The sequence below is a fragment of the Lactuca saligna genome, chromosome 8 (assembly GCF_052625555.1).
Source record: "Lactuca saligna cultivar CGN05327 chromosome 8, ASM5262555v1, whole genome shotgun sequence".
NCBI lineage: Eukaryota > Viridiplantae > Streptophyta > Magnoliopsida > Asterales > Asteraceae > Lactuca > Lactuca saligna.
This window is the reverse complement of record NC_136424.1, coordinates 123,197,476-123,269,564: the sequence shown is the minus strand read 5'-3', so window position 1 is coordinate 123,269,564 and position 72,089 is coordinate 123,197,476. Positions and strand designations below refer to the sequence as shown.

Genomic DNA, 72,089 nt, shown 5'->3' with positions numbered 1-72,089 from the left:
TTATTATACTATAGATTAAAGTTATCCATCCTTAGCTACAGTAAACTGCTAAGGAGTTGACATAAATAGCCCCTGGATTATAGATAATGTTACAATTCCGTCTATTTTCTTTTACCATTCAAGTTTGCCATAAGATAGCCTCTCTTCACCGACTTCCTTTTTACTACGTGTCCTCAACTGCCAACATCGCCCAATAAGACCCACCTATCGATTTTGTTCCGTCCAATAGCGGTGACGCAGAGGGGGTCTTCAGTGGAGCTTTTCTCGACGGAAGATGAAGATGTGGATGCGACAGGGTTCGATCAGTTGGAAGAAAAGATTTCCGACGGGCTCCTCCACTTCTTCTTCTTCTGTTTCGTTTCTCCCGCAGCAAACCCAGATGGAGAAACCATGGTGGTTTCGTTGTCACATTGTGTCGGGGGAGGCTGTTAGGACCGATAGATACCAACCTACCGCCCTTGAACACAGTTTATCTCCAAAACCTTCTATCTTCCATCCTTTCCGCTTCCACTATGGTGTCACTGATGTCTGTCGCACACTAAATCTAGGGTTTACTTGAAGAATGCAGTGATTTTAGTCGAAGAAGTAGAACGATTACAACTTGAAGAACTTGAAAGACTATAAGGTCACAACGATAGGTACGGGTCTCGCTTGGAATCCGGATACTGGCACCGCCACTGCCATGGTCGCTTCATCTGGCAACAACAAAACCCATCGTACACGCCATTCAATTACAACGACCACTGAGACTAGGTAATTTCTGATTTCCAATTTCAAAATCCTGTTTTTATTTATCTGATTTTGTGTTTTGATGTTCTTATTGTCGGTTCTAATCCAAAACCATTGTAAACACTGATATTGGTATACTCATGGTAAGATTATCTAATCCTTTGTTAAATCGTATTCGTCATTCATTCATTCTTGCTAAAATTGTTTTTCTTTTTAATATTTAAATTTAGGTGCTACAACTGGATCAACATGGAAGGTGTTTACTAGAAAGTTTATCTCCATTGCAAGTCTGATGCCATTACTACACTATCAAACTCCCTTCTTTTGCCCAGACACAAACCAATTAATTCCAATTCATTTATCATCAGGTATTTAATTCTAAATAATGTTTGAAGCACCAACAACTTTTTTTTTTCTGATTTGACTTTTTATCTCTTTGGATATTATGAATTGCTTCATCATAAAAATGAAACATTATTTGGGTTGATTAGCCTATTGGTTTGGTGGGGAATTACTATTCAGAGACAAATTGTTCAAGTTGAGCGTCCTGTTCTTCAGGCACCAAAGGTTTGTGTGGTAAGATAAGGGTATTTCTGTAATTTCATATATTCATCATGATATTTTTCTCATTTTTTTTTAAAAAATTATAGTTGAAGGTGGTAATAGAGAAGATATTTGTCCTTGTAATTAGGCCTAGCAATCGTGTCGTGTTCGGGTTAGCGTGTCGCGGGTTGGCGGGTTGGCGTGTCAAAATATGTCAACCCAAACACAACCCATTTAATTATACAGGTCACGGGTTGGCGGGTTTGGAACAGAAACCCATATATGACCCACGAACCCATTTATTTATACGGGTTCACAGGTTGGTGGGTTCGTGGGTTTGATTTGGGTTTATGGGTCAGATTCCATAAATAAAATTAACAATTAAACATCCAATTAAAACTATAAACATTCATACAAACATATTCAAACTAAACATTAATACAAACATAGTCACATAGATAATTCAAGTACTAAAGTAATAGTCATAATTCTCATTTTCTTTCTTCCAAAAAACAAAGTTAATTCTTCAACACCATTTTCTTCTTTATGATGAACTTCAACCTTCAAGTAGAAAGAAAAGCCAAGGTTAAAACATACGTAAGTAAAATTATATAAATGTATTGTTTTCATTAAAAATAACTCACCAAACGTCAACTTAAAGTTTATTAGAACTTGTAACCTCTGTGTTGTCTTCGGCGATGTTCATATCCATGACGTTTTGAGTTAGTTTATCGACATCAACATGAGTATCAACTGGATAAGAAAGATAAAAATAAAAAAAATCAATACAAACTAATAGTTAATATAAGTAAACAATAAATTATAAATACTACCTTTTACTCCAAACAACCAATCCCTACTACAAATTACAGCTTCAACAATGCCAGGCTTCATGGAACTTCGATACTCATTCAAAACTCTTCCACCAAGGCTAAAAGTTGATTCAGATGCTACTGTTGAAACGGGAACACAAAGTATATCCATAGCTAATTTAGCTAATTCTGGATACCTATACTGTTGGGATTGCCAAAACTCAAGTATGTTAATGGAAGAAGTTCTTTTAGTTCTTGGCTCAAGAAGATATACTTGCAATTGACTTTTTTTGGTCGAATCCATATCATCATTATCGTATTCATCAAACTCCTATTATATTAAACAAAATATGAAAAAATTATAATATATTTAAAAAGCAAAAGTATAAAGCAAATATGCAAATGTAATGAACAAAGGACTTACCTCAAGAATACTATGATTAGAGCCTCCTCCAACATTTCCAACACTAGTTTGTCGAGAATTAAAGTCGCCACTACCACTACCACCTTCAACATTTCCATCACTACTTTCTCGAGAAGCTTGCATGTATTCATCAAAAAGTGAAAAAAGTGCCTCCTCAACCCTCTTCAATTGTGATGAACCTTCACCATACAACTTTTTATAGCTAAACTCAACAAAAGAGAACTTATATCGCGGATCAAACACCACAGCTATAGCTAACAAAAGATTGAAGTCAGCCCAATATTTGCTAAATTTACTCCACATTTGAGTAGCTATTTTTTTCATATACTCATCAGGACTGTCTTTCGTTTCAACCAACTTCAAATGTATTCCAAAATATTTGAGGGAAATACAAATTTGAAGTAGGATACAGAGATCCAGAAAACTGAAGAGTTGCATCATGAAACACTTTAAGAAAACTACACATTTTCTCAACTCTATCCCATTCATCAGAGGATGGGCAAGTTTGAAAGTTCGAATCACTCAAGCTCAAATGAGAAAAAGCCAGACGATAATAAAGCGCACAAGAAAGCATCTTATAAGTGGAATTCCATCTAGTAGGAACATCTTGAACCAAAGCCTTTTTGTAGTCAAGAAGATTTTGAGAGCAAATCTGAATAAATCGATCTTTTCTTAGTGTAGATCCCTTGATATACTTCACAGAATCTCTAACTTTTTCCACCGAAACATCAATTTGTTTCAAAACATCTTGTACAATCAGATTCAAAATATGAGCACAACACCTAAGATGAAATAACTTGCCATCATATACCAAAGAATTCATCAAACGAAACTGATTCTTAAGCAACTCAACACATACATCATTGGATGCTGCATTATCCAAAGTTATAGAAAACAATTTCTTTTCAATTCCCCAACTTTTAATCAATTCACCCAACTTTTCGGCTATAGCTACACCCGTATGTGGAGGAGGAAAGTGGGAAAAGTTTAAAATTCTCTTTTGTAAGACCCAACTACTATCAACATAGTGGGCAGTCAAACTAAGATAACCATCTGTAACGATTGAGGTCCAAGCATCAGAAGTCAAGCATATTCTACTAGGACATCTAAGCAACTCATCTTGGAGTCTTTTTTGTTGAGTAGTATATAATTTTTTGATATCAGATTTTGCTGTGTTCCTACAAACAAGACTCGCTTCTGGTTCCAAGTATTTGCAAAAATTTCTAACTCCTTCGTACTCAACAAAAGAAAATGGCAAATCATGTCTAACCATAGCATGAGTCACCATTTCCCGGAATGTTTCTTGACTAAAATTTGGATTTCTTGTAGCCATAACACCATTGTTGGAAGAAATCATATATTGGCCGATATCTCTAGTACTTGAGATATTACATGAATCTCGATGACGACGTAGATTACCTGTTCCATTTTTGCTTTCTGCCTGATATTTTGTCCCACATTTTTTGCACTTACAATACAAGGGCTCATTTGGTTTTTGTGGTAGCATTTCAAAACTTCTCCAAACATCTGAAGTTTTTTTCCTTTTTTTCCTTTTCTTTGTGGAAGTACTCTCAACACCTTGTGATAAACTTTCTGGGCCAATTTCTTCAACTGAATCATCACTTCCATCATTAACATCCAAAGGATTGGTGTTATTAGTATCTGCCATAACTTTCCTACAATGAAAAATAGGAGGAACATAAAGTCATAAAGTATAGAAACAAATTCACACATACACAGATACATTGTTCACTGTTAATTGTTAGGTACTGTTTGTTTTTTGGAAAAAAAACATCTTCAAACCTCTTATTGCTGCGTGGCGCAGCACACGCGCAGTACTTTTCATCTCGCAGCTGTTTGTTTTTTAGAAGTCTTCTGAGTCAAAAACCTCTGCGCAGGCTCTGTTTGGCGCAGCACTTGTACTGCCTCTTCTAACTTCTTCCAACCTCTTCTTCTTCTTTCTTTTATTGCTGAAATTTTGATTATATATTATTAAAATTTTATTTCACATTTTTTTCCGTTTTTTTTTTCGTTTATTCTTATTGAATTTATTTTTCATTTTTTTATATTCAATAATGATAATTTCTTGATGAAATATCATTATTTTTTACTAAAATATCTTTATTTTTTGTTGAAATATCATTCTTTTTTACTGAAATATCATTAATTTTTACCGAAATGTTATACATTATTAAATTTTACGTATTAAAAAGCTATTTTCGGTTTATAAAATTAGTTTATTTTAATTTTTTAATATCTGCAGCAGTATGCAGACGTTAAAAAAACAAACACGCTTCTTATTATAGTCTGCAGCCATTTGGTTCACCTCTTCTACTGCAGATGGTTGCAGAGGTGGTCTGCAGACTTCATGAATTTTTGCTTCAGAAAATCAAACAGCACCTTACACACTTCACACACACACAAAGACTTAACGTGTCATGCAGGCAGCAGGATACAAACTGCACATATATTCCTGTTCACAATTTAAGGATTGTATGATTTCCAGATTAAAAACCAACATTACACAATACACATCAATTTCATGTTCAAAATTCGGTTTCTTCACAGTTACATATTTATTTTATCAGCTTATCAGAATATTCAGGTCATCGGAAAGCTCAAATCGGAAAACTGAGGAAGTATATACTGTCTGTAATCGGAAAACTCAAAACTAAGAAAAAAGAGCAATTTAAGAAACATACCACGGCACGACCTTTGGATCGTTTGAAGGGGAGATACGGATACGCTTCACCAGTCACCAATCCAGCTTCAGTCGATTATGAGTTATGACTCAATTAGTCGATTTCGAGTCCTCGATTTGTGATTCCGATCGTTGAGTAACAGAAGGCATAGGGGAGATCGGGAATTCAGGTGTCGACGGTGGGGGAGTGGGACTAACCGGAGTATCGGGTGTCGACGGTGGGGGAGATCGGGAATTCGGGAGTCAGGCTGTCGGAGAGACTAGAAGAAGAAGAGGGTCCGATCGACCGATCGTTTGAGGGGGAGATACGGATACACCATACACGAAACACGATATGATTTAGGGCAAGAAAATGGTCGAAGACTCGAATGGGTAAAATCAAAACAGATTAGATTACGACCTTTACCTTAGGATTAAGAATTACTTAGGATTTACATTTAAATATATATATATATATATATATATATATATATATATATATATATATATATATATATATATATATATATATATATATATATATATATATATAATTAAAAATATAAATGGGTTGGCGGGTCAACCCGTTTATTTTTTGAGAAACCCATATATGACCCGTTTAATTAACGGGTTGGCGGGTTGAAAAACTCAACCCAAACCCGTTTATTTCGTGTCGTATCGCGGGTCGTATCGAGTATTGTCAGCCCTACTTGTAATGGGCGATGGAACTTTAATAAGAAGGTATTCTATTCTTATTTTGTTATTTTGTTGTTGCCATTTTACTTTCAACTTATATATCTATTATCTTCTTTTCTGCTTTATGTATTTTAATTTTTTTTTTGTTGCAGAAGCTTTTCACTCCCATTAAAATTGAGAAATGGGTAGCCGTCAATTTTTCAGCCAAGTGTGATGCATGTTATCTTGCGTCGGAGCTCATAAATTGCGGAAGAAATAGAGGTGTGGTAGGTCAAAGTCAAAGGTTTACTTTTCTTTTCTTTCCTTTAACTTTGCATTTGAGTTGATTTTGATTTTTTTATTTTTGCTTCTCAGATTTTTAATCGCCCATTTTCACTAATGGAAGAAGACCCACATAATCCAAAATTTGGACCTGAAGAAGACCCACATAATCCAAAATTTGGACCTGTAGTAAGTGCAAAAGTCCCTGGTGTCCCTCAATTTCTCCTTTGCATATTGCCGAAAGAAAAAATTCTGGCTTATATGGTATAAAATATAAATTCTATTTTAGCAAATATAAAACAATTTTATGAGATGTGGGATTTTTAGCCCTAATTTTCACTAACTAAATTGTGCATGTAGCTCCTTCGGTTAAGCCAACATGCTTCTCTTCTCATCTTTAGCTATGTAGAAACCATCGACAAATTGTAGGTATGGGTTTGTCGATCATCAATTCCTCTTATTTTGCTTCTTTTATGCCCTTTGATTTATGAGTCCAGAGGCTATAATTTTTTATGTTCCACTTTTGATTGTTATTGATGTGTTTGGTTTTACTTTTTTATTTTACCAACATTACGAGATACTTATTTTGCAGTATCATATCGCCGACATTTGACCATCATATTTTGATTTGAAAGGAATAATCCAAAACAATTTCTTACCATACCTTTAATTCATAAATTGATCATTTTGTTATGTGATACTACTTGATCAGGCAATTCCAATATTCACATCCACATCAACAGAGAGCAGCTTCACGTATATTTTAGTCAACTAGCCATCAAGTTCATCTAATTCAAGTATTGGTGTTACAATCGTTTATAAATCCAGTTAACAATGAACACCCTTACAGTTAACATCAAAAAACAATAAACTGTATTGATCTTCTTTCTTGTGCTTGAAATAGAATCAAAAACTTCCATTAATGGTGCTACATCCTGCAGCCTTGGCATAAATTTAGACAATGTGATAGTTATTGGTTATTTCTACAGGAAGAGATAGAAAACAAAATACAACTTGCAATGATTTGGCTATAAAAATTCTTCAAAGATATAATTACTCTCTCTTAATATTGAAAACAACATCAAATCACCTATCTGGAGGTATCCATTTTTTTCCCACTTTATGAAATCTACTTTTAAGTGGAAAAACCACAACCCATAAACTTTATGCGGTTTTTGAAATCCGAAAACTACTTATTTTAACTTTAATTTGACAAAAAAAAAATCACAATAAACGAAAACCAATAATCGAATATTTACTCTAATAATAGGTATAACCAATTCGACTTCCATCCATGAATGTCACATTACGAGAGTTGCTAATGCTAATGTTAATAATGTGATTTTAACAAAAGTATTAAGCCACAACAAAGCTGAATAATCCAAGTTCACAATTCAGACACTCATTCAGACAACATATCTGTAAGTAACATATCGCCCAGCAGTCTCACTTGGTCTAATGATTTTCACAACCTGCCCACGTTTTAGCCCATAATATCTAGCAACTGGATCTGTCACTTGAATTCGAGGCAACTGCACCCAAATTTTCAAAACGTTCATCTCAAATCCTCAATCAGTAATTAAGTAAATCAACAATAAATAAATAAACTCACCTGTGTTTCTTTTACTGTGTATCTCTCAAGCAATGTTTTCTTCTCTTCATTAGCAAGAACTTGATGCTCTGGAACTAGAACATGGTTTTTTACATTCACTAGCAACTCTGCTTCCTGCATGTCAGTTGAGTTATGAATTAGTCAAGCCATATAATAACCTATGTTAAGAATCGATGATGAAATTACCTGAAAAACCTCTAAATGAAATTTAGCAGATATTTCACTAATGCAAGTTCTGGCAAATGGAGTGAGATTTTGTTGCACAACCAGGATTCCTCGGGTGACATTCTCTGATTTCATTCGGTTTATGTAATTTTTTATTGTCTTGACTCCAACTTTTGCTTCATCGGGGAAGAAGACATAGATCTGATAGTGAAATTTGCAAGAACCGATCTTAGTTAGAAAGTTAAATGGAAATTTCAATAAACTATTTCCTGATTCATGTTTTCTTATGAACAATATTTCATCGATATGTACTCTAACCCTAAAATTCTATGTTTTCTTGTTCTAATTTGTATATGAAAGAAGTTATATACAAATACAAGATAGAAATCAATGTCATTAACAACAGAAGAGGATATTCGAACTTACATTCTATACGCCCCGATTACTAAGCTTTCAGCACAATCGAATCACAAAATCATATAGCAATAATTACAATAAAGAAATATTAGAACCTGTTCGGAGCTATCGTTCTTCAAGGATTTGCTGATGACGAGATCTTCACGTTTCATGTTATCTCCATACTTTTGAATAAACTGCCTTCTATCCATCTCCAACTCGAATTCTCCAACCAAGTAATTCCTGTCCTTTAACATCTCCATCACTGTTTTCCTTATTCTGTACAACCTCTTGATATCTTCCTCCGTCAACGCCGTCGACATTTTTCGCTTTCTTCTCCTTTTACTGAATCAAAACAAGAGTTGTTATTCAAAATAACAAAAATCAAAAGTATACACATAAATTCATTCAAGAAACTGTTTCTTGATAAGATTTGGAATACATTTAGTGAAGATAACTTAGGACAAGCGAACTAGGGTTTCTCAGCGGCGCGTCAGATTACAAAGTCGGCGACGAGGGAAAGTTTTGTTGTAGCTGCTCTTGCAAAATTGTGTAGCGGAATTTTTATGACGACCGCTGGTCAAAATGGGGTAAATATTGACATTGAAAGTATTAATGGCATTTTGCTCCCTCAAGTTTATAACTATTTGCAACATACCCCCTCTTAAGACTTTATTAGTAGTTTCATTGGCCCAATTCATCAATGATATTGAAATATTGTTGTATAAAAATAAAAATCGTTTTAATATATGCATGTAAAATTTAAACATGTAACTTCCAAAAATTATTAGTTAATTCTGCATTAAATATGCTTCTTGTACCTACATTTATTTTATTAGTAGTTTCTTTGGGCCCAATTCATCAATGATATTGAAATATTGTTGTATAAAAATTGTTTAACATATGTAAGTAAAATTTAAACATGTAACGTCCAAAAATTATTAGTTAATATTGCATTAAATATGCTTATTGTACCTACATTTATTTGGATAAAAAAAAAATAAGAACTCAATTTATAGAAACAAATATAAATTACAACCAATAAAAGAGATATATTTTCGTGATTATTTGATCTTTTTGGACAATTTAGTTTTTTATTTTATAAACCAAAAGCAATTGAAATTCAAGATAATAATTTGGTTTTGCTAAAATTCAATCCAAATACCTAATATTCAAACCAAATTGTTCAATTGAACAATTTTGTTTTATCAAAATAGAGAACAATCATACCTAAGGAGGTGTCGTGTGTGCAAATGTATACGACTCATGTCGTTAAGACGCCTAGAATTTTAATTTGGCACTATCCACTAATTTGTCGTTAATCTGCAGCAAACGTGTTTTTATCCTTCGTTAGTCTTTTACTATTCATCGCTAATCCGTCATTATCTATCACTAATAAACAAATCGGCCGTAATCATATATATTTTATTTGTAACAATTTCTATATATCATTCTTGCTAAACGTGTATCATTCAGTGGCTATTTTTTTCCTTATGTGATATGTATTTGATAGTTTGTTGAGGTTGGTTAAATACTAAGTAGGTTGAATTGTAACAAATGATAATGTCGTGTTTAAAAAAGATTTAGGTACTATGATTTTTATGTGATATGAATTTTATCATTCGTTGAGGTTGGTTGATTGCTTTGTCGGTTGAATTGTAACAAATGATAATGTTGTGTTTAAAAAAATTGGATATTATGATTATTTATGATACATTAACGATAAGAAGTTGCTTAGGGTGCATAGAGTCATATAGTGTGCAAGTTCAAGGTTAAAAGGGATATCATCATACCAACATTATTGTCGGCTACACAACTCCGAGCAAGTGCAATACTAGAGTTTTGATGGATGGGATAGGTAAGTTAATTCGTGTCAATACACCTCTCTTAACTTCCTCTACTCTGATTCTCTCTCACTCTCACTCTATCTCTCTTCTTGAGTGTTTACAAACGATCATCTTTTTCAAAATTTTCCATTTTATCACCCATAAATGTCACACTCATGACTTAACAACTTCAAAAACCATTCATTTTGTCCCATTCTATTTCATCTAATTCACTTTAATTTCATTTTAACTTTCTCTTATCACATTTCATTTCTATTTCAAATGGATTCTAGTCGTGACAAATCCACACCAAAAAAAGATCCAAGCCAAAGATGTATCTGACACCTTGTTTCAAATTATCCCCAATACCCACCATATCAACCCCAATATAATCATCCATTCATGTAAGTTTTGTATAATCAATATTGGCTATCTCGAAATAATTCTGATTTTAATGAGACCCTCCATTATCCACAATCCATTTCTAAAACCCAATTCTAATATTCCACTCTCGAATCATCGCAGTTATGTGATGCTCAAAAAAAAGATCCAAGCCAAAGATGTATCTGACACCTTGTTGTTTCAAATTATCCCCAATACCCACCATATCAACCCCAATATAGTCATCCATTCATGTAAGTTTTGTATAATCAATATTGGCTATCTCGAAATAATTCTGATTTTAATGAGACCCTCCATTATCCACAATCCATTTCTAAAACCCAATTCTAATATTCCATTCTCGAATCATCGCAGTTATGTGATCCTCAAAATGAAGCATCACATACACCTTATTGTGTTGATAATGCCCACATTTTTATTTGCTGTTGATTAAAACCCAATTCCAAGTGCTACATCCATAAGATCCTTGAAAAACTTTGCATGCTAACTACAAACCAAGTGACACCCTTATTGCTAAAAGAGATTGATTTAGTCTCAATCAGTGTCATAAAGTACAACTTGGGTTAGAGAGAAATAAAAGATTCTTTACGCTTTCTTTGTTGGTAATTTGATGTATACTCAAGTATGTATATGTCCTTATATTATAATGAAGTTGTGTAAATATGTAACAGCCCAAATCTCCAGGTATCTTTACTTTCATATTTTTGGTATTCTGTGAGGGGACTCGGCGAGTTGGAGGTCGAACTCGCCGAGTCGGGTCGCGGTTTTGGACGGAGGTTCGCGTCCGAACTCGGCGAGTCCAAGGGATGGACTCGGCGAGTCCGTGCTGTTTAATGAAACCCTAATTTTCCGGTCCTAAACCCTATTTAAAGGACCTTATGGCCTTCATTTGCGACCACCTGGAGCCCTGAGTGCACCCAAACGGCTGAGAGACCTTGTGAGTGAGATAGGAGGCTATTTGTTCATCATTTTGTGTGTTATTGCAAGAAAGGAAGGAGAAGATCAAGCTTGAAGAGTTGGGGAGCTTGGATCTGCTTTCATTTCATCAAGGGAACCTTCTTGAGGTAACTTTCAGAGCTAAACTTCGTATTTTGGTTGATGTGTCAAATCTAGGGTTTCTTCTTGCCTTATTTGGCTTGAATTGGAAGTATGAAAGTGTTGGAATAGTGTCTAAGGCTATAACTATATCCGGTTGTGCATGGTCCTTTTGGGTTGCCTTCACCATAGCAACTTGAAGGATGATTTGTTAAGAGAGAGTAAATATTATAAGGAATAATATATGGCTATTTGATTAATATAAGTCATAAATTAATTGGTATTAATTTGGTGACTTAAAGAGATTAATTAAATAAGAGGGTATAAACTGTCAATTGTTTGATAGTTACACTTTAGACTGTAAATCCTTATCCTAGATAGGATGGACGATTTCTAGGGCTTGGATAAGCCAAAATCGTCCATAGGGTTATCTATGGAATGGATTTGGATAGCCTTAAGAGAAGATTATCCAATTAGGGTTTAAGTGGTAATCCTTAAGGAGTCTACAAGTATATATAGACCCTAGGGGTGAGGGAATGACACACAACCTAAAGCAAGGAACCTCTGGCCGAATTCCTCCTCTCTCCTCTCTCCTAAATCATCTTGCTTGCTATTGGTGTTTGTAAGCCATTAGAGGAGTGACATTTGTGACTCTAGAAGCTCCAAGACAAACAAGATCAACAAGGAACTCAAAGGTATGATTCTAGATCTGTTTCATCATTGTTATTTAACCTAATTAGCTATTAGAAGTCTTGGATTCAAAGCATGTTTAATTAGAAAGCCTAGATCCGAGCAATAGGGTTTTGCATGCGCACATAGGAAAGTTCTTATGGCTAAAACCCATCAGTGGTATCAGAGCCTAGCTTGGTTTTCTTTAAATTGTTGCTTGATTAACTGAAACAAACCTGCAAAATTCGATTTTTTGGGTTTATGAGTCACTGACTCGGCGAGTTCCAAGGTGGACTCAGCGAGTCCCCTTGTGTACTCGGCGAGTCCAGGCGTCAGGAATGACCAGATTCGGGATTTTTTCATAATTATCTTATGGAAACTTACCTTAATCATATTAGATCAATCTAAATCCGATTTTTTGATAAATATGACTATTATCTTGATCTAATTAAAGATATTTATCATCTAATAAAATATTTAATTTCCTTATATGATAATGATTAATTATTTTGATAATTATCTTGAAAGAAATCTTAGATAAATCAAATAAAGATAATTAGGATATTAATTGTTAATTGGAATTATTTGTTATTTGATCCTCCATGTCTTAAATGTTTAAAACCTACCCTAAAGTTTTGAAATTTATATTTGTGATTAAAAGTTTTAATTTAGACAACTTAAATTTCAAACCCTAGATTTTAAAAGGTTTTAAAATACAACCCTATACTTATATGATATTACTAGAATAATATATATATATGTATAACTAAATGCTAGTCTTACCGGTAGTAGGCCTCATTCACGAAGCCGATCTATAAGGTGGGTATAAGGTTGCGGCCTATAAAATGGCGCTTAGTGGGTGTACACTCACACCCACCGCTTGCTTGATTGGTGGAGGGTCGTTAGCCGAACGGGTAGGATAGGGCAACCTCATCCTCTCATTAAAAGTATAATAAGAAACACAAAGTAACTACATGTTTTAAAAATTTCTCAATCTTAGTTACTTTAGGAAAAGTGAATTGATGCAATCCCATGAAATTACACTTTGCACCTTGCTAAGAAGTTAGTGGAGCGTGTGTGGTTTACCGGCACACTAATTGGTTCTAAGCGAAGGTGACAAAGGGTGATTCATTGTTTATCATAGTTTGATGGAGCATGTGTGGTTTACCGGCACATCGAATAGGTGATCATTACAATGAAGGCACCATGTGAATTTGCATGGTAATTCACAACCGCTTTGTGATCCTCGGCATCCCAGTCACAAACAAGAGGGGCATATCGAGATTTAAACATGCCATTGAATAGTTCAATGAATCTCATCCGAACCTAGGAATTCTCAAAAAAACACTTAGGACTAATAGTTTAAGTTTTGTAATGGAGAATTAGTGAATCGTCATTCACTTACTGAAACGACCCAAAAACACGACCCAAAAATTTTCGTTTTTCAATATAATCTAAACCGTAATATAAGTATCATAACATAAAACATACGCGATGTATCCCCAAAACATAATAAAATATTGTGCGGAAAACTGTATCATACAACATCAATCCAAAACATCAAAAGACATCCCCAGGATAAAAGCTATGCTGCGGTGTGTGCGATGCTGTCACCCCGAGCTCTTCCCTCTGCTTGCGGAAGTACCTGAAACCAAAACTGAAACTGTAAGCACGAAGCTTAGTGAGCTCCCCCAAACTACCACATACCATACAATAACACATAAACACATGTTGGGCCTTGCCCACTGCATCGGGCCGAAGCCCGGAAACTGCATCGGACCGAAGTCCGGAACTGACTGGGACCTTGTCCCCTGCATCGGACCGAAGTCCGGAACTGACTGGGACCTTGTCCCCTGCATCGGACCGAAGTCCAGAACTGACTGCATCGGACCGAAGCCCGGAACTGACTGGGACCTTGTCCCCTGCATCGGACCGAAGTCCGGAACTAACTGCATCGGACCGAAGTCCGGAACTGTCTGACTGAACATGGCATAGCATAACACATCAACTAGCATAACACATATACGACATGCTACATCGGGCCGTGGCCCGGAACACATAGTACTTAACACATAAAACATAGCACACAAATCCTGTTCGAACCACGAAGGCATCGAACATACCAACTACTGCATCGGACCTAAATCCGGAAACTACTGCTAACTGAACGGGCCGGCATTGTGGCCTTAGACCCGTTCCTACTGGAAGGAAACTCACCTCGTAAGCTGGCTGCTGAGTGTGTGGCTCGGGAAGCTAACGGCTGCTGCTCCTGAATCTCCTCGGCTACAAGTCCATAAACACACTCAATCAAATACTAAACACTGCGCTTGGGGTAAAATGACTCTTTTACCCTCGGTCAAAGTCAATTATCTTTTGGGCTGACTCGCCGAGTTGGGCCACCCAACTCGCCGAGTCCCACTCTTACTTTTCACTCTTTCTCACTGCTACTCGTCGAGTCTGGCATCGACTCGACGAGTACCCTCTTGATCCAAGAACTCAGACAATCTTCATCCGACTCTCCGAGTCGGATGAACAGACTCAACGAGTTGTTCTTGATCCTAAGAAGATTGCCTTGGACTCGCCGAGTTGTATGAACAAACTCGTCGAGTCCCTCCATCACTGAGTCTACTCTCAACTTGCTGAGTCCACTTCCTGACTCACCTCGTCCACTCGACACTGATAAAACTGAAGGACTCGGGACTCGCGACCCGACTCGTCGAGTCGTTCTTCCGACTCGCCGAGTCGCCGCCATGCAACTGATTTTTACTTGATTTTGTTTGAATCCAATGCATACAATTGATAGATCTGAGTCCAATAAGCTGTTTTACCACGTAAAGTTTCCAACTTTACGTGCACAACCTCATGAATAAGGGAAATAAGGCTAAAAGATGCATAAAATGGGTAGATCTATGGTTATCATGCAATATAACTCCAAAAAGACAGTAGATCTGGGCTCTACAACACCCCAACATTCAGATCCATAGATATATCGACTTAATAAGATGTTCATGCAAGTGTAAGGCTTGGAACAAGCATCAACTAGCTCTTAGGAGAGCTCTAATGGAAGTTTAAAGCATATAACAAGATGGAACTCCGAAAATACCTCAATAAACTCTGATTTGGCCTTGGATCTTTGCACTACAACACTTCTCCTTGCTTCTTCCTTCTTCTCCTTCTTCACACCTTCACAAAATGGCACCAAAACACATATAAGATCTTCAATGGAGGTTTGGGGCTCTATCACTGCGTTCTCAGGGTGAGGGAGGCGAGAATGGGGGCTATAAGGTGGTATAAATAGTGGGCAACCCGGGGATTTTAGGGTTTCACCCAGACAGATGGACTCGCCGAGTCGGGGATATGGACTCGTCGAGTCCCCGGCTCACGCGTGCCCTCAGACGCGACCCTACTCGGCGAGTCAGGCTAGAACTCGCCGAGTCCCTCTTGAAAAACACACTATAATTACCAATAAATCAACATACCGGGAACGGGTCGTTACAATTCTCCCCCACTTGTCTCAGACTTCGTCCTCGAAGTCTGCTACGGCTGGATCTGCAAATAACTCCGGGTAGTGCACTCTCATCTCCTCCTCAGCCTCCCACGTCCATTCAGACCCCTTCCGGTGCTGCCACTGCACCTTTACTAGTTGAATTACCTTGTTCCTCAAGGTCTTGGTCTTCCGTTCCAGAATCGCGACCGGCTTCTCGATATAATTTAGGCCGCTATCAACCTGAATGTCCTCTAAGGGAACGACTGCTGTCTCATCCACCAAACACTTCCTCAACTGTGACACGTGGAAGGTGTTGTGTATTAGACTAAGCTCCTCAGGAAGATCTAACCGATAAGCAACCCGACCCACCCGGGCCAAAACCCTGAAGGGACCAATAAATCTGGGGCCCAATTTGCCCCTCTTCCGGAACCTGATGACACCTTTCCAAGGTGAGACTTTCAGAAGAACCATATCTCCCACCTGGAACTCCAAGTCCGAAAGCCTCCTATCGGCGTAGCTCTTCTGCCGACTCTGCGCAGTCTGCAGCCTACTACGGACCTGCTGGATCAATTCCGTCGTCTTGAGCACCACTTCGGTGCTCCCTATAACTCGCTGACCGACCTCGCCCCAACAAATCGGGGTCCTGCACTTCCTGATGTATAACATCTCAAAAGGAGGTCGATCAATGCTCGCATGATAACTGTTGTTATACGAGAATTCCGCTAACGGAAGATACGTATCCCAACTGCCCCCAAAATCTAGAACACATGCCCTAAGCATGTCCTCGAGAGTCTGAATCGTCCTCTCACTCTGCCCGTCAGTCTGAGGATGAAAAGCGGTGCTGAAATGGAGACGAGTACCCATCTCGTCGTGGAATCGCTTCCAGAATCTGGACGTGAAACGAACATCTCGGTCCGACACCACCGATACCGGTACTCCATGACGTGCCACAATCTCTCGCACATAGATATCGGCTAACTTTTCCGCCGATATACTCTCCTGAATCGGAATAAAATGGGCACTCTTCGTTAACCGATCCACTACTACCCATATCGAGTCCACCCCGCGTGCGGTCCTGGGGAGTTTGGTGACAAAATCCATGGTGATATCCTCCCATTTCCACACGGGAATGTCTAACGGCTGCATCTTGCCGTGAGGTCTCTGGTGCTCCGCCTTGACCTTCCGGCAGGTCAAACATCTCTCCACATACCAAGCGACATCACGCTTCATGCAGGGCCACCAATAATCAGGTCGAAGATCTCGATACATCTTCGTCGCTCCTGGGTGGATAGAAAATCGAGACTTATGAGCCTCATCCATCAATACTTGCCGTACCCCACCCCAGTACGGTACCCATATCCTACCATGAAGTGTCAACAAACCCCGACTGTCGTAATCAAATGAAGCTACTCGGCCTACTATCCTCTCACACTTCTGCCTCTCCTCCTTGAGGCCCTCCATCTGAGCCTCCTTGATCCGCTCCAACAACGGAGTGATCACTGTCATCCTCATACACAGATCTCTGATAGGGGCCGTCGACACCTTGCGGCTCAGGGCGTCGGCCACCACATTGGCCTTCCCTGGATGGTAAAGGATCTCACAGTCATAGTCCTTCAGCACGTCTAACCATCTCCTCTGTCTCATGTTCAAACTCGGCTGATCCATAAGATATCGCAAACTCTTGTGATCCGTGTAAATAGTACAGCGGACCCCATAAAGGTAATGTCTCCAAATCTTTAGGGCAAACACAACCGCCCCCAGCTCCAAATCGTGGGTAGGATAATTAGCCTCGTGAGGCTTCAACTGTCTTGAGGCATAAGCTACTACATGGCCTCGCTGCATCAATACTGCTCCCATACCTGTGATCGAAGCATCACAATAGACTACGAAATCCTCTACTCCCTTTGGCAAGGTAAGGATCGGAGCCTCGCACAATCTCTGCCTGAGAGTCTCGAACGTCGCCTGCTGCTCAGGCCCCCAACGAAAAACCACCGACTTCTTGGTTAGTCGGGTGAGCGGCACTGCTATCTTGGAGAAGTCCTGAATAAATCTCCGATAATACCCTGCCAACCCCAGGAAGCTCCGAATCTCAGATGGAGACCTCGGGACCTCCCACTGCATCACGGCCTCAATCTTGGCCGGATCTACCAAAATACCCTTCTGGTTGACGAGATGACCAAGGAACTGCACCTCGCGCAACCAGAACTCACACTTGGAGAACTTTGCGAAAAGTCTCTCCCTCCTCAAAGTCTCCAACACCTCCCGCAGGTGCTCCTCGTGCTGCCCCTGTGTCTTGGAATACACCAAGATGTCATCTATAAATACTATCACCGACCGATCTAGCATCGGCCTGCACACGCGCTTCATGAGATCCATGAACGCGGCTGGGGCATTGGTGAGCCCAAATGGCATCACCACGAACTCATAATGACCATACCGGGTCCTGAAAGCATTCTTCTGTACATCCTCATCTCTAACCCTCATCTGATGATAACCGGAGCGTAGATCGATCTTGGAGAACCAAGACGCTCCCTGAAGCTGATCAAACAAATCATCTATCCTCGGAAGTGGGTAACGGTTCTTCACTGTTACTTTGTTCAACTCCCGATAATCAATGCACATACGATGCGACCCATCCTTCTTCCTCACAAATAAGATCGGCGCTCCCCAAGGCGAACTGCTCGGCCGAATGAAACCCTTGTCTAACAGCTCCTGAAGCTGTGTAGACAACTCCTGCATCTCAGGAGGAGCAAGTCGATACGGTGCTTTGGCTATCGGAGCCGCACCAGGAACTAGGTCGATCCTGAACTCAACCTGCCTCTCTGGAGGTATCCCCGGCAAATCCTCGGGAAACACATCCGGGTAGTCACGAACAACAGGAACATCATCAATCGTCGTCTTGCCCTTCTCTCGGGCATCCAAGACGTAAGCTACAAAACCGGTGCAACCCTGCTGAACATAGCGCCTCGCCCTCGTGGCGGAACAAAAGATCGGTCCTTGCTGGGGCCTCTCGCCCTGAATCACTATCTCTCCCCCACTGGGAGTGCGGACCCTCACTAGCTGAAGCTCACAATCAATCACCGCCCCATTAGGGCTCAGCCAATCCATGCCCACAATAACTTTATTCCCACGCAGGGGAATAGGAACCAGGTCCACCGAAAACTGCTCATCAAATATCTGAAGGGAACACCCTCTATGTACTCTGCCGACCCTCACGGTCCTATCATCTGCTATCTCAACCTCTAATGGACAATCCAGCTCCCCTGGAGCTCTGCTAAATCTCTTACTAAGCGCAAGCGATACAAATGATCGGGTAGCCCCCGAATCGAACAATACCAAAGTAGGGATGCCGTTCACCGAGAACGACCCTAAATAAAACATATCATCAAGTAATATTCAAACGATATAATAACAAAAGATGAAGGAAAGATTCATACCCGTTACCACATCAGGAGTCGCTCGCGCCTCCTTTGCTGTCATCTGAAATGCCCTGCTCTTCGCCACTGGCGCATCAGCTCGGCCCTGCCGGCCATCCGTAATCCTCAGGGTGGCAGGGGCAGGTGCAACCACCTTCCCTGCTGTAGCTAAACTGGGACACTGGGACCTTTTATGTCCCCTCTGATTGCACTGAAAGCAAATCAGATCTGATGCTGTAACCGTAGTAGCAGGGGCCGTACAATCCCTACTCAAATGCCCAGTCCGACCGCACTTGTAGCAGCCGGAACTCCCTGCCTTGCACGCCCCCTCGTGCAACCTCCCACACTTGCCACACCGACCGTGGCTCTGCTGACCCCTGGACCTGTGATCTGAAACCTTGGGCTTTTTGCCCACACTGCCTAAACCCGAAAACGCCTCCGGTTTCCTCTTCTTCTCCATCTCGAGATCAATCTCCCTCTCTCTGGCTCTAGCAATCATGTCGTCCAGCGTTTTACAACTGGACCGGCTCACGAACATGCGAATGTCACTCCGCAGCATCTCATGATACCGGGCCTTCTTCATCTCCTCATCGGCTGCATACTGAGGAACAAGAAGGGCCCTCTCCCTGAACTTGGTGGTGATCTCCGCCACTGTCTCGGTAGTCTGGGTAAGATCCTGGAACTTCCTAGCTAACTGTTGCACCTCGATGACCGGTGAAAACTCCGCTCTGAACCTGGTAGAGAAATCAGCCCAGGTCATGGCATCCAGTGCCGCATCATCCCCGATGGCATGTCTGACCTCCTCCCACCAGTCTCGTGCCCTGTCCTTCAGAAGACAGGACGCCAATCTGACCTTGTCCCCCTCGGGACATCTGCTAGTGCGGAATGCGTTGGCCACATCCGCCAACCACCTGGTACTCGCTATGGGGTCCCGTGCCCCATGATAGTCAGGAGCCCCGCATGCCCTGAACTCCCTGAACGTAAGTGTGCGCGACCCCATCACGGCCGCCATCTCGGCACGGAAAGTACTCAATCTCTCATCCATCAGCTCTAAAATACCCTCCTTGATCGAATCGAAGATCACAGGAGTCTGCTCTAGTATGATGCGGGTAACCTCAGAAGAAAGGAACTCCCTAGTCTGCTCATCCATCTGCCCGGCCTCCGGGCCTGATCCCGATCCTGATCCCCCTCCGGCATCTGAACTGCCGGCTGCTGGCCTCGGACGCAAAACTACCATTCTGAAACATATCATAACAACATCAGAACACTGAAATATCTCAAGGGATCATGATACTACTACTAGCTTCCTGGTCTTGTCTTGGCCTTCCTTAATTCGAGTACGGATCCTCTGCTTTCAGTAGTATGGGCCCCTACTACCTTCCACATCTATCCGTACTTTCCTCAAGAACTGCCTTGACTCCACCAAGTCACTTCTACTACTGCCATTCTCTGCTACTCTCATCCTAGGCTTGCCCAAGGGAAACTTCAAGCTCAACGCGACTGGTCCTCAGCTGCTGTAGGTCTCCTCATAATGCCAGTTAGCCACCACCTAAACACCATCACATGTGATGAGGATCAGATAATCCTTCAAATAAAAGATTCGTCCCTACAACGGTTGGACTCAAACAAGAGTTGCGCAATAGGGCCAGTCCCAACACTCTGGGATTATTCAAACCTGCTCACATGTGGTGTGACGTGTTCACCTAATGGCTAACTCCCACTACTCAGAACCCCACTAAGCACGAAGCAAGCAGCATTCGAACACGGGAAATAGACTCAGGCAAAACTATTCTTATAACAAGAAACTACACTAGCATAGGATGCTAAGCTCATACTACCAGGCATAACCTAAACAGGCTATCCTACTGCTGTCTACTCAATTCTAGCATGCAATACTCATAAAGCTGTAACACATAAGCAGGCACATAAGGCATTCTCCTAGATCCTTAGCCCTATACTAGCATGCTGTTCTACTGAAACTGAAACGGAACAAATAACTTGTATGGGTAATTTGGGAGTACTTACTTGAGCTCGGCTGACCGCATGCACACACCTCTATCTTGTTAAAAACAATTCTTTCTTTCCAAGTGCTTTCAAGATTCTTTTTGTAAAACATTTTTATTTTACTAAAATCTTTTATTTCCCTTAGTTTGAGTTCAGATACACCCGGAAGTGTATCCGAATCCCTCAAACCAGGGCTCTGATACCAACTTGAAACGACCCAAAAACACGACCCAAAAATTTTCGTTTTTCAATATAATCTAAACCGTAATATAAGTATCATAACATAAAACATACGCGATGTATCCCCAAAACATAATAAAATTTTGTGCGGAAAACTGTATCATACAACATCAATCCAAAACATCAAAAGACATCCCCAGGATAAAAGCTATGCTGCGGTGTGTGCGATGCTGTCACCCCGAGCTCTTCCCTCTGCTTGCGGAAATACCTGAAACCAAAACTGAAACTGTAAGCACGAAGCTTAGTGAGCTCCCCCAAACTACCACATACCATACAATAACACATAAACATATATTGGGCCTTGCCCACTGCATCGGGCCGAAGCCCGGAAACTACATCGGACCGAAGTCCGGAACTGACTGGGACCTTGTCCCCTGCATCGGACCGAAGTCCGGAACTAACTGCATCGGACCGAACTCCGGAACTGACTGGGACCTTGTCCCCTGCATCGGACCGAAGTCCGGAACTAACTGCATCGGGCCGAAGTCCGGAACTGACTGCATCGGACCGAAGCCCGGAACTGACTGGGACCTTGTCCCCTGCATCAGACCGAAGTCCGGAACTAACTGCATCGGACCGAAGTCCGGAACTGTCTGACTAAACATGGCATAGCATAACACATCAACTAGCATAACACATATACGACATGCTACATCGGGCCGTGGCCCGGAACACATAGTACTTAACATATAAAACATAGCACACAAATCCTGTTCGAACCACGAAGGCATCGAACATACCAACTACTGCATCGGACCTAAATCCGGAAACTACTGCTAACTGAACGGGCCGGCATTGTGGCGTTAGACCCGTTCCTACTGGAAGGAAACTCACCTCGTAAGCTGGCTGCTGAGTGTGTGGCTCGGGAAGCTAACGGCTGCTGCTCCTGAATCTCCTTGGCTACAAGTCCATAAACACACTCAATCAAATACTAAACACTGCGCTTGGGGTAAAATAACTCTTTTACCCTCGGTCAAAGTCAATTATCTTTTGGGCTGACTCGCTGAGTTGGGCCACCCAACTCGCCGAGTCCCACTCTTACTTTTCACTCTTTCTCACTGCTACTCGTCGAGTCTGGCATCGACTCGACGAGTACCCTCTTGATCCAAGAACTCAGACAATCTTCATCCGACTCGCCGAGTCGGATGAACAGACTCAACGAGTTGTTCTTGATCCTAAGAAGATTGCCTTGGACTCGCCGAGTTGTATGAACAAACTCGTCGAGTCCCTCCATCACTGAGTCTACTCTCAACTTGCTGAGTCCACTTCCTGACTCACCTCGTCCACTCGACACTGATAAAACTGAAGGACTCGGGACTCGCGACCCGACTCGTCGAGTCGCCGCCATGCAACTGATTTTTACTTGATTTTGTTTGAATCCAATGCATACAATTGATAGATCTGAGTCCAATAAGCTGTTTTACCATGTAAAGTTTCCAACTTTACGTGCACAACCTCATGAATAAGGGAAATAAGGCTAAAAGATGCATAAAATGGGTAGATCTATGGCTAACATGCAATATAACTCCAAAAAGACAGTAGATCTGGGCTCTACAACACCCCAACATTCAGATCCATAGACATATCGACTTAATAAGACGTTCATGCAAGTGTAAGGCTTGGAACAAGCATCAACTAGCTCTTAGGAGAGCTCTAATGGAAGTTTAAAGCATATAACAAGATGGAACTCCGAAAATACCTCAATAAACTCTGATTTGGCCTTGGATCTTTGCACTACAACACTTCTCCTTGCTTCTTCCTTCTTCTCCTTCTTCACACCTTCACAAAATGGCACCAAAACACATATAAGCTCTTCAATGGAGGTTTGGGGCTCTATCACTGCGTTCTCAGGGTGAGGGAGGCGAGAATGGGGGCTATAAGGTGGTATAAATAGTGGGCAACCCGGGGATTTTAGGGTTTCACCCAGACAGATGGACTCGCCGAGTCGGGGATATGGACTCGTCGAGTCCCCGGCTCACGCGTGCCCTCAGACGCGACCCTACTCGGCGAGTCAGGCTAGAACTCGCCGAGTCCCTCTTGAAAAACTCACTATAATTACCAATAAATCAACATACCGGGAACGGGTCGTTACAATTCTCCCCCACTTGTCTCAGACTTCGTCCTCGAAGTCTGCTACGGCTGGATCTGCAAATAACTCCGGGTAGTGCGCTCTCATCTCCTCCTCAGCCTCCCACGTCCATTCAGACCCCTTCCGGTGCTGCCACTGCACCTTTACTAGCTGAATTACCTTGTTCCTCAAGGTCTTGGTCTTCCGTTCCAGAATCGCGACCGGCTTCTCGATATAATTTAGGCCGCTATCAACCTGAATGTCCTCTAAGGGAACGACTGCTGTCTCATCCACCAAACACTTCCTCAACTGCGACACGTGGAAGGTGTTGTGTATTAGACTAAGCTCCTCAGGAAGATCTAACCGATAAGCAACCCGACCCACCCGGGCCAAAACCCTGAAGGGACCAATAAATCTGGGGCCCAATTTGCCCCTCTTCCGGAACCTGATGACACCTTTCCAAGGTGAGACTTTCAGAAGAACCATATCTCCCACCTGGAACTCCAAGTCCGAACGCCTCCTGTCGGCGTAGCTCTTCTGCCGACTCTGCGCAGTCTGCAGCCTACTACGGACCTGCTGGATCAATTCCGTCGTCTTGAGCACCACTTCGGTGCTCCCTATAACTCGCTGACCGACCTCGCCCCAACAAATCGGGGTCCTGCACTTCCTGCCGTATAACATCTCAAAAGGAGGTCGATCAATGCTCTCATGATAACTGTTGTTATACGAGAATTCCGCTAACGGAAGATACGTATCCCAACTGCCCCCAAAATCTAGAACACATGCCCGGTCAGAACTAAATTGATGTGTTCGATTAAGTTCTATGTCGAATAAATCGGAGATCGAGAAATTTAAATGCATGACTAACCATTCCATAGGATTGTCAGCATGATATCTAACAGAGGACTGTACGATCCCTTATCTAAAGGAAAAGATTGATTAGATCAGAGTTGACAGCGTCTTTGAGAGCTACGATTGCAAACCGAATTGTACTTGTATAGTTACTAGACTTATCCAAGTGGGAGACTGTTGGAATAGTGTCTAAGGCTATAACTATATCCGGTTGTGCATGGTCCTTTTGGGTTGCCTTCACCATAGCAACTTGAAGGATGATTTGTTAAGAGAGAGTAAATATTATAAGGAATAATATATGGCTATTTGATTAATATAAGTCATAAATTAATTGGTATTAATTTGGTGACTTAAAGAGATTAATTAAATAAGAGGGTATAAACTGTCAATTGTTTGATAGTTACACTTTAGACTGTAAATCCTTATCCTAGATAGGATGGACGATTTCTAGGGCTTGGATAAGCCAAAATCGTCCATAGGGTTATCTATGGAATGGATTTGGATAGCCTTAAGAGAAGATTATCCAATTAGGGTTTAAGTGGTAATCCTTAAGGAGTCTACAAGTATATATAGACCCTAGGGGTGAGGGAATGACACACAACCTAAAGCAAGGAACCTCTGGCCGAATTCCTCCTCTCTCCTCTCTCCTAAATCATCTTGCTTGCTATTGGTGTTTGTAAGCCATTAGAGGAGTGACATTTGTGACTCTAGAAGCTCCAAGACAAACAAGATCAACAAGGAACTCAAAGGTATGATTCTAGATCTGTTTCATCATTGTTATTTAACCTAATTAGCTATTAGAAGTCTTGGATTCAAAGCATGTTTAATTAGAAAGCCTAGATCCGAGCAATAGGGTTTTGCATGCGCACATAGGAAAGTTCTTATGGCTAAAACCCATCAGAAAGGTCCCATGGAGATATGGAACCTAGATCTGGACCTTAGCAGGTCCAGAAGGCCCCAAATGACAAGCTTTATGTCCATTCTTTTGAGTTGGATGCTAGGGTTGCCATATTAGAGGTTATTTCTCCAAAATGAGCCTTGTATGCGTTGCATGGCGACCAAGACTGAGACTTTACATGATAAATGAGCTTGGGAAGGCCAGATCTATGGGTGTATGGAACGGATCTGACCGCAAAAGCCAGTTTTAGCTGATGCATGGCATGGACTCGCCGAGTCTGAAGAACAGACTCGACGAGTCGCTTGAAGATTGTCCTTGAGACCACCCAGTGTGTAGTCCAGCCGAGTTGTGGGTGACTCAGTGAGTCACAGAGAGTTAGAAAGGTTTTTGACAGGTGGACCGAGTCGAGTTGGGACTCGCCGAGTTATCCTTGCGACTCGGCGAGTTGAGTCGCGGTGGCCTCGTGATTCATGCCCAGGTGGAACTCATCGAGTCAGGGGAGTACTCGATAAGTCAAAGGGAAAATCCTTGCGAGTTGGAGAAAACGCGTAGACTCGCCGAGTCCTGTCAATTTGACCAAAGACTGTTGACCAAGTTGACTAGTGTTGACTTGATAAGGATGGTCAACCTTAGTGGTACAAGTAATAATTATAGATATATGATATCATAGGAGGATTACAACTCGGGGGTTCGAGCACGAGTGATTTCCAGGGTTCATGAGTTATCGATACATACGAGGTGAGTCTTCTCACTATACTGTACCCGGAAGGGTTTGACTGTGTGACTGGAAGGTCGAATATGATATGAGATATATGCTTTATGTGTAATAGGTTATTCGTTATATGTGTCATGTATGATATGCTTGATATGGGTCGGAAGTCAATATGTTATGGGCTGGAAGGCGTGGTAATATGGACCGTAAGGTTGACGTGGGTAGGACCGGAAGGTTTACCCAGGCGGGACGGAAGTCCCCTGAGACACATGGACCGGAAGGTTAGGGCCTGGAAAGGCGTATGTGCGTAGGTTGTATTTTGGGGAACTCACTAAGCATTTATGCTTACAGTTGTTGTGTTATGTGTTTCAGGTACTAGCGAGGACCGTGGGAAGGCGCCGACGTGATCGTACACACACTCGGGGAAACCATTCTGTGATCTTTGTTATGTAATTGGTCGTGACTATATTGTTTACATTGGAACCTAAATTTATTACTCGATGTTCTTGATGATTGTAAAAATGAAAAAAATTGGTTTTGAAATTTATGTCGTTACAAAATATTTAAGCAACCCAAATATAGATCATTGGAAAGCAACCAAATGGGGTTTGAAAATATCTATAAAGATTAAAAGGCTATATGCTCAAATATAGAAAATCAGATGTTTTGGATATCATTTGAGTATGATTTTATTGGATTCCAAAATGGTTATCGATTCATAATCGGGATACTTTTACATGATAGTATGTTAAACCAATTAAAGGAATAGACTTTGATAACTTCTTCCTTGATGGAAACATAATTTACAACATGTTTTGAGGCATCAAATCATAGAATATGGTTGCAAAGATTTATCACGTGGTTGTCTATTATTGTTATTGAAAGACCACTAAAGTTGTGACAGTAAGTTGGCTTCTAGCAACAACAAATGTTCTACTAAGTCAAAGCAAATTGACATCAAGTTTTTGGTTGTTAAAAAAATACTATAAATGGACAAATATTTATAAAAATACATTTAAACAAACTCCATGTAGCAGATCCATTCATAAAAGGATTACCGCCCTAGGTCTTTCATTAGTCTTAGTGGGAGTTTTATGATGGTTTATGTTTCGTTTAAGAACAATTATGTTTTTCTGTATAGAATTAAAAATCCGGTTAATTCTATTATTAGTTGCATTTATTTGAAGTTTGATCTCAATTCAAGCTTAAGAAAAACTCGTTAGATTTTTATTTTTATTTTTATTTTATTTTTATTTTTTATTTTTTTTTAAACCACACATCATGTTTAATCTATGTAATTAGTTATATATGTATATGTGACATTGATAAATTTAGTTACGTAAATTGTAACAAAGACTGCTTTAATCCTATACAATTATGATTAATAGACAAGATTGTTTAAGGGTAACAATATTATGATAACATATATTAAAATGCTTATACGGTCATATGTAAATTTATATATTCATGGTCCAGTAGGATATTGTTTTATATTTATGGAACCATTTTATAAATGCACATGTATATTGTTATCATTTAAATTCATAAATATTATGGTAAGTGTATAAGATTGTTGATAGATCCATATTCACTTATTATTTGTTGCTTGAGTTTCCGATTTGATTCAAAATCTTTAAGATCCCTTCTATCTCTCACATTAGAGCATATATATATATATATATATATATATATATATATATATATATATATATATATATATATATATATATATATATATATATATATATATAAGGAGCAGATCAAAACACACCAAATTAGACAAAGAAATTCGTGAGACATTGTTGAGGGGTTTTAGAGGCAGTCTTAATATCAATTGGGAAGATGATCATAATCTCCTGATCCGAAGATCATAAAGAAGCAGATATTTAATCGTTTTTTATTGTTTAAGTTTTCTTTTAATTAGATTCAAGATAAAAATCTTTAGTTTATGTTTCCGCATGTTTATGATTTGGTTATCAATATAACCAATACGTGAAAGTAGCTTTTAGTTTTTAAATGTGCATTATTAGATAAAACAAAAAACTACATAAAATAGCTTTTAAATTATAAGTTTTTTTTTTTAAAATAAAAGCTAAATACTTCTATTTTCGAACATTTTTTTTTCTATTTTTTTTTTTCTTAAGAACTAATTGGTATTAAAAGTTGGATTTGAAGACACCTATGTGTATATCTATTTAAATATCCAAAGTCAAAAGATTTTTGTATACTTTCACACTTAGAACCTAAACTTCATTGTAAGACCCAAAATAACCGTACATTGTTTTTATATATCCACATCAATTAAGTTTAAGATCATTAATATAATGTGTAGTTCTACTTATTATATAATATATATTACTTACATTTTCATATCTTTACTTTACAGCACCTTATTTTACAATTCTAACTAACTTCAACTGCCATGACAACACCCAAAAGATTTCCCCAAGCCCTTGCACTTCTACAACATACTCGCAAAGTCCATACACTTGTACTTCCACTTATTGTAGCTCTACCCCAGACTTTTACAATATTTAATCCTCCTATATCAACTTTACTTCACCTAAACTAAAATCTTCATATTATGGATACAAATATCATAAAATACATATTCGAGGCTTACCCTTTTCAACATATATTAAAATTAAGAAACATAGCAAGTATTTGTAGAAGTCATAGATGTAATACATGTCTTTTGCCTAAATGGCATTACTATTCTAGTTACACTCAACACAAGTATTAATATAATACAATTTGAAGACTTTAGAATCCAAATTAAAGCTTTGTTTCCAGCCTTTCTAGAGCAAGACCCCATTGGAATTCTTCCAAGAGAATTGATCTTTACACAAACATAATTTTGGTCGTTATTGTTCTAAGTTCGGTTTCGGCACTTTTCCATCGCTCGAGGGGCTGCAAAACAAGACATCAAACAATACAACTAATTTTTTTATTCAAATCTTGACAAAAAATCATATCGGAGAAACCATTGATTTGTGGGGTTCTTGCTTTTTAGTTGAATAATCAAGATTTTAGGTTTCTTGATTTTTAGATGAAAAATCAAGAATCATATCAAGATTTTACCTAAGCCAATTGCATCTGAACTTTTCATGATCCTCATCCTCTTACAAGAGCCAATGAACATACTGCATCAATGAAATTTCGTTAGGGTTTTCGACATCAGTATCAATTAATTTATTAATGTATTTGCAAAACGGTTATTCTTCTTGAGCTGACCCACACTGCCCCGTATCAGGAGCATGTATGAGAGGTAAACTTTGGCCCACAAGGTGCCAGAATAAGGAGTCGTTGACCACAAAGAGCCAAATTCATATTGAAATTAGAACTTCGACACTTATGATTGATGAGATTCAAACCCTTGACTAGGGGTGGCCATCCTCGATCAAGTCCGTAACCCGACACTGACCTAATACGAAAATAAACGGGTTTGGGTTGAGATTTTTGACCCGCCAACCCGTTTATTTCATGGGTTGGGTTAGGTTACCTGTTTGGGTTTGCGGGTCAACTCACCAACCCGATTATATATATATATATATATATATATATATATATATATATATATATATATATATATATAATGTTAAAAAAATATTTTTAATTATTTATTAGTTTTGAATATTTGATTATCGTTTAATCGTTTTCCGAATTCAAAAATTGCAAAACATCTTCGAGTTGACTTAGCGTCCCCTAGCCCCTAATAAAAAAGAAATTAAGTCTTCACTCTCTAAACTCACAACTCCATGTTTCTCGTCTCCATCAATTGAGTCATCGACTATCGCAGTGTTGCACACACACCACTCGTCTTCTTGTCCTCCGGCTGTCGCACACCACTCGTCGTCACTCTTGTTTATGACTTTATGTTGAATATTTAAAATTTTATGATTTCATTTTATTTGTATTTTTTAATTTCATTTTAAAATGTGTTTGCTTATTAAATGGGTTATACGGGTTGGCTTCGACCCACTGTCCCACGAACCCATATATTTATACTGGTTATTTAGGTTGGGTTGGGTTGATGTTTTCAACTCACCAACCCATATATTATATGGGTTGGGTTGAGTCAGTGTATTCTGACACGCCAACTCGCTAATCCATAACCCGCCAACTCGAACCCAACCCAAATGCCAGACATACCCTTGACCATACCATTATGGAACCAACTGTGTTAAGGGAATTGGAACTTACTCCCATGGAACATCACCTACGAGCATCCAATCGCCATCTTTATCTTCATAGGTCAGTACATACTCAGAACCATGAAGTAGGTCCATTAGTCGACTCTCACTTAATCCGTCTCTTGTGTGGGCTCCATGGCTACCATATTGACCTGAAAATTTGATCATAATCGACTTCATTATGCTTCAAACACATGCATATATTTCAAAATATATTAAAATATAGTGTTTCATATTTTTATACGGAATGATTCTCCAGATTTAAGAAAGGACGAAACATAAAGTATGGTACATAACATATTATAGAATTAATATCTAAGATCCAAATCATGAAAGTGCAAAGAAAAGACGTTACTTCAATGATAAGCCCAAGAGACCCAGCCCATAGACCCATACCCACATAATTATCCATATACTACTATATTGTTTTTTCTTTAATAATATATAGCCCACGTGGCCCAAATACACCGAAAGTAAACTTACATATAAAACGTGAACATATTTGTCAAGAAAAACTACCACTTCACTCCTACACGTTACAAATGTCCATGTTTCTATCGAAAAAAAGTTATTCTTCCAATAATTAGGAATCCTAATTATGTGTAAATTGGGTACGCATTAAGGTTGCTGAGACTCAAATCCAACTTATCCATATTACTCTCTATCTTTTACTATTTTACCCAATCCTAATCAGAAAGACAAAGTCTCTTCGCACTTACTCTCTTTAAGTCCACTAAGGTCACAACTCACAAGCATCATCAACTTTACTTTTACATGACAATATTTTTCATATTCGGCCGACATGGATTAGCATATATGCCAAAAGTCGTCCTTCAAATTTATTTTAGATAACATATATGGCATAAAAGATGTATCAAAGAATCAAATGAGATTACCAATTGTAAAGCAGCTAAACATTTTTTCAAGAGCCGAAGAAAGATCCAAGTAGCTAGAGTACATCTGGAGATCCACTTTCCTCAAATATGGAGCTCCATCCATGCTCACCTTCACATAAAGACAACCCGAACCCATTTTTGGATCCTTATCTTCTTGATTCTTCGTTTGGCTAACAGCCATGGTGTTCTTACGAAAGGATCTAATTGGAGGCCATCCTACAACTTGTTGCCTACACATATAAATCCACGAAAAAGTAAATAAATATTTAATTAGAAAGAAAAAGCATGCAAAATTGGTATGTTTGACTTTTTGATGTCAAATTGTCAAATGAGTTTCCGCTTAACTTTGATTATCCATGAGAGTAATTTTCGTTTGCATAAAACTATAAATGAAATTTGATCGATCACATATTTTATATGAAATTAAAACATTTTGGAGTTGCAAAATGAGAACTGTAAGGGTTAATATTGAATTCCACAAACTAGTAAGTGGACTTTCTAGAAACCATGGATCAAAAATCTCATTCAAGAAACCATGCAAAACTCATAACAAATTATATGGTAAATTAAAAGGAAAAAAGATTGCATGATTAGATTCCATGATTCTTGAAAGAGCTGACTTTGAAAGTCAATCAAACAACTTTCGAACTCCGATAGTAACTCAATATCTAAACTAGTTTCAGGCAAACAATTTTGAGATCAAATTTAGTTCGAACTTCGAAAGCTACTTAAAATTGAAAATCATACGTAAAAATCCTTACTTTGGAGCAGGAACATTTGCATTTACAGAAACTTGAGACTTGTTTTCAAGTAAAACAGGCTTCGGAGAAGCCAAAACAGCAGTCTCTTTTACACAACCGGAGTTCTTGTTTTCAACTTTCGAACATGAAAAAAATCCGCCATTTTTAACCAAATCAACCTCAGATCCACCCTTACCAGCGAAAACCCATTTCCCCGAACCACCATTAATGGTATCGGAGAAACCCCTTTTAGCTCCGGCCACCAAATTCTTGATTGGACCACCGTTAACAGCCTCTCTTTCCGGCGACTCCGAACCAGGCAACCCAAGTCTCAATTCAGTGGCCTTTAAATTCAAATCTTTATTATCGGTTATATCACAGGCTTTTTTCTCCATGTTTGCCTCTGACAACCCTATATAATCATGTTCTTCAATGGACATAGACATGAAAATTGAAGCTTTAATTTGTTTACATGAAATTGAAAATAAACTGTGTGTTGATGTGGGGTTTTTTGATGGCGAAAAAGAAAATCTACTTTGGCATCTCTCTGTAGCCCCCTCTTAATATTCCTATATACTGTTACAAAGAATGGTGGAACAGGGAACATTTATTTGGAAAAGGTCACTGGCGAGTGCTTTGTTAAATTTGTCATGATGACCCTTTTGGAATTTGTATATTGTGCATTAAAGATTGTACCTTTATCCGATTTTGTTTAATCCCACTTCAAATGGCATCGACCACAATGGTTAAAGATTGTTGATTGTGTTAAGAAATATGGACGAATCTAGAGAAAACCCACAAATTTGATCTTATGGGATCTTTGACATATGTTCAAATTTAAGAGGATTTAGTTGGTGATTGAGTCATGTTGATTTATTGAGAGTTAATGTGTAACATACTTAAAGTCTAACCAAGTAAGACTAATCCTTGTATTTCACCAAGAGGCATGTAAGGTCTATCTTAATGAGTAATAGACATTTAAAATGAGACAAGACAATAAGTTGCTTTAAAATGTGGAATTAAATCTTACCTAGTGAGACTCAACCATTTATCCAATCCAATAAAATGCATATTAAACAACCAATTAAACCAATTACTTTATAAAATTTACCGTACTAGAGAAAAAGTATATAATGATTAGTATATAATCAATCATTAGATATTTTAATTTAATTATGATAGTTATAAGATTCCGAAGTTAACAAAAAATTAGTATTAAAACTAGGAATGTGTGATTTGTGAGTAGGATGTAACGGATTTGATACCAAGTTTAAGTATAGCTAGAGATCAATTGCATTAGGAAAATCTAGGGACCTATTCTTATTCGAATTCTCATGAAAATATATATAGTTTTAAATATAAATAATAAAAGAAAACATAAAAAATTTAAATAATATAATGTATGCATGGGGGTGGAAGGTGTTGAAATGGACTGTACAATGATGATAGGATGATAGAAGACAAATCTAAAAAAAAGGAAGGGTATTTTTGAAAAGCTGATTTGGAGAATCAGAATTTTATTTTATCAATTATAAAGACATATCATGAGTGACATTTGACTCGACTAGTATCTTTGAGGATAAATTATGTATCGCTACTAATGTAAGTAATATATTTTGTAGTTATTCACGGAAATATCATGTATTAGGTCTATATATTTTTCCTAACCTACATCTCCTTTATTTAATAAAATGATCATAAGCCCCACAAACATATGCTTGCAACTCGTGAGTGAGAGAACATATTTAAATTTTATTCTCATTATTTTATTCTTAGGTGTGATCTATTAGCTGTAAAACTGATATGTTATATGAGTTTATTAAAAAAAACTAAATATAAAATTCTAAACATTTAAAAAATATGAATTTTTAAGAAAGATGAAAAAAATATCGATTATAAAAATTAAAATGTTTTTTTTTCTCTTTTAAATTTAAACAAATAATTTAGATAAATAAATAAAGAAAATCAACGAATCTTTAATTTGGTAATTTTGAAATTAAAAGGAAAGTTTATTAATGAAATTGATATGCCTTTATTATTGAAATATAAATACTGTCTACAACTTAATAAAATGAAAAAAAACAATAAAATGACATATGAAATAAAAATTAATTTAAAATAACAACAAACTTACATGTAGCAAAATAAATGATAATGTGACATGTAGCAAAAAAATATTTATTCATTAGTGAGGATTTAGTCCAAAGGTTCTACGAACAATGAGCAACCATTATGGCTTCAAGGACGTACTCACGATGCAAATAAGTAATTATTGATCCTTCGTTTTCGAGTATGTTTAACAATAAAATGTTTCAAGAACATACCTGTGAGTGCATGGAAAACACTCAACTCAACCATCCTAGGTGGAAAAACTCAAACAAATTTTCAACCAAAGTGATATTTCTTCGATGAAAATACGTCCAAAAATGGATCTCTTATAAATACAACTATATATCAGGAGTGAGCATAGATTTGTTTGGGTCGGTTTTAACCTAAAATCGAACCCAAACCCACAACATTGATTTTTAAATAGTTAGCATCGAACCTATACCCAAACCTAAACCCAAACCCATTGGTTTGGTTTCTCGTTTTTTGGTATTTTAATGGTTTGGTTTCGGGTTTAAACTCAAACTCAATGCTAATCCCAATCTAACTCTATGAGAAATGATGAATCATTATATAACGTTAAGGATATGGATGTTTTCTTATCTTGGATGATGTGGGATGCCTACACTTAATATAAGAGATGAAAAGTGTGGATACTTTTTATTTTTGGCGATGTGGGACGCGTCTTATTGTTGGCAAAATAAAAACTCGTGGGCACACATCAAAGTTTTAAACATAAGACCCCAGTCTATCTGGACCGCTCTTCGAGCCTTCGGCACGCCTGGACCACCCCTTAGGGCCTTCAGACTATCCAGACCACTCGTTGGGCCTTCGACCTGACTAAATTTTCCTGGCCCGGGCCTGCAGTCTACCCGGTCCGTCCTGGATGTCTTGGCCTACTGCACACAACAGGACCTGCCTCAACCCGTTCCCCAAACCAACAAACATGTGCACATACATATAAACAAGTAGTTATACAGATCCAACAGATTACTAACATAACAACTATCCTATAACCATGATATTGATCTAACAATTCTCTAAAATAGCAACCATCCTATAACCAGGATATCGATCTAACCGATCTCTAACATAGCAACCATCCTATAACCAGGATGTCAATCTAACCGATCTCTAACATAGCAACCATCCTATAACCAAGATACGTATAATAAGGCATAACATGCAATAAACCCGGATACAAATATGAAAAGGGCCGACATTGGTGCCTTTAACCCAGTTAGTATAGTGAGGACAACTCACCTGGCACTGCTGAAGTCCCACGGATAAAACTCCAGCTGTTGGTTGATAAATTCCTAAACTGTCAACATCAAATAATACCCAATTAATAATTGGGTTCCAAGCCTAAAGTCCAACTCACACTCCAAAGGCCTAATAGTTAAGTAATGGGCCAAAGCCCAACATATGGCTCGATTTTCCAAATTTGGCCCAAACCTCCATATAATCTTTCTTTAAGGCCCATCTATTTATTCTAGTCCAAACTCTTGGTATTCCCACGGCCCAATATCTCATAATCATCAAGGCCCAGTTATGGCCCACTTATTGCCTAATTTTCCTAATTCGGCGCAAGTCCTTCACATGGGCTTTATCCTAAAGCCCATCCAGTTATTTTGGTCTATTTACTTGTTCTTGGATAATCCATAAATAGTGCATTCACCAAAGCTTAATAGGAAGGCCCAAATCAAGGCCCACATGAAATTAGGGTTTTCACATGAAATGACGATTAGGGTTAAGTTTTCCTACTTAACCCATTAAGGACTTAATCCATTAAGTTTAATATTGACTTAGGTTAATTGCAAATGATTATTAATTAATTATTTTAAGTTTATTGAATAATTCAAGTACGGGTCTCGATCAAATTCCCAAAATTAGGGTTTCAAGACATTAGGGTTGTCCAAACTCTAACTAGGGTTTCCAACCCAAATACTAGCCCATTAGTCATATGTTTGGGCTTTTAGGTCAATTAGGGCTTCATTGGTCCCATTAGGGTTTCATTAAGCCCACTAAGGTTACATTAGTCAGGCACCACCCACTACCACCTCTAAGGATGTCAACGGGGGCAAACGGGGCGGGGAGTGCATCTCCCGCCCCCGCCCCCAAAATTTCCCAATTCCCCCGCCCCCGCCCCCGCCCCCGGAATGTTCAATGTTCCTACCCCCGCCCCCGTCCCCGAATCCCCTTTATTACCCCCGCCCCCGTTCCCCCGCCCCCGATTGATTTTGAGCTATTTTTTTTGGGCTAAAAGAAGTTGTTATTTAGGCTAAAATAAGCTATTTTTTAGGTAACAAATAATTATTTATAGTAGAATTTTGTATGTTAAAAATAAAAAAGTTATGGCATTTTAAAAAATTATACTAACAACTTAAAAACATGTTTTTTGATGAATTTTGGAAGCTCAAAATCATGTTATTGTTTATTATATTTATATAATTAATATATGTAAATATATGTGTAATTTATTAACGGGGTCCCCATGGGGATTTCGGGACGCGATTGCCTACCCCCGCCCCCGAAATTAAAACAGGGGTTAACCTTGCCCCCGCCCCCGTCCCCGCCCCCGATTTTTTTTAAAAAAATCCCCCAAACGGGACGGGGCCCCCACGGGACTTTTTGACATCCCTAACCACCTCGGGTAGTGGTGGTCAAAAACGGCTCATGGCGGCAGCCACCACCTCACGGTGGTGGTTATGGTTCTAGTCTATTTTTTTTTGTCCAAGCATCCCAAACAAAATCTAACACACACAAAGCACACCGCCATCCAACACGGCGGCAGGTGGTGGTTTTCAGTTTTCTTTTGATTATTCCTACCTGATTACAATTTTACAATGCAAAATATCAAATAGCACACACACACACACACTAAGCTAAGCTAAGCTAAACACACACTGACAACCACCTTGTGGTGGCAGGCGGTGGTTAGAGGTGGCAGCCACCACTTCATGGTGGTGGTGGTGATTTCTTTTCAAATTCCAGCCAAAGGTTGCTTATACACACCCTACATCGTACACACTATGTTACAAACCCATCCTTTTGCTCGAAAAAAATAAACCCAACACCCACCTATGGCGGGCAGTGACGACAACAGCACACTAGCGGCAGCGGTGTTGACAACGACGACCACCATGGTCAGCCACCGTGGTGGTTCTTCCTGGCTACTCACGACGTCCAACAGCAGGAGCTTGTTGAGGAAGCGTCAATAGTAGGATGAAAGGTGGAGGAGTGGTGATGAATGTTGCATGGAACGGAGGTCGGGCCTCCATCGGAAACAACCACAACATCACGACACCCGGCTCCTTCGAACTTTACAGTGGTTGCAGATTGGAAAACAGGAGTGAAAGGGTAGTGGAAGCCGGAGGTTAGAAGGTTGGCGGTTGCATCAAATTTAGGGTTAGGGTTGCATGTGTGATGGATTTATACGCAACCGCCCCATCTCAATCTTTGGCCCTATTGACAACTTCAACCCCTCCAAGCCCATTCCATTCAACTTAAATACCATAATTTACCCTTTTAGCCCCAACCATCCAAAACCTCTTCAAATTAAGTCCAGAATTTACCATTTGGTCCCTGCCCCCAATAATCTATTCAATGTAAGTCCAAATGATACCAAACACCCACTAACTACTTAAAACCTTTACAAAATAAGTCCTGAAAATACACTTTAACCCTTAAAGACCCAATTTATATCATTTGGCTCCCCGAAACCCACAACCCGCTAAATATTATTTGATTTTGGACTATAATAATATAAAATGATAAAAAAATTACTTCGCGAGGTTCCAAGTGTATTATTTAATTACTCTATTTTAAACGGGATGTTACAACCAAAATGATGGCTACAATACAACTATTTAGACATAACTGAATTTGGCATGATCATGATCTTACAACCTATTTTTGACGAGAAATGCATGCTTGGAGTCTTTCCTGACATAGAAATTCATTTAGGTTTCGAGGTGCTGCCCCTTGGACCTTTGGACCCTGTTAGTGGCACTACTCCTAGACCTTGCCAGGGATGCAACCCCTTGGAACCCTGCACCTACGGGAATTGCCCCTGGACCCCCCGTATTCCCAATTTCATAATTATCACTCCGACTGTACACCTCACACCTCTTGTCTCAATGAGTAAATGGAACTCAATCTATCCCGATATCAATAATAACTACACTAAAATATGTTAATGACACGAAAATCGTCAACACCATTTTCATTCATAAAGAACACTTTACCAATTGTTCTGACAACATAGATCAAAGTCATAATTAAATAAATAGTATGGAACATCTCAAATTCATAAAAGCATATACCATGCAATCATATTGTGCATTGCCCTTTGCTACTAGAAGTACCTGAAACACTTAAACTTAAAACCATAAGTATAAGGCTTTGTGAGTTCACCAAAATACTACACACCATATAATAATGGGCCTAGACTAATGTGACAACTGTCAATTCAGGTCATTCTCGGACTCATGCATCTTTACAAAAACCATTCATGCACAACATGCCATGGCCTAGTAGTATAAATTAGGTCAAAATCTTGCATAAACTAGGATCCAACTAAGGTCTAGGACTAATATACTTGACACTTACGATTCTAGTAAGTTGCTTAACTACAATAGGAAATGCCAATGCTATAATTAGAATGAAACTTCAAGCTTTGTTATAATTGAAAAAGGGTATAAAACCCTAAAAATAAATTAAAATATTCTAATTATACTTCATTATGATGATGAATATCAAACAATATTCCAAAAAACCCTAAAGAGCCAAAAATCCAAATTTATAAATCATAAAGCTTAAAAACATTATAAAATTCGGCTATAAACTTCCTAATATCAACTTTTTATTAATCAAATTATGGATTATACCAATGAAATAGAAATATAAATTATCATACATTAATCATAATTTATTAGTTAAAAACAAGATTTTTAAATAAATAAAAAATTGCTTAAAGAATCACTTTTATAAAAATTAGATTTTTATAAAAATTAAGAAGGGATTTTTATAAAATTTGAATTGGGGAGAGAGGAGGCTTTAATGCCTCAAAAATCTGGCCATCTCCCCTCTCCCCATGCTCCCTCTTCCCAAAAACTTCAATCATTAACTCATTTCCTACACTTTACCTCTTCTCTCTTCACTCTCTCACACTCCACCCTCCTAACACACACAAACTCTCTTCCCCCCCCCCCCTCTCTCTCTCTCTCTCTCTCTCTCTCTAACTCACGAAATTTCTCTCATTCCTCTGCCAAATTTCGAGATTTAGAAGACCTTGAAGTGTTCTTACTTCCCTCAAGATCATAACCAAGGTAAACAACATCATCTTCTTCCATAGTTTCGTGATTCTATTTCCTTTTCTTCTTAGTTTTCTCTTCTTTTCGGATTCTATGCCTTTCCATGGCTAGAAATCTTTATTTTTCCCTTGTGGTTTGTAGATTCTCACCATAACACAATGCATGTGTTTGAAATGGTGAAAATCCGGGATCAAACCCATGCAAGGAGTGAAAATGATGCACATATGTTCATGTGACTTCAAAAACAAGTATTACATCTTCTTCTCCATTTCTTTTGTGTTCTTGCATGATCAAAAGCATTTAAACCATTTCTAGTACATCTTGGATGCTTATTCACTCCACGCATGTGCTAGAAATCGGACCTTACCAAAGGCATGCATGATGTTCTTGTCAAAATGTCCTAAGGATGCACTCAAAGCGAACATGCAATCCGCCGTATTACTTTATTCAGCTTTGAACGATCATATCTCGGTCATTTCTTAACCAAATCATGATATTCTTTTTGTATTGGATAACTCCATGCGTTAAATTTCAAACCGAACTGGTCTCACTGCAAAATTTTAAATATCCGATTTTTGGCAATTTTTACAAAATGGTTGCGCAAACATCTCTTTTTCTATGATCACCATTTTTGCCTTGCATGATCAATGGCCTTAAACCCAACCGTAAATCTGGAGAAAAATGCTTTAGAAACTTAACATATCCAGTGAATGATGGTTGAAATGTCGTGGCTTAAAACCCCACTGAATGGGCTACATAAATTCATGAACTTCAGCCACATTTACATCTCATGCACCATTGCATGCAACATTTCTTAACTTGTTTGGGTTCAATACCCCTATTTCCCTTCAGAATAAATTTTGAACATTTTTCCTTTTGAAAGCCCTCACATGCATTTGATAATCTGTAAAATACCAAAAGCTTTTATTATTTCTTTGATTTATTAAAATTATTGCTAGAAACCAAGGGCATAAATCACATAAAACACTTTCAAAGGTCAATAAATCCGAAATAAATTCATGGATGACCCTTATGGTGAATAATGACCCCTCACTAAATTTCATTAATTTTTGTTACTGTTTGGTATGATTTCCGATTTTCTTTTTGTTAGGATATAATAAATCCCAAAACCACTTTAGAGAGTGTGAAAATTTTATCTAACAATTTTTGCATACCTCACCTGTGATGGATGACTCAGAAAAATAATTTCAACATTCTTCATCCTGCCTTGCTATTTTTCCCAATTTTTGGTAATTATAATGGCCCAAAAATAGGAAACATAGTTCTGATTATCCAAAATTCATGAAACTTTACCAGAACATCATGTTGTAAAGTAGGAGGTAACATAAAAATTTTGAGGATTTTTCTTCACTGTAAACTATTTTTCTCTTAATTTCTAAAGTTAATTACACTTAAATACACTTAAATACACATAAATACCCAAAACCGGATTATACAATATGAAAAACACTTTTGGTATTTTTCCTAGATTAATTACACTGTAAATGATGTTACAAAAATTTTTGGTAATTTATTTTAACTGTTTAATATTATTTCTTCAATTAATGATTATTTAAATGAATAAAACAAGGAAAAATAGAAATACCCACTGAAAAATATATTTTATATTTTTCCCAACCTATTTATGTACAATAACAATTAATTAAAAAGTTTGGGTAATTTTGGAAACTGTTTTCTATTTATTTCAATTTTTATTGGAATAAATGCCTAAAAATCATAAAATATAATTAAACAGCTTGGAAATCCATTTTTATATTTTTCCCAGCTTAGTATTGTGTAATAACAGTTAAATAAAAAGTATGAGAATTTTATCCTTTGAATGCTATTTTTCGTGAAGTTATGTTGTTATAAAGACTTAAAAATTTGGAAAATTTATATTCCAATGTTGTAATTAATCGCACGATTTGTAGAATTTCATTATTTCAGAAAAAAGTGTAACCAATTAATATAAAATCAAATACTAAATCATAAATTGGCATTTCACTATATGTAGAATTTAGTATATTAGCATTAGATGTCGACATGGAAACTCACTAGTGTGTGTTTGATATCGTAGGATCCCGGTAGTAAGACGTTGGTGCATTCTGAAGTACAACTTGTACCTACTCGAAACATTGTGAGTATTCACGTACTCCCCTATTTTCGGTTTTTATGTTTTGGGGTGGAAAATCATGTCCTAAACTATTTATGTTCGTTATATTTAATTGACTCGTATAAACTTGATTACTATATTTTGCATATTGTGAGTGTTCACGCACTCCCCTATTTTCAGTTTTATGTTTCGGGGTGGAAAAGCATGTCCAGAAAAACTATTGTTTGCATGTTGTATTTAAATTGATTATTATCAAACATGATTGCTATTGTATTGCTATGTTTCTTTATGTATGTCTATGCAACACGGAACATGAGAACTTATCGTACTTAGGCCCTTCCCTTATCTCTAACCATTAACTCTTTGAGCCAATGGTCATTATGGATAGCGCTATTAGGAATTGAAAACTCCTCACTCGTCCGAATCACTGGAGTGCATGATACCATATTCATCTATGGAACGATAAGCATAGATCTCGATAGGGCTTCAGTCATAGGTTTGGTTGAGACTCATTGTTTGCTCATACACATACAAACTCGTTTCTCGTTATAGCAGTAAGCTTGTACTCATTAATAGCAATCAACTTTGTTTATCATTAAAGCAATGTACTTGTATTTACGAAAAGCCTTATTTCAAGCTCGATTTTATAAAATTGTGAACTCACCAACTATTTTCATAGTTGACGCTCGTTTTACATGCTTTTTCAGGTAATAATAAGTAAGTGGATGTAAAGATTCATCATCATAGAGCATGCTGCATCGTGTTGAAGCTATTATGAAGTTATATTTTGAACAATGTTATTTTGGAAAAACTTGTACTTTGTTTCTTTTTAAGCTATGGGTTGTAAACTTTTAAATACTGCTATGGTGATGTATCTTTATCTTTTGCAATGAAACTGTTATCGCTATCATACCTTGCGTTTCCGCTTTAGTGGGGTGTGACAGAAGTGGTATCAGAGCTAAAGTTATAGAGAACATCGGTTTTTCTTTAAGAAAACACAACCTATAACTAAAACTTACAAATAAATTCTTTTTACATCAAACATATTACTAGTATAATCAGGTCGGGAGTTGTATTATTGGACCTCGATTCAACATAGCCTGATCACCTATGTTTAATTAAGGAAAGATTTATACAAAGCTTGAGCTAATTATAATGGGAATATGTTTAACAAAAATATTTGAGAAAACTTGATTTCAAAAATTCAAAAGGTTAATTTTGGTGTGTGTAAGCATTGCATATTATAGGCATGCATTGTTATTTATTTAATATCTCATTAAAATTATGTCTCATTCCACTATGTCAACATCGTCATCTTCCCACGCTGCCGCCTCAACCGATGAGTCCGGCTACATCACTGTTATCCCTCGACGTAATCCCCCCGCCTCGGTAGAAGAAGACCTATCAGAGGATACGGAAGATACAGGGAACTCAGTGGAGATCAGCAATGACAACGCCTTGAGTCAACGACGCGAGGCATCGCCTTCATCGGTGTTGCCACAACCACCGCTTTATGGGCTTCGCATTCAGAGGACGGCGAGGAAGAGTGTTCCCATTACAGGAAGGATACCCACCAGCACAACAGGACTTGGCACGGCAGGACCTAACGAGGTAGGACCCAGCATTGCAGGACCGAGAGCACCGCCACCGCAACAAGTTATAGGGATACCTATCAGGCAGCCAGGTATGACCCCGGAGGAGTTCCGGAGGATGCATTCGATGGCAGCGGATCTACGTCACAGTCTCGCAGTGATAGCTGGGCACCAGGAGGTATTGAACGAAGTGATGACAGGGATGGAAATCCTGTTTCAGCATTCGATGGAGGCTACTGACACTGCTAGTGCTGCTAGACGAGAGAACCATGCTAGGAAGGCCTAATCGCAGCTGCCCACAGAACGAAACACCCGATGTTGCTCAAGTTGTAGCACAGCAACTCATGCAAGCAATCCCAAACATTGTTACTCAAGTAACTGCAGGAGCAAATGCTAACCAAGGAAGTAGTGGAGGAAACCGGGGAAACAATGAAAGAGAATGTAACTACAAGTCCTTTATGGCCTATAAACCTAAGGAGTTCCATGAAAAGGAAGGTGCGGTCGGGTTGCTGAAATGGATTGACAGCATGGAGTCGGTCCTTCACATTAGCAAATGCCGCGAGCGCAAAAAAGTTGAGTATGCAACTTGCCTACTCCAAAATAGGGCATTAACCTGGTGGAATACTCTAGTGCAAACCCGAGGCTGTACGACGGCATACCAGCTAACTTGGGAAAACCTAAAGAAGCTGCTGATAGAGGAGTATTGTCCCAAGGATGAACTTTAGAAGCTTGAATCTGAATTCTAGAACCATTCTATGGTTGGAACACAAATAGAGAAGTACACAGTCCGATTTCATGAACTAGCAAAACTGGTACCTCACATGGTTACTCCTGAGGAGAAACGGATAGATCGTTACATCTGGGGTCTGGCACCAGAGATTCGGGGAATGGTTACCTCAGCAAACCCAACTACCATTCAAAGTGTAGTAAGTCTAGCAAATCGACTAACCAATGATGTGATAAGGATGGGAGCATCGACAAAGGAAAGCTCTAGTAGCAAGAGGAAGCCAGCAGATCAGGGAGAGAAGAAGTATGGAGGCAAGTCAGGGAGGAAGCAGAAAGTCTCAAGAAACTTTATGGTAAGAGACCAGGAGCAAGAACCAGTGAAAACTCAAGAACGGGAAGTGCAGGAGCGAAAGTAGTACTCAGGGCCGCTTCCGAAGTGCAATAAGTGTAACTTCCATCACAAGGGAGCTTGCTCAGTGTGCCAAAACTGTAAGCAAACAGGCCATTACTTGAAGTATTGTAAGGTGAATAAGGAGGGAAAAAGGACATGTTATGAGTGCGAGAGTACTGATCATCTCCGTAGAGCATGTACCAAACTGAACAATGGACCTGGTAACAATGGACAAGGCCAAGCCAGGCAAAACTTTCAAGGAAATCAAGTTGGACGGCCAAGAGGTGTAGCCTTTGTGATTGGTGCAGAAGAAGCTCGTCAGAACCCTGAAGTGATAACAGGTACGTTTCTCCTGAACAACCATTTTGCATCAGTAATATTTGATGCGGGAACAGATAGGAGTTTTGTTTCTTTAGCATTTAGACCGTTAATTGGCTTGAAATCGAGAAAGATGAGGAATGCTTATGCTATTGAACTTGCTGATGGGTATGAAATTAGGGCTAGTGATATAATTCCTGGTTGTACTCTGAATTTAGCTGATAAACTCTTTAGCATTGACCTAATTCCTATAGAGCTAGGTAGTTTTGATGTGATAGTAGGGATGGATTGGTTATCCAAAAATAGAGCGGACATTGGTTGTTACGAGAAAGTCATTAGAGTGCCTCTCCCTAATGGAGAAACCCTTATCATACACGGTGAGAAGCCAGGAAGAAGTTTAAACATAGTATCAAGCATGAAGATTCACAAATACTTGAAGAAGAATTGTGTTGCATTCATGGCCCACGTGCTAGAAAGAGAACCTGAAGCTAAGCAACTCAAGGAGATTCCAGTGGTTCAAAACTATCCCGAAGTATTTCCGGAGGAATTACCCAGTCTACCCCCTTACAGACAGGTCGAATTTCGGATAGACTTAATTCCCGGAGCGGCACCGGTAGCAAAAGCACCATATCGCCTTGCACCATCCGAGATGCAAGAGCTATCCGGACAACTTCAAGAACTTCTAGACAAAGGGTTTATTCGACCAAGTTCTTCACCGTGGGGAGCCCCAGTGTTATTCGTCAAAAAGAAAGATGGTTCGTTCCGAATGTGCATTGATTACAGAGAACCGAACAAGTTGACAATCAAGAATCGATATCCCCTCCCTAGAATAGATGACTTGTTCGATCAGTTGCAGGGCAGTTGCAGGGCACTTCCTATTTCTCAAAAATCGACCTTCGGTCAGGGTATCATTAGCTAAGAATTCATGAAGGGGACATTCACAAAACAACATTTAAAACCCGTTATGGACATTATGAGTTCTTAGTTATGCCTTTTGGACTAACGAACGCACCCGCTGTTTTCATGAATTTGATGAATAGGGTCTGTAGACCATACCTAGACAAGTTTGTAATTGTATTTATCGATGACATACTTGTTTACTCGCAAACCAAAGAAGATCACAATAGACATCTGAAGCTAGTGTTGGAGCTGTTGAAGGAGCAGAAATTGTATGCCAAATTCACTAAGTGTGAATTTTGGATTCGGGAAGTACATTTTCTTGGTCATGTGATCGGTGAAAGAGGAATTCATGTAGATCCAGCTAAGATTGAGGCAATCAAGAAATGGGAAGCCCCCAAAACCCCGACAGAACTACGACAGTTCCTAGGATTAGCTGGGTACTACAGACGCTTCATTGGGAAGATTTCAAGATGGAAAAATTAGCCCAAATCTACATCGACAAAATTGTTTCTTTGCATGGTGTACCCCTATCTATCATTTCTGATAGAGATAGTCGTTTTACATCTCGATTTTGGTGGATGTTACAAAAGGCACTAGGAACCAAGATAGATTTGAGCACAACTTACCACCCTCAGATAGATGGGAAGACGGAGAGAACAATTCAAACATTGGAAGACATGCTACGAGCGAGTGTCATCGAGTTCAAAGGAAATTGGGATACTTATTTGCCTCTAGTTGAGTTCTCCTACAATAACAGTTACCACACGAGTATCCAATGTGCTCCATATGAAGCATTGTATGGACGCAAGTGTCGTTCGCCCTTATGTTGGACAGAAATTAGAGACAGACAGTTGAGTAGACTCGAACTTATTAAGGAAACATCTGACAAGATTGCTATCATCAAGGATAGGCTTAAAGCTGCCAGAGATCGTCAGAAAAGTTATGCGGATAATCGTCGAACACCATTAGAATTCCAAGTAGGAGACAAGGTACTTTTAAAAGTGTCGCCTTGGAAAGGGCTTGTACGTTTTGGTAAGAAAGGAAAACTAAGCCCGAGATATGTTGGACCCTTCGAAATCATTGAAAGGATTGGTCCGGTGGCGTATAAACTTCAATTGCCCCAAGAGTTAAGCGCTATTCACGACACATTCCACGTCTCCAACCTTAAGAAATGTCTAGCCGCCGAAGCATTGATAGTACCCCTGGAGGAAATTAAGATCAATGATAAGCTAAACTTCGTTGAGGAACTGATAGAAATCCTTGACAGGGAGATAAAACAACTTAAGCGGAGTAAGATCCCGATTGTGAAAGTTCGATGAAACTCAAAACGCGGGCTGGAGTACACCTGGGAGCGCGAGGACTTCATGAAGGAAAAGTATCCACAACTTTTCCCTTGCAACGACAAAAGATGACATAGAATGAATTTCGGGACGAAATTCTTTTTAAGTGGGGGATACTGTGACAACTGTCAATTCAGGTCATTCTCGAACTCATGCATCTTTACAAAAACCATTCATGCACAACATGCCATGGCCTAGTAGTATAAATTAGGTCAAAATCTTGCATAAACTAGGATCCAACTAAGGTCTAGGACTAATATACTTGACACTTACGATTCTAGTAAGTTGCTTAACTACAACAGGAAATGCCAATGCTATAATTAGAATAAAACTTTAAGCTTTGTTATAATTGAAAAAGGGTATAAAACCCTAACAATAAATTAAACTATTCTAATTATACTTCATTATGATGATGAATATCAAACAATATTCTAAAAAACCCTAAAGAGCCAAAAATCCAAATTTATAAATCATAAAGCTTAAAAACTTTATAAAATTCGGCTATAAACTTCCTAATATCAAATTTTTATTAATCAAATTATGGATTATACCAATGAAATAGAAATATAAATTATCATAAATTAATCATAATTTATTAGTTAAAAAAAAGATTTTTAAATAAATCAAAAATTGCTTAAAGAATCACTTTTATAAAAATTAGATTTTTATAAAAATTAAGAAGGGATTTTTATAAAAATTGAGTTGAGGAGAGAGGAGGATTTAATGCCTCAAAAAATATTGCCATCTCCCCTCTCCCCATGCTCCCTCTTCCTAAAAACTTCAATCATTAACTCATTTCCTACACTCTACCTCTTCTCTCTTCACTCTCTCACACTCCACCCTCCTAACACACACAAACTCTCTTCCTCTCTCTCTCTCTCTCTCTCTCTCTCTCTCTCTAACTCACGAAATTTCTCTCATTCCTCTGCCAAATTTCGAGATTTAGAAGACCTTGAAGTGTTCTTACTTCCCTCAAGATCATAACCAAGGTAAACAACATCATCTTCTTCCATAGTTTCGTGATTCTACTTCCTTTTCTTCTTAGTTTTCTCTTCTTTTCGGATTCTATGCCTTTCCATGGCTAGAAATCTTTATTTTTCCCTTGTGGTTTGTAGATTCTCACCATAACACAATGCATGTGTTTGAAATGGTGAAAATCCGGGATCAAACCCATGCAAGGAGTGAAAATGATGCACATATGTTCATGTGACTTCAAAAACAAGTATTAAATCTTCTTCTCCATTTCTTTTGTGTTCTTGCATGATCAAAAGCATTTAAACCATTTCTAGTACATCTTGGATGCTTATTCACTCCACGCATGTGCTAGAAATCGGACCTTACCAAAGGCATGCATGATGTTCTTGTCAAAATGTCCTAAGGATGCACTCAAAGCAAACATGCAATCTGGTGTATTACTTTATTCAGCTTTGAACGACCATATCTCGGTCATTTCTTAACCAAATCATGATATTCTTTTTGTATTGCATAATTCCATGCGTTAACTTTCAAACCCAACTGATCTCACTGTAAAATATTAAATATCCGATGTTTGGCAATTTCTACAAAATGGTTGCGCAAACAGCTCTTTTTCTATGATCACCATTTTTGCCTTGCATGATCAATGGCCTTAATCCCAACCATAAATCTGGGGAAAAATGCTTTAGAAACTTAACATATCCAATGAATGATGGTTGAAATTTCGTGGCTTAAAACCCCACTGAATGGGCTATATAAATTCATGAACTTCAGCCACATTTATATCTCATGCACCATTGCATGCAACATTTCTTAACTTGTTTGGGTTCAATACCCCTATTTCCCTTCAGAATAAATTTTGAACATTTTTCCTTTTGAAAGCCCTCACATGCATGTGATAATTTGTAAAATACCAAAAGCTTTTATTATTTCTTTGATTTATTAAAATTATTGCTAGAAACAAAGGGCATAAATCTCATAAAACACTTTCAAAGGTCAATAAATCCGGAATAAACTCATGGGTGACCCTTATGGTGAATAATGACCCCTCACTAAATTTCATTAATTTTTGTTGCTGTTTGGTATGATTTCCGATTTTCTTTTTGTTAGGATATAATAAATCACAAAACCACTTTAGAGAGTGTGAAAATTTTATCTAACAATTTTCACATACCTCACCTGTGATGGATGACTCAGAAAAATAATTTCAACATTCTTCATCCTGCCTTGCTATTTTTCCCAATTTTTGGTAATTATAATGGCCCAAAAATAGGAAAAATAGTTCTGATTATCCAAAATTCATGAAACTTTATCAGAACATCATGTTGTACAGTAGGAGGTTACATAAAAATTTTGAGGATTTTTCTCCACTGTAAACTATTTTTCTCTTAATTTCTGAAGTTAATTAAACTTAAATACACTTACATACACATAAATACCCAAAACCGGATTATACAATATGAAAAACACTTTTGGTATTTTTCATAGATTAATTACACTGTAAATGATGTTACAAAAATTTTTGGTAATTTATTTTAACTGTTTAATATTATTTCTTCAATTAATGATTATTTAAAGGAATAAAACATGGAAAAATAGAAATACCCACTGGAAAATATCTTTTATATTTTTCCCAACCTATTTATGTACAATAACAGTTAGTTAAAAAGTTTGGGTAATTTTGGAAACTGTTTTCTATTTATTTCAATTTTTATTGGAATAAATGCTCAAAAATCATAAAATATAATTAAACAGCTTGGAAATCCGTTTTTATATTTTTCCCAGCTTAGTATTGTGTAATAACAGTTAAATAAAAAGTTTGAGAATTTTTATCTTTGAATGCTATTTTTCTTGAATTGATGTTGTTATAAAGACTTCAAAATTTGGAAAATTTATATTCCAATGTTGTAATTAATCGCACGATTTGTAGCATTTCATTATTTCAGAACAAGTGTAACCAATTAATATAAAATCAAATACTAAATCATAAATTGGCATTTCACTATATGTAGAATTTAGTATATTAACATTAGATGTCGACATGGAAACTCACTAGTGTGTGTTTGATGTCGTAAGATCCCGGTAGTAAGACGTTGGTGCATTCCGATGTACAACTTGTACCTACTCGAAACGTTGTGAGTATTCACGTACTCCCCTATTTTCGGTTTTTATGTTTTGGGGTGGAAAAGCATGTCCTAAACTATTTATGTTCGTTATATTTACTTGACTCGTATAAACTTGATTACTATATTTTGCATATTGTGAGTATTCACGCACTCCCCTATTTTCAGTTTTATGTTTTGGGGTGGAAAAGCATGTCCAGAAAAACTATTGTTTGCATGTTGTATTTAAATTGATTATTATCAAACATGATTGCTATTGTATTGCTATGTTTCTTTATGTATGTCTATGCAACACGGAACATGAGAACTTATCGTACTAATGCCCTTCCCTTATCTCTAACCATTAACTCTTTGAGCCAATGGTCATTATGGATAGCGCTATTAAGAATTGACAATTCCTCACTCGCCCGAATCGCTGGAGTGCATGATACCACATTCATCTATGGAACGATAAGCATAGATCTCGATAGGGCTTCAGTCATAGGTTTTGTTGAGACTCATTGTTTGCTCATACACATACAAACTTGTTTCTCGTTATAGCAATAAGCTTGTACTCATTAATAGCAATCAACTTTGTTTATCATTAAAGCAATGTACTTGTATTTACGAAAAGCCGTATTTCAAGCTCGATTTTATAAACTTGTGAACTCACTAACTATTTTCATAGTTGACGCTCGTTTTACATGCTTTGTCAGGAAATAATTAGTAAGTGGATGTAAAGATTAATCATCATAGAGCATGCTGCATCGTGTTGAAGCTATTATGAAGTTATATTTTGAACAATGTTATTTTGGAAAAACTTGTACTTTGTTTCTTTTTAAGCTATGGGTTGTAAACTTTTAAATACTTCTATGGTGATGTATCTTTATCTTTTGCAATGAAACCGTTATCGCTATCATACCTTGCGTTTCCGCTTTAGCGGGGTGTGACAACTAATAACCATAAAAGTAGGCCCGAACCAACGGGTAAAACCCAACAATCATATAAGCGGGCCTTGCCTTACAACATACCATGCAAGCAAGAGTCACAAAGACAATAAGTATATCAATGACACGAAGTGTCCTACATTATAGCGAAGAAACTCACCTGAAATCCAAAGTTAAATCCGACCAACCGAAGTCCCAATGAATCAACTATACGAATCATCTAAACAAAAAACATACTAAACCTCAGTCTAAAGCTCAAAACCTTCAATTTTGACTCAAGAGTCAAACATGTCAAAAAGTCAAAAGTCAACGTCAACACAATCCACGACATAATCTTATATAGGTCACACCGTGAATAATCAGCAGACAAAATAATCGGGAGTGTCTTGAAATCACATAGTGTATACCAAGCAGGTCGCTTCGATAAACCCGACTTAACAACCTAATCCATTAAGGACTTAATCCTTAAGTCCATAACTCCAACTATGTAGAAGACGAATTTAGTTGTGTGTATGTCCCAGAACTAATGATCTAATTTAGTAATCAATGAAGTTGATTGCAATAAAGGAAAGATGTAGAAGAAGAAGAAATGAAATCAAGCATGCACACATCTATTGCCTGTAAATGTCAAGTACATCTTGAGAAAAGTACTGCTACAGCAGAGTTCTGACACCAAGCAACAAGTACAAACTGACACAACTCAGTTGCTTTAAATAGTACTCCTCCTACCAGCACAAGAGTGTGAAGCCGTACACATGTGTGCGGCCACACACACATGTATGGCAGCACACATGACAAGTTAACACACAATCACTGCAAAAATGTCACTATCACTTATACAAAATGATGCCTAGATCAAACCATAAAATTATGTTCTTTCAGTCTCCCCCTTGGTTTGAGACTAGCATAGTCTTGTCTTCACTCCTTTGGCTCCTCAGCAGGCTTATCAAACAACCTCAGATCTGATCTCCCCATCGATCCCGTCCACAATCTTCCATTTATGATCGTGGCGACCATAGCAGTGAATTCTTTAGCAGCAGCTTCCATGACATCTTTTCTGAAAATGATTTGATGACGGGCCAAAGTTCGTATATCTCTTTCTCTGAAACGGAGAAGATCTTTAGCACTAATCAATCTCAGAACATGTTCTTGATTCTTGAATTTGATGGCTGCAGTAGCTGTTTCGTCATCATATGCCCAAAATTCCATGTCATCCAGATATCCCTCATGAAAATGTTGAGGAATAGGAATTTCCTTTTGTTTCTTAGTTGCAGGCCAGAGTATAATCTTCATGGGTTCGCCTGTTTCTGGATCAAGAACATCTTTGTCCTTTTTATATAGGGCTTTTGCAGTCTTCATTGATGGAAAGTTCTCTTTGACCTGTCTATCGAGAAATCTTTTGAAATTTGAAGCATTAGGATCTTCAGAGGGGTTATGGAATGGGGCCCTGGATAATTCAGCTAGATCAGTTTTGGTCCAAGAGTTGAAATCATGGGTGCTTTTGTAACATTCAGATGCTCCTGATTTTCGCTTTACAACCCACAAATTCGTCACTGGATCAAAGGCCCACATTCAGATGCCTGTCCTGTCACCATACTCATCACTGAAATTTCTTTTCTTCAAATCTGTTACTGTCAAGACAGGGTCTCTTGTTTTGCGATTTTCATTAGAATTTTTCATGAATAAAAGGCCTTCACTTTGCTTTGCAGTTACGATTCTCTTGCCCTGCTTGATTGTGATTCTGGCTCTGCTTCCTTCAGGTTCCTTTTCAAATTTGTTGACAATTGTAGTTGTTCTTGGAGCAGGAGGGTTGATAGGAAGATCATCAGTTGCAGGAGGTGATTGAACAGAAGGAGGATTAACTACTCCATGAGACTGTTGGAAGAGGGCTTTGACTTTGTCACCAAAGGCATCGTATAATACGTTCTTGAGATTGAAATAATTAGCTAGAATAGATCCAAGACTCGTTTGTAGATCATTGATTTGTTTGGTCTTTTCTTCATCCTTTGCCCTGAGCTCAAAGATATGTGCAGAAAGCTGCTCCATCTGTATTGAATTTTCAATGAGCTATTGATGGAGAATTCCAATTTCCTCTCGGAGATCAGATGAAGAGGATTTGTCATCGTCTGTCCGACCCTCGTTAAATGATATTCCTTTCCCGCGTGAAGAGGTTGGACTAAATTGAGCCAGATGCTTTACCAATCTGATAGAAGCATCATCTAGGGAAGGTCGAGTTGGAGAATATTCTGGAATGGATGAGGATCCACCAGTCTCGAACATGGTACTTGGACCTTCATCAGTTTGCATTGGAGGAGAGTGAGCAAAGGTAGCAGTGATTGTTGAAATAACTTGAGTAGCACTTCTTACAGAGGGTACCTCCAGACTTTCAAGAGATTGGCTTGTTCTCATAGAAGTCTGAGAAGTTTGAGGTTCAGTTAAGTCAGAAATGACTGGAGCTGATGTTGAGACAGGTGACATAGAGGGAGGAATCTCTAATGTCACATCTCCTTGGCTTGTTGTGATCTCCAAGGGCTTTGAGGTAGAGAGCAGAATTTTGAGAACATTTCCTTCATCTCTAGTCTTAGTTGCTAAAGAAGAAACTTCATTGACTTTATTTACACTACTGCTGGGAATATCAAGAAAAGGATCAAAATCTTCATCACCAAAATCAAATTCTATGTTTGTTGGAATGTCGTCATTGATTCCTGTAAAGTCGATTTCTTTCAGAAATTCCACATCTTCATAAAGATCATCATCATCATCCTCTCGAGAAGATTTTGAATCATTTGCTTTCTGATTATCATGCTCATCAGCTACATAAGCTGTGGGAGAGTGATGAATCTCCTCCAGTTCAGGCTCGGAGGGGGAGTGAAAAATATCTTCATTTTCCATCGGCATGGATTGTTCTGCTGATTCTTCTCTAACATCCTCTTTAAAAATTCCAAATTTTATCAATGGAAATTTTCCTTCAAATACGAACTTTCCGCCTCTCTTTTGTTTCATTAGTCCAAAGGCAGTTGGACCAATGGATTTGAAATCCAGAGTATCATTTCCTCTCTGCAACTCGGGGTGAGTTACGTTAAGGATGATTTGTAAAAATCTTGGATACATACAAAATTTGTCTCTTTTGCTCCCTTCAAGATTTAGTATCATTTCATTCATTATGAATTTTGAGAAATTAAACTCAAAACCTGTTGCCAATGCTGCAATGGCACCAGTGTTGGCTAGAGAAATCTCGTTTGCTCCTGATCTCCAGCTAGAAATGCAACTCACGAACACATGAGCCAAAAGCTTCCAGCATGGAGGAAGCAGCTTCTTGATTGTAGGAGGAAAAGTTCCTTCGTATCCCGTATGCTCTAATATTTCCTCACTTTGATGAACGTCAATCTCCATGGGGTACTCAGGTTTTCCTCAATTTGAAGAGATTCTCTGATGATGGTTTCTGTTACTTGAATTTTCTTGTCTTCGATTGTTGCTTCCACAAATTTTTCACCTTGATCATTCTTCTTTACAACAACATTTCTCTAGAAATCCTTAATCAAACTTTGGTAGATAGCAGGATTTGTAGTAAGGCATTGAACCAAGCATGATTTCTTCAAACCATCCACAATACATTTCAAGTTATTGTGGGCTGCAGGAGGGTCTTCAAGGAAAATTGCAGAATTGTGGACTTTAGCGAACTCCATGTCTCCCATTTTAATCTGAAAGGCAACATACAAGATTATTAGTGAAAAACTTTGAGAATGATGTAGCCGCACACGGAGTTATATACAGCTGCACACTCACGTGTGCAGCTGTACACGATCAGCCGCACACAATCATTCATAATATAATTGTGGCAGCACACTGTCAGCCGCACACTCACGTGTACGGCCGCACACACAGTGTGCGGTTACCCTTGACGACAAACAATTTTTTTATGAAGATTCAACAGCAAATGATAGAAAAATTTGTGAAAATAATCGAAAACTCAGCCGTGTTCATGAGAATTACCGAGTAAATGCTTTGATGGCACAAAAATTTAATGGAATTTTTTAAGAGTTTCAGAGAGAAAAATTTGTGTGCGGTTGAAGCAGGAAATAGTGACGGTACATATTTCACCGCACAGACACTATATATATACACAAAATTTTCACTTCCTCCCCCTTGTCCTTTAATTATTTATCCCAAAACCCCTTTCACTCGCAATTTTCTCAAAAATGAATTATTTTGAGGATTAATTTCAAAGTTCCTACAAAAAATAAAAATAAAAAATAAAAAAATAAAAAAAAAATAAAAATAAAAATAAAATAAAAATAAAAATAAAATGAAATTGGAAATACTATTGACGAAAAAATTAATTTAAACATATATAAATTGTTTTAACCTGTTGAGGTTTAGGGATCAAAATTTTTAGACAACCATTATCCGCTTGTCGGTACCTTTCATATTCACATCTTTGTCTGGTCGATTGTCGGGTATTGTTGTCCACTTAAACACGAAAAATTGTGAAAAAATTAGGACACACTAATGAGTGACAAGACATTGTCATCCTAAATTCCTAGATATTATATTTAAACCTAAGTTTCTGGATATTATAGCTTAAGGACCATTCAGCTGATGATGACCAGGGATATTGTTGTCCACCTAAATTGAGCAGCGAGATCTATAGACAATCTGTATGAGTTCAATTTTAAGTGTACTAGAACATGTTTCCCGCTTCCAGATATGCCCCGGTAATCAAGGACTTCCAGACTCCTTACATCGGATGAGCAGACCATCATTAGGAGAGAAGATAGATTCAGAGTATTATCATTTATAGTGCATATGCTATGTACTAGGTCGGATGGTTAGTCACGCAAAGGAGACAGCATATGGCTAACAGATAAGAGGAATTTCATATGTGTATATATACATATATATATATATATATATATATATATATATATATATATATATATATATATATATATATATATATATATATATATATGCAGAGAGATAGGTTTGCATATGTTACAGTCCAGGTCGGATCTCTTCCAATCACGCAGAGGAGGTAACATATGACTGACAGACAGAAAGAAAGAAAATGATTTCTATAGACCTAATTTATCGAAATTTACCAGTTGCCCCATCAATACCGGAATTAAGGACAGAATCCGCACACGGAGGAAAAGTTAAACCACGGTTCCAAGTACGGGTTCAATTAATGTGACGAGTATATTCCCATATATATATATATATATATATATATATATATATATATATATATATATATATATATATATATATCCCTGATCAACCTATCCAAGCGTCGTATTATTAGGCTAAACAGAACTATCTAGGTCAAGATTTGTCAAGTCATTTGATTTCCTAAGTTCCATTTTGCCTAGTCATGTCCATTTTAAAATCTTTCGTGCCTACCGACACATTAAACCAGAGCATAGACCCTTCAACTTTAGGTACGTTACGCGGACTCAGGTTGCCTATTATCACATTATTATATCACTTCCCTGAACATCTCCCTCAAACATAATTTCTAATTTTCTAATTTTTTAAGGATTTTATAATTTGTTTTTTAATGTTTTTGGATTTTCTAATTTTTTAATGTTTTTGGATTTTCTAATTTGTAATGTTTTTGGATTTTCTAATTTTTTTAATGTTTTTTGTATTTTCTAATTTTCTAATGTATTTCGATTTTTAATTTTTTTAATGTTTTTGGATTTTCTAATTTTCTCCCCCTAAATTTGTGCATAAAAAGAAAATAAAATAAAATGCGCAAATTTATGCTGAAAAAAATAATAAAAATTAATCCTCAAAACGAATCATTTTTAGAAAATTAACCAGCATATCGAATCGAGCTTTGTTAAATGGCTTGGTGAACAGATCTGCTACATTATTATTAGAGCGGACCTGTTCTAGCCGAATGAGCAAACGCTCATAACATTCTCGAATAAAATGAATCTTGATGTCGTTGTGCTTGGTTTTTGAATGCTGGACCGGGTTTTGGGCAATTTGGATCGCAACCTCATTATCACAGAAAATAGGGGTTTCTTGAAAATTCAAACCGTAGTCCAACAACTGATGTTGGATCCAAATGACTTGAGAACAACGAGCAGATGCGGCAACATATTCTACTTCTAATGTTGAGGTTAAAACGGTGTGCTGCTTGTTGCACTGCCATGACACTAGTGTATCTCCTAGAAATTGGCATCCTCCTGAAGTTGATTTTCTATCAAGCTCACACCCGCCATAGTTGCTGTCAGCAAAAGCATAGAGATCAAATTCGGGATTTTTCGGATACCAAAGACCCGGTTTTGGGCACCCTTTGAGATACCAAAAAATCCTTTTAACAACAATTAAATGAGAGAGTTTAGGATTAACCTGGTAGTGAGCACATTGACAGACCGCAAACATGACGTCTGGGCAACTAGCAGTCAGATACATGAGAGATCCGATCATTGATCAATAATGTGTTCGATCTATGGATTCACCCTCAATATCAGGAAACAAAAGAAGTCGTTCCGCCATGGGTGTATGAGCAGGTTTTGCGTCTTGAAACCCGAACTTCTCCAGTACATCATCCACATATTTTGCTTGATGAATAAGGATTCCGGCTGAAGATTGTTTGACCTGAAGCCTAAAAAACGTGGTCATTTCCCCAAGCGAACTCATCTCGATCCGCTTCTTCATCACTGCTTCAAACTCTTTGCAAAGTTGATGGCTTGTCGACCCGAAAATGATGTCGTCCACATAAATTTGAATGAGAATTTGATCTGGACCAACATGTTTGGGGAATAAGGTTTTGTAACGACGTAAATTTTAAAACCAAATTTTCATTTTTGTAAACATCAAAAACATCGATTAATATTTCAAATTCAAACGTGAACAATATTGTCACAACAAAATACATCCCAATGATCATAAATTAGTTTTTCCCTGACAATGTGTACGATCACGCCGGCGCCTTCCCACGGTCCTCGCTAGTACTTGAAACACATAACACAACAACTGTAAGCATAAATGCTTAGTGAGTTCCCCAAAATACAACTTCTGCACATATGCCTTTCCAGGCCCTAACCTTCCGGTCCATGTGTCTCAGGGGACTTCCGTTCCGACTACGTAAACCTTCCGGTCCTACCGACGTCAACCTTACGGTCCACATCACAACGCCTTCCGGCCCATAACATATTCGCCTTCCGGCCCATATCAAGCATATGATACATGGCACATATAACGATTAACTTATCCCACATAATACATATATCTCATATCATATCCGACCTTCCGGTCACATAGTCAAACCCTTCCGGGTACAGTATAGTGAGAAGACTCACCTCGTGGAAAGTCTAAGATCTCGCGTCCTTGCTATCACCGAATCCCAATGACGACTCTACCTCGCCTAAACATAAACATATCATTTAATACACAAAGACTTCCACCACTAAAACTTTACCCCTTATCATCATTCCTTAGAGGGTAAAAGACCATTTTACCCTTCCTTGACCTAAAGTCCTCATGTTGACCAAAAGCCTAAAAGTCAACAAAAGTCAACTCTGAGAGTACGTGGGGCGTACTGCTAGATGTACGCGGGGCGTACATCGCCAATCTCCTGGATCAGGGTCTCCACCCAGTACGCTGCGCGTACTGGAAGTTACGCCCAGCGTAACCATCAGAATCCAACACTCTTCATTTATGGTCTTAATCGGTTAAGCCATTACTCCAACTTCTAGATCCGACTCTTTTAGTGTGTCTAAACCCATAAATTCGAGACCTTTAAGCCTTGGCATGGCTGAAAAGGCTCCAACATCACATAGCAACATTCTATTCCAACTCAAGGACCTAGATCTCATGCATGGTGTAATATCCACGTCTAAGATGCCATTTTTATGAGTCTACAACTCCAACAGATCAGAAATATGAAGTATCTAAGCTTATGGAGGCCATTTGCACACACCTTTGGGACTTAAACCCAAGAAATGATACCTTAAGCATATAACATGAACCAAGTGACAAGATCTGAACTTTTTACCTGTAAATGAAGCTTTAAGCCTTGCAAATCTCAGATCTACACTTGAGCACGACTTCTAGCCTTTCCAATAAGCTCTTCTTCTCCTTTGCAACCTTGGAATGGCACCACCAAGCTTAGAATACACACAAAATGGCTAAAGAACGAATGCACACACTTTTTTGGGTTTCACTCTGAGGGACGGTGGATGAGAAGTCCAGCCACACATTCCTTTTATAGCCCTCCAAAGGAAATTAGGGTTTAGATATGAATAAGTTACGCCGGGCGTAACCTTGGGTACGCCCCGCGTACCTAAGGGTGAACGCATCCAAAATGAGGCACGCGAGTACGCGCAGCGTACACCTTGTACGCCCAGCGTACTCGCCTACCATGAAAACCCTAAATTAACAACTTAACCAAGATGCAAGGCCAAAAGAAGAATACCTGGATTTCGGGCTATTACAATTCTCCCCCACTAGGATCAGACTTCGCCCCCGAAGTCTCATACTGAAAACAACTTTGGATACTGATCCCGCATCTCAGACTCGGGCTCCCATGTCAGCTTGGACCCCTTCCGATGTTGCCACTGGATACTTCCTTGTTCCTCAGAACCTTAACTTTCCGATCCCTGATCGCTACTGGTCTTTCCACATAGTTTAGGCCTGCATCCACCTGAATATCATCCAATGGCACCACTGCCGACTCGTTGGCAATACATTTCCTCAACTGCGAGACATGAAAGGTATCATGGATCTGCCCCAACTCAGCAGGTAGATCCAACCGGTAGGCTACCCGGCCTACCCTAGCAATTACCCTGAAGGGTCCAATATACTGGGGTCCCAACTTGCCCTTCTTCCTGAATCGTATCACTCCTTTCCAAGGAGAGACCTTTTGGAGCACAAGGTCACCAACCTGAAACTCGAGCTCGGACCGTCGCCTATCCGCATAACTCTTCTGGCGACTCTACGCGGTCAACAACCTCTGCCTGACCTACTGAATCTTCTCGGTTGTCTGGAGTACAATCTCCGTGCTACCCATCACCCGCTGCCCCACCTCTCCCCAGCAGATGGGGGTGCGACACCTCCGCCCATACAACAGCTCAAAGGGTGGCATACCAATGCTTGAATGATGGCTGTTGTTGTACGAAAACTCTGCTAAAGGTAGATAGGTGTCCCAGCTCCCTCCAAAATCCAAAACACGTGCTCGGAGCATATCCTCAAGCGTCTGAATCGTCCGCTCGCTCCGTCCGTCCGTCTGCGGGTGGTATGCGGTACTGAAATGCAATCTCGTACCCAACTCCTCATGATACTTCTTCCAAAACCTGGAAGTAAAACGCACATCCCGATCTGAAACAATCGACATCGGAACCCCATGCCGTGATACCACCTCCCTCACGTATAATTCCGCCAACTTCTCCGCAGAAGAGCTCTCACTAATGGCTAGAAAATGAGTGCTCTTCGTCAATTTATCCACGATCACCCAAATCGCATCGACACCCCTCGCAGTCCGCGGCAATTTGGTGATAAAATCCATGGTAATCTGTTCCCACTTCCATTCGCGAATCTCTAGCGACTGCAATTTACCGTGCGGATGCTGGTTTTCTGGTTTCGCAGCCTCAGCCTGAGCTCCTCGAATGGTATCCAAAATCGGGGTCATCACCGTCAACCTCATACAAATATCTCAGATCGGGGCGCTTTCCGCCCTACGGCTCAACGCGTCGGCCACCACATGAGCCTTGCCCGGGTGGTATAGGATCTCACAATCGTAATCCTTTACCACATCCAACCATCTCCTCTGTCGCATATTCAGATTTGGCTGATCCATCAAGTACTTCAGACTCTTGTGGTCCGTGTAGATGGTACACCGAACCCCATACAGATAATGCCACCATATCTTGAGGGCAAACACCACATCCCCCAATTCCAGGTCGTGGGTGGGATATTTCGACTCATGAGGCTTCAACTGCCTCAAAGCATACGCTATCACATGTCCCCTCTGCATAAGCACCGCCCCTAAACCCGATATAGATGCATCACAGTACACCACAAAATCCTCCATCCCTTCCGGGAGTGCAAGCACCGGGGCCTCGCACAATTTCTGACGAAGGGTCTCGAATGAGGACTGCTGCTCCGGTCCCCACGAAAATGCAACACCCTTCCGGGTCATCCTAGTAAGTGGCACGAAGATCTTGGAGAAATCCTTGATAAACCTTCGATAATATCCGGCCAATCCCAGAAAACTCTTGATCTCAGTGGGAGATCTTGGCACCTCCCATCTCAACACCGCCTCAATCTTGGCCGGGTCGACCAATATCCCTTTCTGGTTAACAAGGTGCCCGAGGAAGTGGACTTCTCGTAACCAGAAATCACACTTGGAGAATTTGGCATACAGCCTCTCCGATCTCAATAACCCATGAATTTCCCTCAAATGTTCTTCATGCTGCTCCCTAGACCTCGAATATACCAAAATATCATCAATGAATACGATCACCGACCGATCCAGCATCGGCCTGCACACCCGTTTCATAAGATCCATGAACGTAGCCGGGGCATTGGTGAGCCCAAAAGGCATCACCACAAACTCATAATGTCCATAACGAGTTCTGAATGCAGTCTTTTGAATATTATCATCCCGAACCCTCATCTGATGATAACCCGACCTCAAGTCTATCTTGGAGAACCAAGATGCCCCCTGCAACTGATCGAACAGATCGTCGATCCTAGGTAACGGATACCGGTTCTTAACCGTCAACTTGTTCAACTCCCGGTAATCGATACACATTTGGTGTGAACCATCCTTTATCTTGACAAAAAAAATCGGCGCTCCCCATGGTGAGCTACTCGGTCGAATAAACCCCTTCCCCAACAGCTCCTGAAGCTGCGAGGATAACTCCTGCATTTCCGGTGGAGCGAGACGATAAGGCGCCTTGGCGATGGGCGTCGCTCCCGGAACTAAATCGATACGGAACTCCACTTGCCTTTCCGGAGGCACACCTGGTAACTCTTCGGGGAACAAATCCGAAAACTCGCATTCTACAGGAACGTTGTCAACCGAATTGGGCCTCCCCGCGGCCACTCGAGTATCCATCACGTAGGCTATGAATCCATTGTAGCCCTACTGCAAACTCTGCCTCGCCCTGGCGGCCGAACAAAACGCCGACCCACACCGGGTCCCCTCGCCATACACCGTAAGCACTCCCCCACTAGGGTCTCGAATAGTCACCAGCTGTCTCTCGCAGTCAATGACTGCCCCAAACTTACTCAACCAGTCCATGCCCACGATGACGCAGACATCCCCCATCGCTATAGGAACCAAGTCTATAGGGAACTTGACCCCAAAGATCTCGAGCACACATCCTCGAATAACATCAGTGGCTTATACCGCTTTCTCATCCGCTATAGAAACCCGCAGGGGTCGACTCATCACTTCCCGCTTAATACCGATGTGCTGGCTAAACGTCAACGATACAAAAGACCGACTCGCACCCGAGTCAAATAATACCAAGGCAGGTACATAATTCACAAGAAAAGTACCTACGCATATCATAATATAAGCATAATACCTTATCATAAAAGTAAATACACGAAAGAATACATACCAACTATGACATCAGGCGCCGTGCAGACTTGCTCCGCAGTCAACTGAAAAGCTCTCTCACGATCCTTTGGAGCCTCGACTTTTACTGGCCGAGTCTCGGGAACCCTGGCAGTAGGCGTAGATCCCTGGCGAAGGTGGGGGCACTCGGCCTACCGGTGGCCGGTCTGGTTGCAATGAAAGCAAACCATGAATCCCTTGGGGCAATCCCTAGCAATGTGCCCATCCTTGCCACACTTGTAGCAAGCACCCGATCGACATGCCCCCTCGTGACCCTTGCCGCACTTTCCGCAAGTGCGGCCCTTCTGACCTCCCGACCTCGAATCGGCGGACTTGGTCAGCTTGGCTGCCAGCTGGGACTGAGCCGGCCGCCGATCCACCCGTTGAGACTCAGCCTCCTCCCTGGGCTGGGTCTCCAACTCGATTTCACGCTTCCTGAAATTAGCCTGGAGCTCAGCAAAAGTCTGGTATGACGAGTTCGATACTCCTCAGCACACCCAAATACCGGCTCATCCGAGCCTGCTCCGTGGACACTTGCTCAGGGTAAAACATCACCCTCTCATGAAACTTCCGAGTGATCACCGTGACAGAATCATTACCCTGCTTGAGGGTCAAGAACTCATGAACCAACCGTTCCCTCTCCACCAGGGGAACATACTCGTCTCTGAACATAGCAGAAAACCTCTCCCAAGTCACGGCTGAAACCTCCGCCAGAGTGAAGTTCGCCGTCACGAACTTCCGCCAATCCTTTGCTCCCAGGCGGAGCTAGTTCAAAGCGAACCGTACCCTCAGATGCTCCGGACATGAACAAGTGTAGATGCATCCCTCGATATCATCAATCCATCTTATCGTAGCGATCGGATCCTGCGTCCCGTCAAACTCAGGTGGCTTCGTGTTGCTGAACTCCCGGAATAGCAACGAGTCACCTCCCTGTGGTCTGGCAGCGGCCACAGCTGCGGTAGCTGCAGCGGCTGCAGCCTCAGTCACTGCGCCGTACCTCTCATTAAAAGTCTCCATCAGTGTGGTCTTAATAGACCCAAACATCTCCGGAATCTCAGCCCGGATCGCTGTAGCCACCTCCTCGTGAATCATCTGACGAAGCTCCTCGTCGCTCACACTGCTCGTACCAGGTCTGTGGCGTGGTCCAACCATGATGCCTCTGAAATACAACATAGAAATATCAGAGACTCTATCGAGCATAATCGCACTCGATAACGCAACCATACTCAGTCTCCGATACCCAGGGATTCTTACATAGGTTTCCCACTGACCCGGTGTCTTCATTAGTACGGGCCCAATACTACCAACTACACCGCATCAGCATTCACCCCAAGTCCTCCTCCCCAAACCCCGGATCATGAGTACTCTATTCTCGCCATGCACTAGCTACCCACTCGCTCTCCAAGCACCTCATAGCAGCAGATTTCCCCAAACTAAGGCATCACAAATCAGGCTACTCTAGTCCTAATATGAATACCTAGTCTACTAGCATGCATATCATATCATATCATATCTCATAACACATATTGTAAGAGTATTTTGGGGATTTTACCGTTCGGGCGCTGGCTGACCGTACACACTTATTCTTCTTTGGTTGTTTCAAAATCTCTTATCAAATTTTTATTGATTTTTATTACTTAAAAATTTCTCAAATCCCCGGTTTGAGTTCAGTTACGCCCGAAGGTGTATCTGAATCCCTCAAACCAAGGCTCTGATACCAACTTATAACCACGTAAATTTTAAAACCAATTTTTCATTTTTGTAAACATCAAAAACATCGATTAATATTTCAAATTCAAACGTGAAGAATATTGTCACAACAAAATACATCCCAATGATCATAAATTAGTTTTTCCCTGACAATGTGTACGATCACGCCGACGCCTTCCCACGGTCCTCGCTAGTACTTGAAACACATAACACAACAACTGTAAGCATAAATGCTTAGTGAGTTCCCCAAAATAAAACTTCTGCACATATGCCTTTCCAGGCCCTGACCTTCCGGTCCATGTGTCTCAGGGGACTTCCGTCCCGACTAGGTAAACCTTCCGGTCCTACCGACGTCAACCTTACGGTCCACATCACAACGCCTTCCGGCCCATAACATATTCACCTTTCGGCCCATAACATAATGCCTTCCGGCCCATATCAAGCATATGATACATGGCACATATAACGATTAACTTATCCCACATAATACATATATCTCATATCATATCCGACCTTCCGGTCACATAGTCAAACCCTTCCGGGTACAGTATAGTGAGAAGACTCACCTCGTGGAAAGTCTAAGATCTCGTGTCCTTGCTATCACCGAATCCCAATGACAACCTACCTCGCCTAAACATAAACATATCATTTAATACACAAAGACTTCCACCACTAAAACTTTACCCCTTATCATCATTCCTTAGAGGGTAAAAGACCATTTTACCCTTCCTTGACCTAAAGTCCTCATGTTGACCAAAACCCTAAAAGTCAACACAAGTCAGCTCTGAGAGTACGCGGGGCGTACTGCTAGATGTACGCGGGGCGTACATCGCTAATCTCCTAGATCGGGGTCTCCACCCAGTACGCTGCACGTACTGGAAGTTACGCCCAGCGTAACCATCAGAATCTAACACTGTTCATTTCTGGTCTTAATCGATTAAGCCATTACCCTAACTTCTAGATCCGACTCTTTTAGTGTGTCTAAACCCATAAAGTCAAGACCTTTAAGTCTTGGCATGGCTGAAAAGGCTCCAACATCACATAACAACATTCTATTCCAACTCAAGGACCAAGATCTCATGCATGGTGCAATATCCACGTCCAAGATGCCATTTTTATGAGTCTACAACTCCAATAGATCAGAAATATGAAGTATCTAAGCTTATGGAGGCTATTTGCACAAAAAGTCTCCACCTTTGGGACTTAAACCCTAGAAATGATACCTTAAGCATATAACATGAACCAAGTGACAAGATCCGAACTTTTTACCTAATAATGAAGCTTTAACCCTTGCAAAGCTCAGATCTACACTTGAGCGCCACTTCTAGCCTTTACAATAAGCTCTTCTTCTCATTTGCAACCTTGGAATGGCACCACCAAGCTTAGAATACACACACAATGGCTAAAGAACGAATGCACACACTTTTTAGGGTTTCACTCTGAGGGATGGTGGCTGAGAAGTCCAGCCACACATTCCTTTTATAGCCCTCCAAAGGAAATTAAGGTTTAGATATGAATAAGTTACGCCGGGCGTAACCTTAGGTACGCCCCGCGTACCTGAGGGTGAACGCGTCCAGAATGAGGCGTGCGAGTACGCGTAGCGTACACCTTGTACGCCCAACGTACTCGCCTACCATGAAAACCCTAAATTAACAACTTAACCAAGATGCAAGGCCAAAAGAAGAATACCTGTATTTCGGGCTGTTACAGGTTGATCAATGGTACCCCGGGAATAGCCATGGTTGAGCAAATGCTGAGTGAGAGTAGCATACCAAGCTCTAGGAGCTTGATGCAATCCTTACAAAGCTTTGTCTAACTTGTAAACATGGTTGGGAAGGGTTGAGTTAACAAAACCAGGCGATTGGTCAACGTAAATCTCCTCCTTGACCTTGTCGTACAAGAAATCCGTCTTGACATCCATTTGGTATACAGTGTAGTTCATGTATGAAGCATAAGCAAGGAAGATACGAATGGCTTCCAAGCGAGCAACCGAAGCATAAACTTCTTTATAATGAAGACCCTCAACCTGCCAAAACCCTCGAACCACCAATCTTGCCTTGTTGTGCACAATGACACCTGAATCGTCTTGTTTATTTCGAAATACCTAACGTGTATGAAGAGATTTCTTTCCTTTTGGTAGCTCCACCAATTTCCAAACTCCAAGTTTCTCAAATTGATTTAATTCATCATGCATGGCTTCAACCCAGCTGGGCTCATTCAGAGCCATTTCGACAGATTTGGGCTCTATTTGAGATATGAAGCAAGAGTAGAGACATGTGTTAAGATCCCCAATTTTACTTCTCGTTTGAACACCGTCGCCCAGCCGACCATTGACGTTCTCTATCGGATGATCGCGCTGAACACATGTAGGGATATGGTAGCTAATATCATTGACAGAAATAGGAAGATTATGAAGATTAACCGCTCCATCATTTGCTGTATGATCCGTAGAGGATGAACGAGGTTCGTTTGAAGAATCTGCTACAAATTCTTCACCAATATTTTCTGTAAATAAAAGTTCCATCAAATTTGAAGTTACAACGGAAGTCTCGTGGTTCATGAACTCTCTTTCCATCGGAGTTAAAGGGGTAGCAATAGCATCAGGAGAAGGTTGTTGAGGAGACTCAGAAGATTCAAAATGAGTGGAGGGTACCAATGAAGGATCAGAGGAAATCAGTGATGGTCGGTAGACAACTTCATGTTCTTCGTCTTCACTAGGAATCTTCGAATTGGATGTAGATCCTTCTTGATTATCTGAAGACACATTGAATGATTTGAAAAGAGATGTGTAGTTAAATAACCAATGAGGACCCACTCTTGCATCTGTTTCATTTTCCTCGAGCCAACGAACATCAAAGGATTCTACAATCTTTTTAGTCTTCTTATTGTAAACCCTGTACGCAGTTCGAGCAACATATCCAACAAAGTAACAATCATCGGATTTGGCATTGAATTTGGGGTTGGATTCCAAGTGGAGAAGGGTGCAAGGGCAGCCAAATACTCGTAAATGACTGATAGATGGCTTGTGTCCAAATAGAATTTCATACGGTGTCTTCATTCTAGCTTTGTTGATCAGAACACGATTCTGAACATAACACGCGGTGTTGATCGCCTCTGCCCAAAAGAATACATGAAGCTTGGAATCACATATCATCGTCGTTGCGACATCTTTTAGAGTTCGATTATGATGTTCGGCAACCCCGTTTTGTTAAGGTGTTCGAATAGAACTGAACTGATGCACAATCCCTTTCTCAGCACAAAAATGATCAAGAATAGCGTTCTTAAACTCTGTTCCATTTTTGGTTCGCAACGCTTTCACTCGATTGTTAGTCTGATTTTCGATCATCACAATGAATCTTTTGATGAGGTCAGCAATTCCAGCTTTTTTAGACAGAAAGAAAACCCAAGTGAAACGAGAGTAGTCATCTATCACAACAAGGCAGTATGAGTTGTGATTGATGCTTAGAATATTAACCGGTCCAAATAAATCCAGATGCAATAACTCGAGCACTTGACTTATGGAGTTTATCTACTTTGGAAGGTGTGGTTTCCGATGATGTTTTCCCTGAGTGCATGAAACACATTTTTCAAAAAAAATGAAATCTTTGATGGGAAGCCCGCGGACCAATTCGTTTTTCGCAAGCCGATTCAAGTTCTTTGCATTTGCATAACCAAGACGACGATGCCACAACATTGCATTTTGTTTAGAAGCTTTAGAGAAGAGACAAGTGACTTCGTCAGGAATATTGCTGTTCATGTTTATAATGTAGGCATTTCCATCCCGCTTAGATCTTACGAGAATCCAGTCTTCAGGGATGATAACACCAGGCTTTAAGATCAGACACTCCTTATCTGTGAAATGAGTAGAGTAACCCTTATCGCAAATCTGGGATACACTCAGGAAGCTGTGCTTTAGTTCTGGAGTGAAATTAACACTTTCAAAATTCAGCACCCCATTTGTGACAGTTCCTTTATGAGTAATTTTTCCACCCTCTCCGCCCGCAAAAGAAACATATCCCCCATTAAAAGTTTGAATGTCGTGCAATTGGGATATGTCTCCAGTCATGTGCCGGGAGCAGCCGCTGTCGACATACCAAGGTCTGGCGACATTCCTCCGCAACTATCCCAGCACGATGAGTGGAATCATTTAGTTTTTGGAACCCAGGTCATCACAATCCTAGGTTGACTCTTTCTTTTTACTAAGTTTTCATTTGATTCTTTCGTTGCTTTTGAATTACAAGGTAATGGAGATTGATTTGAAAAAGATTTTTAAATCCACTGACGGTTAGGTTTTGAAAATTTGTTCGTTTGCTTCGAACCGATGGATTTTCTACTTGAAGAGTTAGAAAATCCTGTCCTGTTCTTTGAAAAATTCAACTTAGGCTTAGCCTGAGTTGGTTTTGGCAAACATCTGTTGTTTTTACGAAAAAGCTGTTTATTCTCTTGAAATTTTTTGTTTAATGTTGTATTCAAGTCTCCATTTCTAGAATGAGTTCTGGGAATTTTTCTAGTTAAAGATCGTCCCCGAAATTCATTCTGCCCTCTTTTTGTTGTATGAGATAGAAACATTCTGTTTGTACAATTTCTTGCAATATGTCCAGCAGTGCCACAGTTAAAGCATATTTGTTTGTTGTTAATAGCTTTGGCACTACTGTTGTCAACTTTATTCTTTCCATTTTTAATACATTTACACTGGCAAGATCCATCACATGATTTAGTAACAGGTGTGTTAGATGCAGAGACATACAAAACATGTTTAGCAGTTTGATCAGAAACAACACTATTAGAAACAATATTATCAGACTGAAATAAAATACCACCCGACACAAAAACATTTGTGTTTGATTTGGAAACAGATTCATTACTGAAATTAATATCAAACTCAATCACAACATTATTTGACTCAAAAGATTCAGCTGCATGCTCCCCCTGAACTATGGATATATCTGCACTTGATGTAGAAATGTTAGTATGCAAATTCTCATAATTTAACTGTATTTCCTGCTCAGAAGCTGACTTTCCATACACCATGCAAGGTTCTCTGTCAATTTCTTCTTGAGATAGCGGCATAGCAGTGTAATTGTGATTGAAAGGAGGAGGGACACTCTCAAAACCTAATCCGACATTTATTTGATTACCATGAGTGATATCTCTCCAGTGCGATTGACCTTCGATGAATTTTGCATTTTTTTCACTTGACACATCGAATTTTTTGAAATTGAATTCAACCTTTTGAACACAATTTTTCAATGTGTCAAGTTCCATGGTTACAGCAGCAAGTTTTCTTTTGAGATGATCATAGTTCTCGCATTTGTTGTTGTAATCCTCTTGCATTTTTTTAAAGTCTTTTGTTTTATTTTCTAATTGAGTTTTTAAGGGCTTTTGATTTTTTCTAAGAGTATATCCCTCATATTTCAAGTCCTCGTTCTTTCTTTTGATTAGTTCAATTTGATCTCTCAAAAATTTAACAGTTTTAATACAAGATTGAGAACATCCGAAATCACTAACCTTAGATTTGACTGGTTCAGGAGTGGTCTGTTCCATGAATGCAAATTGCAAATTCATCATCTCCTCCTCTGGATCTGCATCCATTTCTTCACTAGCATCCTTGACTTGAGCAAGATTTGCCTTTTCAGGTCCTGAAATGTTTAGGGCCTGAACTTGATCTTCCCAGTTGAACGATTGAGCTACCATTGCCATGTTTGCAGATTGATTGTTTGAAGGTGATCCTCTGTTGTTGTTGTGAACGTAAGTTACTGGCACCATGGTTCTTTTAGACTTTGCTCGCTGATCAGGTTTTGGACATTCCCTTGCAAAGTGTCCTGGTTCGTGACAATTATAACAACGCAACTTTCCTTTGCTAAATCCCGTCTTTTTATCTGAATTTACACCCCAGTTGTTCTTTCTAGTCCTTTTTGAGAATTTTTTAGCCCTGAATAATGCCATTGCCATTTGCCAAGTAATATCCATCTCTTCCACATCTTCAGGATGGATTTGATCAAGATCAGTGAAGGAGAGTTGTGGAGAGAGCTCTCCAGCAACAAAGGCATTGTAGCAGTTCACCAACCTAGTAGCTAGAGCCATATTTTCCTCCTTTTCCTTTGTAAACGAACTTTGGGAACCAATTCCATGAGATTGAACTGAAACGCTTGTGGAAGAAGTAACACTAGAACTAACTTGAGATATGTTTTGAGGGATTTGAGTTTGTTGCATTTTAGGTATGTTTTATGGTATGTTTTGATAGGCTGCATAAGGTTAAACTTGGGGAACCTGAACTTGAGTATTTTGATGGTTGGTGAAGCTTGAGGATGCGGTGTTGTTGTTTTGAATTCTAAGATTAGCTGTAGTGTACAAATTAACATGATTGATTTCTCTTTGTTTATCATCAAGATCGCAAGCTTTGATGATAGCCATTGTTTCAGACAAGCTTAAACGGTTCAAGTCTTTTGTCTTTTTGATCACCAAAACATTCATGTCCCATGATTTTGGAAGAGAATTTAGTAGCTTCTTGTTGATTTCAGACCTAGTAACCATCACACCTGCGTAGCTCATTTTAGTGGTTAATGTAATAAATCTTTGCAATTGATTTTCCAATGTTTCTCCCAATACATGATTGAACATCGAATTTTTTTCGGAGCATGTATTGTCGGCTTTGCTTCATGTCCTCATTTCCTTCATAGACTTCAATGAGTGCTTCCCACAATGCTTTTGCTGATGTATATTCACGAAATCCTTGTGCAATCTCAGGAGACAATGCCATAGTAAGTGTGGCAAGTGCCTTTTCTTGTTCTTCAACTCTTTCAAAGTCATCATCAGTGTAATTTTCAATATGTTTGTCAATTACCATGCCATCTTCTAGAGTAGAAGTAATCCTAATTGGTCCTCTTAAAATACTTCTCCAAATTTTGAAATCCTTCATTTTGATGTACTTTTCAATTCGATATTTCCATTCAGGAAATCCTTCAGCTGATAGCAATCTAGGAATACGAGTGGTGGTTCCCATAATTGCATCCAAATCTTGATGAGCAATCATGCTTTGAGATTCCATACTAGATTTCAACTGTACACCTAACCACACAATAATATTAATATCAAATAGTTTTAGCCGCACACTCAGACAGCAAACAGGTTTCAACTGTACACTCAGATAGCAAACAGGTTTCAACCGCACACTATGACAGCAAACAAATTTAACAACATACACTTTCAACCGCACACGAGCATCAACACACACCAACCGCACACGCTTTAACAGATACGCTCCACCGTACACACTTTAACAGCAAACACCAATCGCACACGATTCAACAAATACGCTCCACCGCACACACACTTTAGCAGCAAACCTTCAACAGTTAGCAGCAAACCTTCAACAATTAGCAGCAAACCTTCTACAGCTAGCAACAAACCTTCAACAATTCGAACAGCAGACCCAATTTTTTTTTTATTTTCTTATGAAATTTGATTTCAGGCTTTTGCAAACCAAAAACAAATCAAAAATCAATCCTTTGAACAAAAATACTTCAATTGATACCAAAATGGCTCTGATACAATTTGTAAGTCCCAAAACTAATGATCCAATTTGGTAATCAATGAAGTTGATTGCAATAAAGGAAAGATGTAGAAGAAGAAGAAATGAAATCAAGCATGCACACATCTATTGCCTGTAGATGTCTAGTACATCTTGAGAAAATTACTGCTGCAACAGAGTTTTGACACCAAGCAACAAGTACAAACTGACACAACTCAGTTGCTTTAAATAGTACTCCTCTTACCAACACAAGAGTGTGCAGCCGCACACACATGTATGGCAGCACACATGACAAGTTAACACATAATCACTGCAAAAATGACACTATCACTTATACAAAATGATGCCTAGCTCAAACCATAAAATTATGTTCTTTCATTGTGTGGTGTCGAATGTTATTGCAATGTTTTGTTAGTTTGCAACCTTATTACAAGGGCATATATGTTTCGAAGCTTAGTGTAATAGTCCCTTGTATTTTTTGCTCGGTTTCATCTTTCTTATAAATAGGGAAGTGTACTAGAGTAGATAGGGACTTCTCTTTTGCTCATTCGTGTAATCTTGTCTATTCACTCTATATTTGTTGAAAGCTAATTGGAGCTAAATAGATTACATTTACTTCTTGTGTTCATCAATCAGTCTTTACTCTGATCTTGTTATTCAATCTTGATTTCATTTCAACTACATTT

General features: G+C 39.2%; 3 protein-coding genes across 3 annotated transcripts; all 3 read right to left on the bottom strand.

Moving 5' to 3' along the window:
• Positions 1-7,375: 7,375 nt before the first annotated feature.
• On the bottom strand, positions 7,376-8,901 carry NRPB5 (Eukaryotic rpb5 RNA polymerase subunit family protein). The gene is made up of 5 exons (XM_078972022.1): positions 8,761-8,901; positions 8,435-8,663; positions 7,944-8,123; positions 7,758-7,871; positions 7,376-7,677 (listed from the first exon to the last, which is right to left on the bottom strand). Exons 2-5 carry the CDS (start codon positions 8,639-8,641, stop codon positions 7,552-7,554), a joined length of 627 nt encoding a protein of 208 aa, XP_078828148.1. The 5' UTR covers positions 8,642-8,663; positions 8,761-8,901; the 3' UTR covers positions 7,376-7,551.
• A 19,623-nt stretch (positions 8,902-28,524) lies between these two features.
• Positions 28,525-32,326, bottom strand: LOC145012833 (auxin-responsive protein IAA27-like). The gene is made up of 5 exons (XM_078971635.1): positions 31,778-32,326; positions 31,017-31,246; positions 30,131-30,272; positions 29,009-29,070; positions 28,525-28,837 (listed from the first exon to the last, which is right to left on the bottom strand). The coding sequence occupies exons 1-5, from the start codon at positions 32,200-32,202 to the stop codon at positions 28,800-28,802; spliced, it is 897 nt and encodes a 298-aa protein (XP_078827761.1). The 5' UTR covers positions 32,203-32,326; the 3' UTR covers positions 28,525-28,799.
• Positions 32,327-65,670: 33,344 nt separating this feature from the next.
• On the bottom strand, positions 65,671-67,938 carry LOC145010065 (uncharacterized). Its single transcript, XM_078968654.1, has 6 exons — positions 67,545-67,938; positions 67,348-67,437; positions 67,101-67,298; positions 66,920-66,986; positions 66,171-66,766; positions 65,671-65,948 (listed from the first exon to the last, which is right to left on the bottom strand). The coding sequence occupies exons 1-6, from the start codon at positions 67,936-67,938 to the stop codon at positions 65,671-65,673; spliced, it is 1,623 nt and encodes a 540-aa protein (XP_078824780.1).
• Between the last annotated feature and the right edge of the window lie 4,151 nt (positions 67,939-72,089).

Bases quoted from the DNA above. Each gene is read 5' to 3' on its own strand.
- NRPB5 (XM_078972022.1), bottom strand. From the start codon at position 8,641: ATGTCGACGGCGTTGACGGAGGAAGATATCAAGAGGTTGTACAGAATA. The intron at 8,124-8,434 runs GTTCTAATATTT...TTTCACTATCAG, and splicing joins AGAACGATAGCTCCGAACAG to ATCTATGTCTTCTTCCCCGA. The intron at 7,678-7,757 runs GTGAGTTTATTT...ATTTGGGTGCAG, and splicing joins ACACAGTAAAAGAAACACAG to TTGCCTCGAATTCAAGTGAC.
- LOC145010065 (XM_078968654.1), bottom strand. From the start codon at position 67,938: ATGACTGGAGACATATCCCAATTGCACGACATTCAAACTTTTAATGGG. The intron at 67,299-67,347 runs GTTAATATTCTA...TTGTTGTGATAG, and splicing joins ATCTGGATTTATTTGGACCG to ATGACTACTCTCGTTTCACT. The intron at 66,767-66,919 runs GTATGAAATTCT...AACTGCGTACAG, and splicing joins AAAGCTAGAATGAAGACACC to GGTTTACAATAAGAAGACTA.
- LOC145012833 (XM_078971635.1), bottom strand. From the start codon at position 32,202: ATGTCTATGTCCATTGAAGAACATGATTATATAGGGTTGTCAGAGGCA. The intron at 30,273-31,016 runs GTAATCTCATTT...TCAAATTTTCAG, and splicing joins GTTTAGCTGCTTTACAATTG to GTCAATATGGTAGCCATGGA. The intron at 28,838-29,008 runs GTAAAATCTTGA...CTTGTTTTGCAG, and splicing joins TTCAGATGCAATTGGCTTAG to CCCCTCGAGCGATGGAAAAG.